The 72,089-nt window shown below is 36.5% G+C and overlaps 1 protein-coding gene and 1 pseudogene across 1 annotated transcript; both read left to right on the forward strand.

Moving 5' to 3' along the window:
- The first annotated feature begins 19,308 nt into the window (after nucleotides 1-19,308).
- Nucleotides 19,309-34,266, forward strand: LOC122106726 (UDP-glucuronosyltransferase 2A3-like). The gene is made up of 6 exons (XM_042678229.1): nucleotides 19,309-20,053; nucleotides 22,849-22,997; nucleotides 26,665-26,796; nucleotides 27,854-27,941; nucleotides 28,401-28,620; nucleotides 31,716-34,266. Exons 1-6 carry the CDS (start codon nucleotides 19,333-19,335, stop codon nucleotides 31,993-31,995), a joined length of 1,590 nt encoding a protein of 529 aa, XP_042534163.1. The 5' UTR covers nucleotides 19,309-19,332; the 3' UTR covers nucleotides 31,996-34,266.
- Nucleotides 34,267-61,847: 27,581 nt separating this feature from the next.
- Nucleotides 61,848-62,613, forward strand: LOC122106850 (annotated as a pseudogene).
- Nucleotides 62,614-72,089: the final 9,476 nt, after the last annotated feature.

Here is a 72,089-nt window from a genome sequence, read left to right on the forward strand (position 1 = left end):
TATCATTACAGAATCAGTGGAAGGATATATATTACATTTCTCTCTACTTCTCTGACTCTGAAGTATAGGTGGACATTTTCTCAATCTAATGGTTCTCCTTTCATTTTTTGAGGTGCCATTCAATAGAGAAGTTTATCAATACAGTGCCTCTTGATCAAGGTCATCACCCCTTTTAAAATTCTCACTTACCTTCCTCTTTACCACTCCCTTCACATTTAAAATTTTTAGTTTTGTATTGAATTTTTGCCATTCTACAAAGTAAGTAGCTGAGTGTCAGTAGTTCCTGCCTATAATCTTAGCTACCTGGGAGCCTGAGATCTGAGTATTACAGTTTGAAGGCAGCTGGGGCAAGAAAGTCCCTGAGACTCTTATCTCCAATTAAGTTTAGAAAAAGCCAGAATTGATTTTATAATTCAAGTGGTAGAGTTCTAGGATTGATAAAAGGAGCTTAAAGCCAGGACCCAAGCCCAGAGTTCAAGGGCCATCACCAGCAAAAACAAAACAAAATACCAACAATAACACAAAAAACAAACAAAACAACAATGACAACAGCAAAAAAATTCATGAATACAATGCATTTTGGTCTGTGTAATCTCTTCAACATCTTCCTCCTACTTTACCCAAACCTTTCTCTTATTTTTCTCAATTCTGGGCTATATACAATGCATTCTTACCTATAATTTACTCTTCTCTCTCTTTCATTCTTCTACTCTTCACCTCTTAGCTCCCTCTGCCTCTAATAAGTACCAATTTCTTGGTAATAATTTTGTTCAGATTTAACTTGTTTTCTGAAGAATTATACTATATGTGCTCTCCATAGTGTCTATTATACTTCACTGAATCCATTTATAACCACTTGCATACCACTCAGTGTGCTTACTTATAGACTTATTAGCACATTCTAGCTCACACAAATGAGGGAAACTATGCAACCTGTGTTTCTCTAGGTCTGGTATAATTTCAATCTTCCTGATTGATGAGTAGGCTTCTACTGTGTATATATACCATGTTTGTTTGTTTTTTTAATCCATTCATCCATTGAGAGGCATCTGGGCAATTCTATATCTTCGCTGTGGTAAATACTTCTGTAAAGTAAATGTTTCATGTCTACAGGAAGTGGAAGAATTTGTTCAGAGCTCAGGAGAAAATGATGTGGTGGTGTTTTCTCTGGGTTCCATGGTCAAAACCTCGACAGAAGAGAAGTCCCATGTGATTGCCTCAACCCTTGCTCAAGTTCCACAGAAGGTCAGTAATTTGCTGGTCCAGGAAAGCAAAGAAGCATTTTATTAACTGAAATGAGGATGTAACTAATGAAGAACTTTGCAGGTAGAAATTACAGCTCTTTGATTTTTAAGTTTTAAAAGAGGAACTATTTAAATTCTCCATTTATTTACTATATGTAGCACTTTAGGATATTAATGAAGACAAACTATTATAGATGTCACAAAGCATTTGGATTATATTGAGGCAAACAAGACCTCAGGCTGCTTGGTATCCTTTTTAGCTTTGTATCCAAGACAGCATATGTACTTGGGAAAGAGAAATTAGAAAGAAAAAAATGTAGCATTTTAGTTTTACATGCATATTTAAATGTGATTACTTGGAAGATCTTGACATAAACAACCACTTAAATGAACTTTCACTTATCTGCTACTCACTTTTGTGTCCCTAAAAATTTGACAAGCTTAATAGTACACAAGTAATTACATTAACAGATGATCATAAACAATGAGGTATTGATTTTACATTGGTGTGTTAATTTTGACTTTAGGAAATAATGTTTAGATTCATTTTTCTAATTACAGTCAACTTAATACCAATCTTACTAATATTTTATAATAAGTTCTACTTTATAAAACTCAAGACATACATAATTTCTATTATATTTTGAATATTTTGAAGTTTGTCTTCGTTTTTACATCAAGCACCTAAGAGTATTTTTACTTTTTAAATCCATTTTACCCAAAGGAAACCATTTTTTGTTTTGTTTTGTTTTTAATATTTTAAAGCTTCTTATTTGGGGCATGGGAAAGGATGCTGGTCCTGGGTCTTGAGTGGTGGGCCTGAGCAGGGCCCATGAGATTCTTTTGTCCATGGATAGAGCGCTACAACTTTAGCCACAGTACCACTTCTAGATTTTCTGAGTAGTGTTTCTTTACCCTAATATTTTTTTATTTTCAAGGTAATGCACAGAGAGATACAGTTACATAAGTAAGGTAACAAGTACATTTCTTGTAAAACTTATTACCCCTCCCTCATTTTTCTCCTATTTTCTCTCTCCTCCTCATTCCATCTGCAAGTTGTACAGATCATTTCCAACATGCTATCTTGTGAATATGGGAACCAACCCAGATGCCCCTCAGTAGATGAATGGATCAAGAAAACGTGGTATATATACACAATGGAATTCTGTGCTTCCATCAGAAAAAAATGACACCGCCCCATTTGTAAGGAAATGGAAAGATGTGGGGAAAAAATCATATTAAGTGAAGTTAGCCAGACCCAAAGAAACATAGGTCCCACGGTTTCCCTTATTTGCGATAATTAATATATATCTAGGATAATCTTAGCAGATGAGCAAAATAGCTCAATAGCTATGTACATATGCCTATATAAGATGATGTTAAGAGAAATGAACTCCCAAGACATGGATATAAGTGGTTTTTCTTTGTTGTGGTTGTTGTTTTTTAATATAGTATGTGATTTCTTGTTTCTTTCATGTGTTCTTCTCCCTACAGTTTATTACCTGTTGTAATTTTATTTGATTTTGGTACTCTGATATCATATATATGTTTATCTGAATTAGGGAAGGGGAGGGAATAACAGAATGGGAAGACAAAGGACAAAGGAGAACCAATGCAACTGAGTAGTTTTTTGAGACAAGAATCTCCTCCCTTTTCCTATCTCAACTGGTGTCACATTGCATTATTCAGATCTGTTTCCTGCTTAGCTAGGATTACAGGCTGGGTCAGCAGTGCCCATCTTAGAAATTAAAACTCTTTATACACTAAATGTACCTGACATTTGCATTAACTAAAACATATTTATAAATGGTTTATTAGTGACATTTGCCTACAGAATTGTAGCCTAAATTGTGGCGCCTAATCTTATTTTCAGTAATTCTGTAAGTTTCACACAACTTCAATGTGAACTGATCCTCCAAAGTACAACCTTGCCTTCCACAGGTTCTATGGAGATATGAGGGAAAGGCTCCAGCAACATTAGGATCCAATACTTGGCTCTGTGATTGTTTACCACAGAATGATCTTTATGGTAAGACTGAGGGGAAAGAAAGTTGATCAGCAGACATGATAAATACTAAATAGCAAATAAATTCTAAAAAAATTATTACTTTTAAAATTGCATGTTAGGCTTCCAGTTCAGAAACAAGCACAATCATATTTTCAGTCATCAGTTTTATAGACTTATGCTTCCTTTGGGTCACAAAAACACATCTTCAGTTAGGACTCTAGACCTCAGGTACCAGTCACATGTCACTTCCTCAGTAATAGCTTCTCAGATAATGAAAGAATAGATTCTTCTTCTCCAAAGGATTCACTTTTCCGGTTTAGCAATGTCTCAAGTGTTCATTTGTTGAAGAAAATGTCCCTGCTCTGCAGGGACTGATATTGTAGCCTTTATTCCTTCTGTCAGTGAAATTCTGTCAGTGTATGAGCTTGAAATCCGAACTCACTTCTCATATTCTCACTTTATCCTCACACCAAGGCATACTAAAACCAATGCTTTCATCACTCACCGTGGAACTAATGGGATCAATGAGGCCATTTATCATGGGATACCGATGGTAGGAATCCCCATGTATAGTGACCAGCTTGACAACATTGCTCACATGAAGGCCAAAGGAGCAGCTGTGGAGGTGAACATGAACACCTTGACCTGTACAGACTTGCTTGAGGCCTTGAGGACAGTCATCGACGATCCTTTTTAAGTCCTGCTGCTTTCCCAGGGCTCACCTGTCACTCCCTAACTTGCCCATCATACTAGAAAATTCCCAAAGCTTCAATACTCCTTGCTTTACAGACCATGAAGCTAAAATGAAAACCACATATTTCATTTCTCAATGTATATATCAGAAGTTGGGAAAAATAGCTTCAAATATTCTTTGAAAATTTTCAAAATGTTTAATGATTTTATAAATTTTTATGTATTTTCTTGATAATCATTGTGATTGTGTAAACTAATATGTATTTAAATATTATAGCCATGCGCAGGTGGCTCATGCCTGTAATCCTAGCTAGTCAGAAGGCTGAGAGCTGAGGCTCACAGCACAAAGCCAGCCCAGGCAGGAAAGTCCATGAGACAGTTAGCTCCAATTAACCACCAGAAAACAGGAAGTAGCACTGTGGTTCAAGTGGTACAGCATTTGCCTTGAGCTGAAGAGTACAGGGACAGCTCCCAGGTCCAGAGTTCAAACCCCACAACCAAGCAAAAAAATTAAAACAAATAAATAAATAATATATTTTACATAATAAATGAAAATTGGCAGTGGTTATGTACCCAATGTTAATGATTCCAAAATAACCATATTAATAGCAATATCATAATTTCCATGATGTTACAAAAATCAAAGTAAGATGTTGATACAAGTTTTAGATCTCCAGTAATTCTTAATGTGATCTTGGGTTTTGAAAATGTTGACCTCTGACCTCAATTTCTCATAAATTATCCTGTTACTAGACACTAGTTTTTGATCATTTGTTTAATTTTATTAAATGTAAATGAAGGTAAATTTCATAATTCTTTTAATCTCTAATACAAAAAATTCCTTAGATTTTAAAACTGAGAACTAGTCACACAAGAAATAGGATCATAAATGATTAGAAATCACTGAGTAAAAATTACATGATGCCAGATACTTTCCCATTGACTCTAAACCTAATACTAACTCTGAGATTTTCTGAAAACACTGAGTTATACTGTAGAATACATACATAAATACATTTTTCTAGGTGCTAGTCCTGGCTTGAACTCAGGGCCTGTTTGCTGTCCTTGTGCATTTTCTCCTCAGGGATAGAATTCTATCATTCAACCATGTGACCAAAAAGTTCTACTTCATGCTTTTGGATTAGTTGGAGTCTCATGGACTTTCCTTCCTGGGGTAGCTCCACCTATGGCTCTCATAACTCAGCCTCTGAATTAAGGAGGATTACAATATGACCTACTAGCTCCCCAAAATTATAGCTACATTTTTAATTACTGTTAAACAATTAGTACAACAAGATACACATTTTAATAGATTGTAGTAGTTTTAATTATTCAAATATGTAAATAATCATAAACTCCTATTAAACATGGGATATAAAATATTAGTATGATTTTTATTATTTGCTTCATTTATGCACATGCATGCTACATATTTATTTCATTGACATAAAATTTATCAGATGTGTATTGCAAGTTTCCACTTTTAACTGTAGAACATAATGAACAAATGATCTGATTTGGAAAATTAGGCTTTTGCTACCTATCCAGTTTGCCTAAACTGCAGAGGACTGTAAAATTGTTGAGTTTCTCTTACTTATTTTTCAATACAGTTGAAAGGTAGCATGGTGATTCATTTTCACACGTGATACATAAAAAGCAGCCTCTACTGCTGAAACACATATATCATATTCAGTTGGAAATAATAACCATATTCCCTTTCCCAATGCTGAGGAGGTGAAAGAAATGAATATTAATTCTGGATCAGCTATCAGACAATTCCAAGTGTAGACATAAATTGCTTTTAATCTCATATCAACATGCTCAGTGTCATATTAGAAATTATGAAAACTGCTAACTCTATGGCTGTTGATATTGTGATTCTAAATTGATGTGAGTCTCTAATTTTGTTTTTAATCTACTTAATTTATTTTATTGTTATTATAGAGGTGACATATTGAGGGATTATACAAGTCAATTTTTCCTGCATTGACCTATTGTTTGCCTCCTCTCTCTCCCTATCACGCTCATACAGAGTCCTTTGTAGGTTTTCAATCTTTTCCTGCATTGACCTTTTGTTTGCCTCCTCTCTCTCCCTATCACGCTCATACAGAGTCCTTTGTATGCTTTCAATCTTTTCATTTATCATGTTTGCCAGCAGTGTTTGTAGAGCTATTTGGGAACTCTCCTCTGGATTATTCATTATCTGTTCTGTCCCCTGATTATCATGAATGGGAGTGGAGATACCCGGACTTGCCATTTTTCTTGTGGGTTTCCAACTTTGCCCATTTGGGATGAAAGTAACACATTTTGTGCTAGAACACTAACTTAAGGCAATCATCAACCAAAGTCTGAATTTGCACAGTCAATAGTCTGCAGATACAATCTAGTTCAACAGATACCTCTATTCAACATCAAACAACTATATGTTAAGGGGCTACAAACCGCAAAGAAGAATTTGGTAAACCAGAAATTATTAGGGTTAGGGAGAGATGTGGTTAAAAAATAGGAATAGAGTGATGTGGGAAGGTACAGGGAGAGTTAACTTAAAAGTCCTAGTCTCAAAGCAGGAAATAGGTTGGATAGGATAAAAGTAGAGAGAGAGAAAACAAGAAGAAAGAGAAAGGAAAAAAAGAGACCAGAAAAAATAGAGAAATAAAAATTAATAATATGCAGAATCGAGAACAAACTATTCAAAGAACGTGAATATAATGAGAGAAGGGGAGGGATATAAAGGAGATGTGAAAAACTTAAAAATAAAAATACTTAAAATATTATAAAGGTATAAAGAGATAGTACTGCTATTAAGGAATTTAAGTCTCAGAAGTTTTGAATTGAGTAATAAATTTGTGGATTAAGTGTGTACACAATGAGGGATAGGGTCTAATAGTCAACTACTGGTTTATCTGAGGATGTGCAGAACAATAATTAAGTCCCATAAAGAAGAACAAAAGAGAGGAAAAGGTGAGAAGGATAAGGAAGAAAGAAAAAAAAGATCAGCAGTTCAGTCGAGCTAAGCAAAAAACAAAAAGAAATTTTTTAAAAAAAAAAGAAAAAAAAAGAAAGAAAAACGCACACACGCATGTATCCCTAAAATAAAGATTATAAGGGGAAAAAAAAGTTACTAGAAAACAATTTTTTTCAAAAAATTAAAAATTAAAAAAGTTTTAGAAAAGAAAAAAAATTTTGTAAAAGATATAAAAAAAAGAAGAGGAAAAAAAAAGTTCTTTGATTTTTTTGGGAGGGTTGGGAAAAATCCTGTATCTCCCTTGAGTCTGTAATCAGCCTCTGGTTGGAGTCTCTGGTCTGCTTGTGGTCCTGTGGCTTGGTTGGTTTCTTAAGCCAGTTTGTTTGGACAGGCAGAAAAATGCTCTGCTTTACCCAGGATTTTGCGATCCTCCTCCCAAGTTAGTTCAATGGGAGGGGGGTGTGCTTTGAGTATCACAAAAGAGGGAGATGGCTTTTTTCTCAAGTTTGGAGATTCTGTGATGAGGCTAGGTTCTGGGTAAAGTTGAGGCCTTTCAGCAAACAGTAGCTTTTCCCGGGGGTTAGTTTGGGAGAAACTCACAGAGCCCAATATGGAGCCACTCTCAGGGTTTCTGTTTACTGAATTTCAATTGATTGTCGAGGCTGCTAAAGGGAGGGGCAGCCTCTCGCTCTGATCACCTGGTGAAGAAAGCCACTCCTAGGTGCCCGAACTGGGTGACTTTTCCCTGGGTAGAGCTGAGTCTGGCAGGTCACACCGTTAAGTTCTTGTGACCTGCTAAATTACCCTAGTTTTATTCCAAGGCCTGAGTTGGAGCTAGCAGCTCCTCCGAGCTTTGAAGGTATCCAAGATGGAGATCTCCAGTACTGGGGGGGGGGGAGGGGGGTGGCCTTCCCTCCTCTGCTCCCTGGGAAGGAGTGAGGACGTCAGGCTTCTACTCATGCCCAGTCTTGGATCCTGGGTCGTCTCTGGTCTGCGAACTGCAGGATGAAGATGTCGGCTCCTTGTCGGTTCTTGCTGGTGTTGAGTAGAATCAGCTCGCCCACCACGTCTGGCTCTTTCGTCCCAGACTCTCTCTGTTTCAGGTATGGCGGTACCGCCGCCGCCGCCACCATTGCCACCGCAGCGGCAGCTGCTAGCAAGAGCTCCGATCTGTCTCCTTGACTGGATTTTTCCTCTCTGGCCTAACTCTCTGTCCTGTGATGGCACACTTGGTGTGATTCTCTGGCTTAAGACAGTTCACTGGAACTCTAAAACTGCTTTCTATGCAAGAGCTTGTTTTGCCTCCAGCTTCTCCTCCGCCATCTTCCTGGAACTCCTCAATGTTGGTACAATTTGTGAAGGAAGGAAAAAAATTGTTTAAATAGGGATACAGGCGGACCCATTGCAACAATGAGATGTACAAGACATTATGTCGAAAAATGAAGTTTACAACTTGGGGGGGGGGGAGGGAGATGAGAAGGGATGGGAAGGGGAAACAAAGGAGGAGGCAACAATGCTTGATAAGAAATGTAGTCATTACCTTGCCCATGTAATTGTAACTCCCTTGTACAGTATTTTCATAATAAAAAATAAATAAATAAATAAGGCAATGAGTACATTTCTTGTCAAGCATTGTTGTTGTTCTCCCACTATCCCTTCCCTCCCCCACCTAGTCCCATTCTTCCCCATCCCTCCCCACCCGAAATGGTAAAGTTCATTTCCATTATACTGTCTGTAGGCAATATTAACCTAACACATACTGGCTAGTAGCAATATGCTGAATCCTTTGGAGTACACAAAGTGTTAACAAAACTTTGAGGTTGAAGGGAGCCCACAAGTGAAATTCACAAACCCCATGTTCAAAAAACTCCAGAACAATGGAAAAGAAGTGTTCTGAAATTAACGATTTCCTCTGTTAATAACAATTAACATTCTTGTAGATGTCTGAGGAAGATAGCAGAGTATCAACAGGGAATCACCCTAGCTCACTGATCTAACCAAGATTTAGGATCTTAACATTCACATCAACTCAAGTAAATGTTAACAAGGAAGAATTAACAGACAATTACAAGATGATCAAGATTGTGTGTTATACTTAATACACATATGCCCAGAAAGCTGAGAAGTGAATTCTACCCACCCCATTCCTCTCCCACATCTTGACTAATCTACAATAGCAGCCTAGAGGCTACACATTGACCCTGGCAAGCTCAGAAAGCAACACACCTGAAGATCCAGAGTTTAAGAATTGGAATGGAAGATTGTCATATCCAGACCCAGAAAACAGTTCACTTGAATGCTGCTGGTTATCTCAAAACCTAGGAACTTGGGAGCAGTGAAGACTGTGCTCGGGAACTCTCCTATGGGAGACCATCACTGGTGATGACCCAGAGTGCTGGGCCCAGCCCTCTCCCTCTCACAGAAAGGAGACACCATACTAGAGGAGAGCAGGGGCCACAGCCTCTTACTCCTTTTGCTTCCTGCCTAAGAGTAACTGGACAAAAACCAACCCCCCAAGTTAGAGAACTACAAAGTCCATCATCCACTGGGCTCCCTTTCAATTTGGCACTGGGATTCTGTTTTCCCCACCGCCATGGCGATGGCAGAATTGAACTGACTTGCTAAAAGGCATTGGGAAAGTCTCCACTTTGCCCTGAAGGAACTACCATGTGCTGTAATTACCTGGGAAAATCATTGGGACACCCCTGTCCCCTGAACTAAAGGTTCATCAGACACCATGCCCAAGTTCAGTTTGGTGCTTTCCCAGCTTCCACTGAAAATGGTGGAAATAACTGACTTGCTAAAAGTCTGAAGGTCCAATCTCTCCGCACTGCCCTGTTGATACCCAATCTCTTCAGGACTGAGACTTGATAGTGAGACTGAAACGTAGCTCCTTGCCCCATGGGAAGTAGATACAGGTCTTGGACCCAGGTAGGTGGGGCGACATGCCATTCCACAAAATGGGAATATGCCTACTTCAGACCTAGGATCAAGCTGGGAAATGAGGCTGCTGTGCCCCACAGAGCAGGAACCCACCACTCTGCCAAAGGACACCAGACCACCCTGAATCCCTAAGTTGGAAGACATCGCAGAACCCTAACCTCCAGCCAGGAGCCATTACACTGACTGTATGCACCCAGTGTGTTCAAAGTTACCAAACATGAAGTCCAGAAGAGATGCAGCCATTGAACCACTTACCATTAGCCCTGAACTGATTGCACAATCTGGACAGCCCATACAGTACCTGAATCCAAATGCATAAAGCACAGCAAAATTGCAAAATTCATAAACAAGACAATATGACAGATTCAAAAGACAACAACAATTCAGGGAAGGACCCTACTGAGACGAATGAAGCAAAGTGGAGGACAAAGGAATTTGTTCAAGAAATAAAAGTGGAGTTACAACAGGTAGATCAATACAAAGAGGTAATGATAAAGGATGTACAGGATGCCTCAAAATATATGGAGAGGAAGACAGAAACTCTATGAGCCTTATTTGAAGATGAAATTAACACCCTGATAACTAATAGTCACAAAGAGCCAGGAAGCATGAAAGGCTCAATTTTTAGCACAGTCATAACCTAATAGTACAACAACATATGAAATAGCACATACATAAATATGGCACTTGTTTATCAGACGTCATTGAAAAATCATACTCTCTTTTAAGTGTTACTTAAATAAGCAAATTTATCAGTCACATAAAAGTTTCAAATATGACATCTTTATAGTTGTAGAAATTCTTGAAGAAACATTTGATTAGGAACAAAAGGTATATATGATTTTTAGAACTAACCTAATTGCATTGGGATGACTGTGTGAAATCACTGTATTGACCTCACTTATAGCTCAACCCAAGTGAAAGGCAGAATGCCTTCATTTCACTATGATCAAAAAATACATAGAAATTAACCCTTGGAGCTGAACCAAATGTTAAAGATCCAAAGACAATGTTGACCTTGTTCCCTTTTCCCAATCCCAAAGTGCATGGAGATCTTCAAGTATCACACATTTTGTCACAAATCACACTAAAATGTAGTAACATTGGCTCAAATATTAGGAATCATCTCAGGAAAACATAATTTGAAATGCATAGAAGTCTACCCAATGTGGCATGAAAAATTATTAAAAATGTGAATTCAACATCTCTATCTACTCTGATGCCAATGTGGGTAGAGAATCTAATTCTAGGTCACCAAACATTAACAAGCCAAAGCTTTATAAATAGTTGTCTATGCTAATTCTCAAATCACTCTAATCTTCCTATTTAATGTTGATATTGCCTACAGAGCCATTGTCTTTTGTATCACAGATGTATCACTCTGTTGAAAAGAGTGTCCCCATATAAAGTTTGGAGAACTATGAAACACTACTAATGTTGAAAACCAATTCCCTGTATCTGTCATATAAGTTAGGCATATATCCTTGACTGTGCTTATTGATATTTTATATGATATTACCTCATTGAGTTATTCACTCTTTGTGTTTTGGAGCAGCCTTGGGTAACATAGTTGACCAAATATCCAAATTATTTCATTCACAATTGAACAATCTGGGTTTGAACATATTGTGCTAATTTATCCATGCCCTCTACCTCTTTACCACTCTTAAAATCATATGCAATAGCAAAGATTATGAAAATATTAAAGCTTTTTTCTGAACATATCCATAACCATTGGCTTGTGTCATACATACAATCTCTCGTGTATTTACCTCCAATAAAAATAAAAATTAACTTAGGACCACTTGCCTTCTAGTTATAAAGAGAATGCAATGAGGTTATCAAGAATTCACCATGATCAGCCTCTGGATCGAGCTGTCTTCTGGATCGAGTTTGTCATGCACCTCAAAGGAGCCAAGCACCTTCGGGTTGCAGCCCACGATCTCACCTGGTTCCAGTACCACTCCCTGGATGTGATTGGGTTTCTGCTGGCCTGTGCCTCAGCTGCTATATTGTTGGTTGCAAAATGTTGGTTCTTCTCTTTTCGAAAATTTTGTAAGACAGGCAAGAAGAAAAAAAGAGAATAGAACAAGAAAGAGAAGATCTTTTGAAGTTTGGCAAATCCTAAATAGGCCAATCTTACTCAGTGCCCCATAAGGAGCTTACTAATATACTGTTTCCATCCTGTCTCTACCTAATACATTGCTTTCTCTTAGCTGAGAAACAAATTCTAAAATTTCATGTGACAATTTAACTAGTCAGTGTGTCCCATTTCTTCTTTTGCCATTTTTCAGGGGACTTACCAATTTTCTTAAATATAGGATACTGGTACAATATTAATTATAAAAATGTCTGTTAAAAACATTTTTCAAATTAACCTGGATTACTTTCTGACTACTGCTATGATGATTCTTAGGATTACATCAATTATAAATAGAACTTGATGGATGTAGGGAACAATCTTTTTTTTTGGGGGGGGGGGGGGTCCGGTTGTGGGGCCTGAACTCTGGGCCTGGGCACTGTCCCTCAGCTCTTCAGCTCAAGGCTAGCACTCTACCACGTGAGCCACAGCGCCACTTCCGGGTTTTTTCTTTTTGCTTATGTGGTGCTGAGGAATCGAACCCAGGGCCTCATGCATGCAAGGCAAGCGCTCTACCACTGAGCCACCTTCCCAGCCCCGTAGGGAACAATCTTAAATAGATCATACAAATCAAGAAATACTATAGGAGACAAAGGAATTTTGTGTAGATTACAAAAATAAAGTTCTGCTTCTCTGATGTTACAAGTATTAGAACATGAAATTGTCATGATTTGTATTAGAGTAAGCAATTTTTCATTGGGTATATTGAATTGTAATCTAATTTGCATCCTATTTGCAATGAAACTTGAGTGCCCTCTTGTGGACTATTGAGTCACTGTCTCCAAGTATGAAATCAAATTTGATTTGTTTTTACCTTGGGAGAGGGACAGATAAAGCAACAAAGAAATCATCTTATAAATATGTTAGAAACAATAGCAAGAAAGAAAAAACATTTGAGTCCTTATCTTGGGGTTCATTTCGCCTAACATCAACTTATCTGACCTTTTCTGTTGTCTCAAACATATACTAGTCATTGCAAATAAGGGAAACCATGGGACCTATGTTTCTTTGGGCCTGGCTTACTTCACTTAATATAATTTGGAGATGGGAAGGGATGGGAAGGGGAAACAAAGGAGGAGGCTACAATGCTTGATAAGAAATGTACTCATTATCTTGCCCATGTAATTGTAACCCCTCTATACGGTTTTTTCCTTATTAAAAAACAAAAAAAGAAATAAAATTCGAGCTGATCCAAAATTTTGTTAAAATAGTACAGTATAAAATTAACCCTCCCTCCCACTTTCCAGCATTTACCCAAATGATCACAAACAAGGCCATACCAAGGCTACTAGCACAATTATGTTTATTGCAGCATTATTTACCATAGCTAAGAGATGGAACTAACCCAGATGCCCCTCAGTAGGTGATATATATATCAGTAGGGGGGGTATATATATATATATATATATATATGTGTGTGTGTGTGTGTGTGTGTGTGTGTGTGTGTGTGTGTGTGTGTGTGTATGTGTGTGTATGTGGTGTGTGTGTGTGTGTAATGGAATTTTATGCCTCCATCAGAAAGAATAACATTGCCCCATTTGTTAGGAAATGGAAAGACTTGGAAAAATTATATTAAGTGAAGTAAGCCAGGCCCAAAGAAACATAGGTCCCATGGTTTCCCTTATTTGCAATAACTAGTATATGTCGGGGACAAGTAGAAAAGGTCAAAAGCTATGTACATATGACCAGATAAGATGATGTTAAGGGGTTGGGAAGGTGGCTCAGTGGTAGAGCGCTTGCCTTGCATGCTTGAGGCCCTGGGTTTGATTCCTTAGCACCACATAAGCAAAAAGAAAAAACCCGGAAGTGGCTCAATTGGTAGAGCGCTAGCCTTGAGCTGAAGAGCTGAGGGACAGCACCCAAGCCCAGAGTTCAGGCCCCATGACCGAACCCCTCCCCCCAAAAAAAACAATGATGTTAAGTGAAACAAACTCCAAGATAGGGACACAAATATCTTTTTTCTTTCTTGCTATTGTTTCTAACATATTTATAACGTACCATATGATTTTCTTGTTCCTCCCCCATGGTTGATCCTTTGTAACAATGAGATGTACAAAACACTATGTTGAAAATGAACTTTACAACATCAGCGGGAGGTGGGTAAGTTGGGGAGGTGTGGAGGTGGGAGGGAAAGGATGGTAGGGGGAAAACAAAGGAGGAGGCAACAATGGTCAGTAGGAAATGTACTCATTACCTTGCTCATGTAATTGTAACCCCCTCTGTACAGCATTTTTACAATAAAAAAATACAAAAAAAATTAATCCTTTAAAATCAATGGCTTTTCTCTATGAAAACAATGAGAAGAATGCTGTTGAAATCAGAAAAGCAACTCCTTTTGTAATAGCCCCACAAAAAATAAAATACCTAGGAATTAACTAAAGAAGTGAAGGAGCCCTGTGAGGAAAAGTTTAAAAACCTGCAAAAAGAAATCAAAGCAGAACTGAAGAACTGGAAAAACCTTCCATACTCCTGGATTGGGAGGAATAACGTCTTGAAATTGGCAATACAGCCAAAGGCTATCTACAAATTCAATGTGACACCTATCAATATTCCAACCTCATTGTTCAATGAAATAGAAGAAACAATCCAAAAATTTATATGGAACAGTAAAAGACCCCGAATAACAAAAAAATCCGTAGCAGAAAGAACAGTGCTGGAGGAATATCAATATCAAATTTCAAACTAAGCCATAGCTTGGGACTGGCACAAGAACAAACCTGAGGACCAATGGAATAGAACTGAAGACCCAGAAATGAACCCACAGACCTATAACCACCTAATCTTCAATAAGGGAGCAACAAAACAGAATGGAAGAATGACAGCCTCTTCAGTAAATGGTGCTGGCAAAATTGGTTATTCACCTGTAACTAAAGCTAGATCTTTATATATCACCCTTCATCAGAATTAGCTCCAAATGGATCAAAGACCTTGAAATAAAAGCAGACACCCTTGTGGAATTGGATTTCTTTTTGCTTTATATGTCCCTCCCCCACAGTATAATGCTTGTTTTCACTGTATTTGATGTTGGTATACTTTGTGTAGGGGAAGGGAAAAAACAAATTATTTAAATAGGGATACAAGTGAACCCATTGCAACAATGAGATGTACAAGTCGTTATGTCGAGAAACGAACTTTACAACTTTGGGAAGGGATGGAAAGGGGGAAAAAAGGAGGAGGCAACAATGCTTGATAAGAAATGTACTCATTTCCCTGCTCGTATAATTGTAACCCCTCTGTTCACAGTTAAAAAAGAAAACATCACTTCCTTAAAAAAATAAATAAAAATAAATAAATAAAAGCAGACACCCTGAAAACATTACAGGAGAAACTCTAGGGCTCTAAGCTTAGCACAGGCTTAAAATTTCTTAATACAGACCCTGAAACACAACAAATCAAAGAAAGGTTGGAAAAATGGGATTGCATGAAACTTTAGAGTTTCTGCATGGCAAAGGACATAGCTAGCAAAATCAATAGAACATCTTCACATCTGTAATCCTAGCTACTTAGGAGGCTGAGATCTGTGGATCACGGTTCAAAGCCAGCCTGGGCAGGAAAGTCTGTGAGATTCTGATTTCCAATAAACCATCAGAAAACTGGAAGTGGTACTGTGGCTCAAGCGATAGAGCGCTCACCTTGAGCTGAAGAGTGCAGGGACAGCACCTAAGCCCAGAGTTCAAGACCCACGACTGACCAAAAAAAAAAAAAAATTAAATCCCCCAACAACAAACCTTAAAAGAAAAAACTGCTCCATTAATAGGTAGGCTAAAGACTTGAAGAGAGACTTCTCTGAAGAGGAAATAAGAATGGCCAATAGACACATGAGAAATGCTCAACTTCTCTAGCCATAAAAGAAATGCAAATCAAAACAACATTGAGATTCCACCAGTTAGAATGGCTATAATCAAGAACTGTAATAACAACAGATGCTGGAGGGGATATGGCCACATGAGAACCTTACTGCATTGTTGGTGGGAGTGTAAACTTGTTCAACCACTTTGGAAAGCAGTGTGGAGGTTCCTCAAAAGACTACACATAGAGCTCCCCTATGACCCAGCAATCCCACTTTTAGACATTTACCCAAACACAAATAAGGTGATACTAAAGCTACCAGCATAACTATGTTTATTGCAGCACTATTCACCATACCTAAGATATATAACCAACCCAGATGCCCCTCAGTAGATGAATAGATCAAGAAAATGGAATTCTATGGCTACATCAGAAAGAATGACATTGACACATTTGTTAGGAAATGGAAAGACTTGGAAAAAATTATATTAAGTGAAGTAAACCATGCCCAAAGAAACATATGTCCCATGGTTTCCCGTATTTGTAATAACTAGTATATGTCTAAGACAAGCAGAAAAGGTCAAAAGCTATACATATATATATATACATATATATGATCATATATGATTAAATTAAGTGAAATGAACCCCAAACACAAGTGGTTTTATCTTTCTTGTATATATATATATATATATAATATATATATATATATTATATATATATATAAAACTTGTTTTTGATTCACTCATGTATCAAAGTGCATTTGAGATGTTTCCATAACTTGGATATGGCGAATAGTATAGTAATGAGTATGATTGTGCAAGTATCTTTACTATATTCTGATTTATAATCTTTTGGATAAATACCCAAGAGTTGTACCATTAGATCCTAGGTAGTTTTCCATTTATTATTTTTTATAAAGTACTATAATGCATTTTTTATTTTATTATTAAGTAGTTTCCCAAAGAGTTTGCAATTCTTTATGTTAGGTTATGGATATAATGTATTTTGAAAAATGCCACTCCTTTTTCATGAATTTTAACACATTCATTCATATCTTCAAGTATTTCATCTTTTTCTGTCAATCTCTCAAATGCCTATTTGCCCCACATCTTTGATAACTTCTAAGTGCCTGATTCCAAACTCTCTATGCAACATATGACACCACAGCCAACTTAATTATTTTATATACCCTACACATACATTAAGTTGTTTTCATTTATGAAATACCAGATAAAATTTCCTTATTAAAAATTTTAATGACTTTTTCCTCTCAGTGTCTTGTCCCAGAATATGCTGAGTGGAGAAAAATTGGAAAATCTATTGAACAGTTTAAAAAGAGTAGCCTTTGTGCATGACAGATGTCTATCTTCAAAGATTCTTTATGTAGGCATAGATATGTAGATCGATAGATAGATGATAAAAATATGAAATGGGACTCTTACCAAAGAATCACTGCAAGAGGGCTGGGAAGGTGGCTCAGTGGTAGAGTGCTTGCCTTGCATGCATGAGGCCCTGGGTTCGATTCCTCAGCACCACATAAGCAAAAAGAAAAGTTCAGAAGTGGCGCTGTGGCTCAAGTGGTAGAGCGCTAGCCTTGAGCTGAAGAGCTGAGGGACAGCGCCCAGGCCCAGAGTTCAGGCTCCATGACTGGACCAAAAAAAAAAAAAAAAAAGAATCACTGCAAGAGAAGAGAGAAGATGCAGGTGCATATGATCTAAGTATATTACAACAAGCAGAGCATAATGAAACTTGCTAAACTTGTAAAATCATTCTGGGCCCTGGATCTGCTATCTTAGCTACTCATATAGCTGATGTATGAAAGTCTAGGTTCCAGGCCAGTTTCATAAGAAAAGTTCAAAGAACTCCTTCTCCACATGAGTCTCTATCTCTAAAATAACAACAAAAAAGGAGGGTGAAAAGCAATAGTGGGATAAGAAAGAATAACAGGAAGAGTGAAGATGATCCAACTACAATTTTGTGTATGGAAGTATTGCAACAAAACAATTTTTCCAATTAGTAATCACTAATATCGGCTTTACCCTTTTTGTAACGTGAGCAAATGGTAAAGTTAACAATAGTACATAAACAGTAACTGGCATGTGATCTGTTTTAAGAGGCTTCAGTTCTCTGTAGAGAATTCCCTTCAGTCAAAATATAACTCTACCTTTCCCTTCTGAAAAAGAAAATTCGATACCTTTTTTATTTTTTCATTTTTATTTATTTCACATAATTTCTTTCCTTTTACTTTTTACTTTTTGTTGATTTTTTCAAAACTACAGAGGAAGGACTTGAGTTAACACAAAAACAACAGAGGACTTTCTAATGAAATAAGTTATATTAACTTTGGAAGTAAAGATCTATGTTCATATGTTATGCACAATCCTGCTTGTCAATGAGAAAGATATATAAATCAGATTTCATTTTATCAACCATAAAATTAAAATTTTTATTGAAGGTATGTTACACCAGTTTATATAACTCAAAGTACACCCTAAAAATATAAATTCTGTAAAGCTATAACAGAGAGGTCTGGACAGAATTACCAGAAAGAAACTAGAAAAATTCCACTAAACATGTATTTGTCCACATTTTACCAATCCTTATAGTAATATTCAAATTAGTAAATGAAGAAATAGTAGAAGAAATAATAGACTAGACCCTCTATTAAGCAAACAGTATAGTAATAAATGCTGAAAAGTAGGTGAGAAATGTCTAATCTTCATTTATTTAATCTTCTTTCTTAATAAGTTTAAGTACCCTTAATCAGCTTAAGTAGAAAACCTTATATTTCTCAAATATGTTGCCTTCTTTATTTCTATTCATTATGAAGCTGATTTTCGCCATGTGCATTTGTTTGTTCAATCTCTTATGTTTTCATTTTTGACAGCTACCAGTCTTTCTTTAGGTTTCATCATTGAAGAAAAATGGTCAGTTATATTTCAGACATATTTTGAAAAACATTTTCCCTCTCATGTTCCTTTATTCTTCTAAGTATCTATCTTTAACCAAAGTCTGCTCCCATCCCAGAAGACAGTAAAAATAATTAAATTGACACAAAAGAGAGAGAATCTTTGTCTGAGGCTCTGAAGCAGTGCAACCCTTTAAAAATGATCTTGTCTTCTTTTCTTCATATAATGTAAAAGGCAACTACATACAAGTATGTTACCAAGTTTTTAAGAAAAGATCTTCTCCTGGGTTTCCACAAAATTTTCAATGCACTGATTCTGTAAGAGATACCATATTAAACTTATATTAAACTTATATTAGCTCTTTTACTGCATTTAGAAATTTATAGTAAAATACCATTTTAGCATATTTAAAATAGAATTATTAAAATACTAGAATTGATTCCCAACCAATATCTAAGTGTTTTTCATCTGCTGTACAGATGTCATATAGGTGTTTCACCTCATCAACCAAAGGAACAAAGTTCTCTCAACCTGTGTTCTTTGTTAACTCTAGAAGTTAACCATTGACCTGTGTCATATCTAAATATCCACTTCAACACCACACTCACTCAATCTCTGCAGATCAGTCTAGAAGCATTATGTCTCTGAAGTGGGCTTTGACAATTCTGCTACTTCAGCTGTGCTGTGTGGGCCATGGATGCTGTGGGAAAGTCTTGGTGTGGCCCTGTGAAATGAGCCATTGGCTCAACCTAAAGACGATTCTCGATGAACTCACTGCAAAAGGACATGAGGTGACAGTTTTGATATCGTCTACTAATATCTTAGTGGACTACAGAAAGCCTTCTGCACTGAATTTCGAGGTGATCCAAGTGCCTTATGACAGAGAGAGTGCAATGAAGGAAATGGAAGACTTTGTAGATCTACTTGTGAATGACAAACCAACAATGCCATTCTGGCAAGCAGCAAGCACATTCCAAAAACTCTTTCTTAACAACACTAGAACATTTGAAATGCTCTGTAAGAGTGCAGTCTACAATCAGTCACTCATGATGAAGCTCCAGGAAACCAAGTATGATGTAATGGTGATCGACCCTGTCATTCCTTGTGGAGAGCTGGTGGCTGAGTTGCTGGAGATACCTTTTGTGCTTACATTCAGTGTCTCCATAGGCAGCACCATAGAGAGATACTGTGGGCAACTCCCAGCACCACCTTCCTATGTACCTGTGGCGTTTGGAGGACTAACAGACAGAATGACCTTTGTGGAAAGGGTGAAAAATATGATGCTTAAATTTTTCTTTGATTTTTGGCTCCCACAATATGACTTCCATTTTTGGAATCAATTCTATAGTGAAGTATTAGGTAAGAGAATCTGCTTTTCATGTAATAGATCAAAATGGTTAAGAAGCTCAAGAAATGTCTCACAAACTAAAAGAAATATGTATTCAAAATTGTTTTCTACACAAAATGATAGTTGATAACAACGGATTTGTTTTGTCAGCACTTGAATATGTGGCTTTATGCTCAGAGTTAAGGCTAACACAGAATAACAGATGTAGGAAATAAAAGGATTCTACATCTTTATCTTTGCTAAAATAACTAAGCTAAATTTTCTTTATTGTGATAATTAGTGAGAATAGAAGGGCTTACATAGTTCAAGAAGATAACATACAAGAACATATGGTATATCATGTTTAACCATTAAAATGTGTGGGGATCCTGTGGGTATTAATACTAAAGATTAAAGGTAATCCTTAAGATAGGTGCTTACCTCTATCATCTTTAATAAGTTTTCCTTTTGTTATAAGGTAATGGTCTATTTGATTCTTATTCCTATGTGTTCTCTTGTTTCTTTGATGGACAAATACCATTCACTATTAGTATAATTGTAAAAAAAATTAGTATAATTGTAAAAATGTATTGTGCACAAATGGCTAACAATTCATGTGAAGCTAAAGTATATATGTTAATAGTTGGCTTCTCGTTTCTTCTCAGAACTGTTAACTTTATTCAACATCCTATCAAGAAATTATCCACTAAGAAAAATTGCTATGCAAATGTGTCTTTTTCTAATTACAATCGCTAAATACTTATTTTTACATTTTATATTAACTGTTGTATTTAGGTCAGATTTATTTATGTACAATATATACATTTATTTATTACAATATGTACATTCTGTACATTTTAAAAACATAATTCAAAGTTTCAACACTTATAAAATAATGCAGATACCATAATTTGTGGAGGGGAAGGGGAAAAACAAATCGTTTAAATAGGGATACAGGTGGACCCATTGCAACAATGAGGTGTACAAGTCGTTATGTCGAAAACGAACTTTACAACTTTCGTGGGGGAGAGGGGAGGATTGGGTGGGAGGGAGGAGGGAGGATGGGAAGGGATGGGAAGGGGAAACAAAGGAGGAGGCTGCAATGCTTGATAAGAAATGTATGCATTATCCTGCCCATGTAATTGTAACCCCTCTGTACAGTATGTTCTCAAATAAAATTAAATTAAATTAAAAAAAAAAAAAAAAAAAAAAGAAATGTACTCATTATATTTCCCATGTAATTGTAACTCCTCTGTACAGTATTTTCACAATAAAAAAAAAAATAATGCGGATACCATTCTGTTATAATTCCATAAATCCTCAAAGACATAGTTTCTTGTTTGTTTACTAGTTTAGTGGTACAGGGTTTTGAACTTAAGGCAAGCTGTCTATCATTTCAGCCATAACTCACACCTCCTATATATGTATATGTGTATATATATATATATATATATATATATATATATATATTACTTCAGCTAAATAGATCTAAAATTTATGTTCTGCTTCTCTAAGGTCTCTTTAAAGATTGCTAAGATTAAAACCCTGATCAATTTTCTGTCAGCAATTGCCATAGGAATAACAGTCATTAAATCATGTAGGGATATATTCATTATTTGCAATGTGTTACTTTCTTTCTAATGACTTATTTCTATATTCTTTTTTATTTTCTTTTTGATTTTTGATATTAGATAGACAGATAGCTAGATCTACTTCACCATTGTCTAGATAATTTTATTGTTAGTTACTATTTTGCTATAGCAATGCATAACATGATTGAGCAATTATTATCTAGTATACCACTGGCTTTTTCCACCATAATGAGAATACTCACAATATTCAAAATAAAAGGCTAAAATTAATTAAACTTTTTTCTATTTTGGAAACTTTTTTGGTCTAAGAAAACTTCCTATATTTCTGATTCAATTACATCTTTTGAAATTAGGCAGTATTTCTATTATTTTACATAATCATAGGATTTTTCTCATTTTACCACTTAAGTTTTAATTTACATGTGTAGTTTTAGGCTAACATTTTAATTCCTAGACAATTTAGACTTAGGATATCTCCTATTGAAAAGCTTAGGTGTGGCGGACTTGCCTAGCAGGTATCTCTTTTCTGACTTCAAACCCAGGGATGCCAAACAATTATACCATATTTGGTAACTTAACTATTTTCAAGAAATAGCTTTTGTTTTTCAGTGAGATTGATCGCTAATTTCCTAATATAAAAATACTGCTTTTTAATCATATTGATTATTCTATTTTATATTTTTCCTGTACTTCTTCTCTAACTCCTTTACTTATATGGACTTTATTTTTCTCCTAATTAGTAAATGCTTAAATTTATTACAGATCTTTATTTGTTGGATTTCATTTAGTTCACTATTATTTTAGTTATTTTCTTATTCTATATATTTGCTGATTTCATCATTGACAGATCATTTTTTTAAGTTTTCACTTTTATGTTAAAAGCAGTATGTATGTCAGCAGGTGTGAAACTTACGTTTTGTAGCAGTACATTGTAAACTTCAGTTACCTAGGATAAAAGTCATTTGCTAAAGTTAGTAAGCCTTATTTTTGCAGAGCAATTCTTGCAAATGGGCTCAGTGATTTTAATCTCTTTTACTTACTTTTTTCCTCTCCTTTTTTCCTTTCCTCATTCCCTCCTTCTTACCTTTTCACCTCCATTTAAATTGGACTTATTCCTGAGGACTGGAATTTTCTCTCTAGTAGCTATAATGAAATGAGTGATGTGTTATTTTCCTCAACAAAGCTACATACAAATCTTTGTCATAGAAATATTCTTCCTTCCCCCCCTCCACCAGGAAGACCCACAACATTGTGTGAAACTGTGGGCAAAGCTGAAATGTGGCTAATCCGGACATATTGGGATTTTGATTCCCCTCACCCATACTTACCCAATTTTGAGTTTGTCGGAGGATTGCACTGCAAGCCTGCCAAACCTTTACCTAAGGTAGGTCTCTAATTGGGAAACTTTTATGTGCCTTATAATAAAATACCAGATATCCATTTACTGTTAATACCTTCATTCACAGAAATACGTTACTAGGTATTTTGAGATTGCACAAGCTAATTTGTTTTCCTCATTGTAAGGTGGATTTTTATGAGTCATACTGGATCTTTTGAATTCCCTTGCAAACTGAGGCTATGTTAAAAATGTGTGTGTGTGTGTGTGTGTGTGTGTGTGTGTGTGTGTGTGTGTGTACTGTAGACATTGGAATAGAAGGACATCAAAGCAGAATCATAGAAATTAATGGTGTTCCTAAAAGACTTATGGAGGTATTAACTGGCTCATTCTCCAGAATTTTTGACCAAGAAAGAAGCCTTCATGAGAGCTCATGAAGTGCATAGGATTTGATGAGTTAGAAAAAGTAAGAGTTGAGGGAAAGACATAGATTGAACTGATGCTCTCAGATTTTAGTCTTGGATAATGGTGAACTTCTTTTCATAAAAAAGAAACAATTGGTGAAAAAAATTCTGAGTTGATGATGATGATTTTAGTTTTTAACTAAAAATTCAATTGATGAATCCAAAATTCATCAATTGTTTGGGTGTTAAAAGACCTCGGTCTCAACAAACTGTTCTAGAAATAGATTGTGAGAACATAACAGAAAGTAACTTGTAAAGTTGACATGCTCAGATATTGTGCTATTTTAAGATTATTGTAGATAACCAAGAAAATTATATAATACCTAATAAGAATAATGTTTTAGAATGACATGTATGTTGAAAGTAAAGCATACAAAGGCATAAATGTTAATATTCATGCATGGCATGACTCATTCATTTATTTAGTAATAGGTAGTAAGGACAGAATATTCAATTATTTTTTAGAAAGTAAACAAGCACAAATTCTATTAAGGACTTCAGGTTAAATGATGTTCCCATGAGAGTTCTTGATTTCTGTTTCGGTTGAATAAGTCATTTTCAAATTAAAATTTTATTTTAAGATGCTGATAATATTTTAATTACTAGTTAAGTTATGGCTGAAGGGAAGTTTATGGAGCATTGATCCATGAAAGTTAATGGCTGAAAGTCTAATTAATACACAGAAAGAGACAGCTCTCTGGATAATAATTTCTAACCACACATATATCTATCTTCCTACTCCACTTGAAACACACACAAATTCATAAATACTCAGACAGAATTTATGAGAGAAACATGGCATTCCATTCCAATACCAACAACATCAATTAATAATTTATATGTGGAAAAAGATGGATAGTTATGTATGTAGTTGAGTATCCACAACTCATGCTCACTTCCTTCCTTCCTTCCTTCCTTCCCTCCTTCCTTCCATTATCTTTAAGTGGTAGTCCAAATGGATTCAATTCAACATGTCAGTTGTCAGTGTAATGCATATTGGTTCATGTTACTCCTTACCCCTTTTTCCATCTCTCCCAAACAAACCCATCCTGACAAATTACCTGATTCCATTTTCACATAAGTACATTTAACGTTGTGACTGTATTTACCTACCCTTCCTCTATGTCTTCCCCAGTCATTTTTAACTCCTAATCCTCCCAAGAACATGTTTCAACTTTCTGGTATTCATGTTGTTAAACTAATTTATTCAAAGGACTACTACACCATTGGACTCCTCAACTGTGTGTACCATACTGTAGTCAATTTGTTTGTCTATACATGCATATGAATGTGTATACCTTTTCATATATGAGATGATTTGATTTAACTTCCATATATGAGAGAAAATATGCTCTCTTGTCTCTCTGAGCTTGAATTACTTCGCTTAATTTTTTCCATGTCTATCGATTTTCTTGCAAATGAGCTATTACATTTCTTGATTGAAGAATCCATTGCACAGTGATATCTATACCGGGACTGGGGTGAATAGTGTAGCAACAAACATGCGTATGCTCAATGTAATCTTTTGGGGAAATGTTCAAGTGTAGTATTACCTGATTTATGTGTACCATCTTGAGGAATTACCAAATTGCTTTCCGTACTGGTAACACTAGTTTCCATTCCCAGACAGAGTGTGCTTTTGTTGTGGTGGTTGTTGTTGTTTTTATTTGTTTTGTTGGTCTTGGGGCTTGCACTCTGAGCCTGGGTGCTGTCCCTCAGCTCTTCAGCTCAAGGCAAGCAGTGTACCTACTCTTGAGCCACAGTGACACTTCCGGTTTTCTGGTGGTTAATTGGAGATGAGTCTCACAGATGTTCCTGCCAGAGCTGGCTTTTAACCTTGATCCTCAGATCTCAGCCTCCTGAATAGTTAGGATTATAGGCGTGAGCCACCTGCACCTGGCCCATTGTGGTTTAAAGTTCTTTTTCCCTTGCACCTGGGCTAGCATTTGCTGTGCCCCACCACTGGAATTGCTTAGCTACTAGGGCCTTCTAACATGAGTTTAAGTGTGTTATATTCTTCTAAATTACAGTGCTCTAGATCATATTCCTAATACATTTTTTCTAAGCCATATTAATCAGGGAAAGTAATTTTTGAGACAAATAATATTTAATGCTTTTCTAATAGGAATGTAGATAGCTTGTTTATATTTGTTAGATAGAAGTGACACGCTAATAATTTTTAAAGCCTTAATATTGACTTTATCTTGGGCTTTCATTTATGGAATCTATTTTTCACTTTGCCAACAACTTTGCTAAGTGAGAAAAAATAAACTTTAAAATAACGATTCCACATATCAGGGAAAAAGCTACCCTTTACTGCGTGTTCACTTTTTGTAGTGATTTATTCTGTTAGTTGGGCTTAATGTTCATTTTAGCCATATTTTTCAAACATGCTTCTTAAAAATCTACATTCAGCTCCATACGATTACAAAATTGGCAGAAGATTTATCTGGTATTTCTCTAATTTTCTTACTCTGAGCTGTAGGTGGATTTTTCCACTCTCCATGATTGTTTTCCTTGGGTTGTGTGTGTGTGTGTGTTTGAGTATGTTATTTTCTTTAAGTAGTACAAAGAAGTTTCCTTTCAACTGAGCAGTTTATGACTATAATACATCTCAATCAATGTCATCCCTTTCATTATTCTCACCCACACCACAGCCTTCCCATATTTTCCTTAATTTTTAGCATATATATTGGTTTTTTGCCCTCTAAAAAAGCAATTCATATATACAACAAATTCTGGTCTGTGTAATCCCTTCAACATCTTCCTCCCACTTTCACCAATCCATTCCCTCATTTTTCTCAATTCTGCAGTGTATACAATGCAGTCTTGCCAATATGCTACATCTTTCTCCCTCTCATTTTCTACCCCTTGCCACTGCCACCTGCACAGTACCAATTTCCTGGTACTTATTTTCTTGGGATTTAACTTGGGTTTTCTACTGAATTATATTATTTGAACTCTCCATAGAGTCTATTACACTTCAGTTAATTCATTTGTAACCACTTGCATAGCACTCTTTGTTTACTTATACATTTATAAGCATATTCTAGCACCCATATATGAGGAAAACCATGCAATCTATGTTTCTCTAGGTCTGGTGCAATATCATTCTTTCTGATTGGTGAGTAGAATTCCATTGTGTATATATAACACATTTTTTAAACCATTTGTCCATTCAGGGGTATCTGAGCTGATTCCATATCTTGACTAGGGTAAATATGCTACAATAAATATGTTTATGTCTATAGGAAATGGAAGAATTTGTTCAGAGTTCAGGAGAAAATGGTGTGGTAGTGTTTTCTCTGGGTTCCATGGTCAAAAACCTCACAGAAAAGAAGGCCAGTGCCATTGCTTCAGCCCTTGCTCAAGTTCCACAGAAGGTCAGTAAATTGCTGGTCAGGAAAGCAGAGAAGCATTTTATTAACTAAAGCAAGAATGTAGCTAATGGAGAACTTTGTAGGGAGAAATCACAGTTCTTTGTTGTTTGTTGTTGTTGTTGTTGTTGTTTGTTGTTGTTGTTGTTGTTTTCATTTTAAAACAGTAACCACTTAAATTCTCTACTTAAGGATACTAATTAAGCCTGAAATCATTATAGATGTGAGAAAGCATTCTGGATTATAAACAGGCACACTAAACAGGCCAACTGGGTATCCTTTTCAGCTTTGTATCTAACACAGAATACATACGTGAGAACCAGAAATATCAGACACAGAAAGGTAGCAGTTTAGTTTGCATACATATTTGAAATGTGATTATTTGAAGGACTTGACATAAACAACTACTTCAATAAACTTTGACTTAGCTACTACTCAGTTTTGTGCCCTTCAAAATGACAAGCTTAAGAGTACACAAGAATTACTATAATTGATGGTCATAAACAATGGGATACTGGTTTTACATCGGTGTATTAAATCAATTTTATCTAAAAGAAACCAGGTTTTTTTCTTAATATTTTAATGCTTCTTTTTTTTTTTTTTTGATCACTTGAGGGGACAATGCCAGCCTGGAGCTTGAACTCAGGGCCTGGGAACTGTGCCTGAGCTTCTGTTGCTCATGGCCAGAGCCTTCTACCACTTGACCTACAGCAACACTTCTGAATTTTCTAAATAGTTTTGTTGGAGACAAGAGTCTCCTGGCCTTTTCTGTTCCAACTGACTTCAAACTGCATTATCCAAATCTAAGCTTCCTAAGTAGCTAGGATTACAGGCATAAGCCACCACAATGAGGCTTAAAAGTTAAAACTCTTTAGACACTGAGTGTACCTGATATTAGCATCATCTAGAAAATTATTTATAAAAATATATTAACCATATTTGATCATTTGCCTACTGAATTATCTCCTAAATTATGGTGCCTGGGTCATTATAAATAATTCTACAACCTTGATTCACCCTCAATGTGAACTGATCCTCAAAAGCACAATGGTGCCTTCCACAGGTTCTATGGAGATACCAGGGAAAGACTCCAGCAACATTAGGATCCAATACTCGGCTCTTTGATTGGCTACCCCAGAATGATCTTTTGGGTAAGACTGTGGGGAAAGAAAAGCTGTACTGCTGATCAGCAGACATGATAAATAACTCTTTGTATAGCAAATAAATTGAAAACAGTTTAATTCATTTATGATACATGTTACATTTCCAGTTTAAAAGCGACACAATCATATATTCAATCATTGGTTTAGAGATTCATGCTTGCCCTGGATCACAAAGAGCATCTTCAGTTAGGACTCTCATTTCATCTCAGGTTCAAGTCACATGTCACCTCCTCAGTAATAGCTTGTCAGATAATGAAAGAATTGGATTCTTCTCCAAAGGATTCACTGTTCTTCTTTAGCAATGTCTCAAGTGTTCAATTGTTGAAGAGAATGTGGTAATCTCCAGTGACTGGTATTGTAGCTATTATCCTGTCTCCAAAACTCTGTCAGTGTATGAGCTTGAAATCAGAACCCACTTCTTACATTCTCACTTCATCCTCAAACCAGGGCATCCCAAAACCAAGGCTTTCATCACTCACGGTGGAGCTAATGGGATCTATGAAGCCATTTATCACGGGATCCCAATGGTAGGAGTCCCCATGTTTGCTGACCAACCTGACAACATCGCTCACATGAAGGCCAAAGGAGCAGCTGTGGAGGTGAACATGAACACCATGACCAGTGCAGACTTGCTCAGGGCCCTAAGGACAGTCATTGACGATCCTTCGTAAGTCCTGCTGCTTTCCCAGAGCTCACCTGCACTCACTAATTGTCCATCACACAAGAAAATTCCCAACGCTTCATATTCCATATGAATACTGTACCATGAAGCTAATATAAAAACGAACTTTACAACTTTGGTGAGGGGAGGAAGAGGGAGGAGGATTCGCTGGGGGGGCGCAGGGAAAGGGAAGGGATGGGAAGGGGAAACAAAGGAGGAGGCTACAATGCTTGATAAGAAATGTACTCATTATCTTGCCCATGTAATTGTAACCCCTCTGTACCGTATTTGCACAATAAAAAAAAAGATGAAAAAAGAAAAGAGAAATCACATATTTCATTTCTCAATTGCTAGTATCTTGAAGTCAGAAAAATGACTTTAAAATACTCTTTCCACGTTTTTTCAAAATATTGTTTAATGATTCTATAAATTCTTACATAATTTTCTCAGTAATCTTTCTGATTATATAAATTAATGCATATATAAAAAAACAAAATAAAAATTCAGCCTAATTTTATTAAAATGAAAATTTAAGGCGATTATGTGCCCAATGTTAAACATTAATTATATTAATATCCAATGTTATTTAAAGTCATAATTTCCATTATGTTATCAAAATCACAAGTAAGGGCTTTGTTTAGATCATTAGTAATTCCTAATTTCATCTTTGGTTTTGAAAATGTTGACCTCTATTTCTTATAAATTACTATTTTACTATAATGTTAATTTCTGATCATTTGTTTCATGTCTTAAATATAAATGAAAGTATTTTTCATAATTCTTTTCAACTCTAAAAAATTTTACATTTGATAGTTGATTGATAACTATTGTCACAAAGAAATAGGGTCATAAATAACCATTAGAAATCACAGAGTAAAACATATATAATATAAAATACTTTTTTATTGTGCAAATACTGTACAGAGGGGTTACAATTACATGGGCAAGATAATGAGTACATTCTTATCAAGCATTGTAGCCTCCTCCTTTGGTTCCCCTTCTCATCCCTTCCCATCCACCCCCCTTCACACAGATCTCCTCCCCCCCCATCAAAGTTGTAAAGTTCATTTTCGACATAACCACTTGTACATCTCATTGTTGTAATGGTTAACTCTAAGCCTAATGCTAGCTCTGAGATTATCTGGGTTATATTGTAGAGCACATAAGCAAATACATGTTTATAGGTGGTATTTCTGAGGCTAGAACTCAGGGGCTGGTTGCTACCCTTGTGCATTTTCTTCTCGGGGATAGCATTCTAACATTTGATCATTTGATCAAAAAGCTCTACTGTGTGGTTTTGGTGGTTAATTAGAGTATCATGGACTTTCCTTCCTGGTCTAGCTCCAAGTATGATCCTCACATCTCAGCCTCCTGTGTAAGTAAGGTTACAAGTGTGAACTACCAGCTGCTAGCATGTAGATATTTTTTTATTTCTGAAAAGCAATTACTAGAACAAAATACAAATTTTAATAGTTCATAGTAGTTCTAATTATTCAAAATATGTATATAATCATAAGCTCCTAGCAGGAAAACATACAACAGAAATATTAATATGGTTTTTTATTATCTTGCTTCATTGATAAAAATGTATAATCTATTTTATTTCATTTGCATAAAATGTCATACATGTATTTCAAATTTGCAATTATAAATGTAGAAAAGAGCAAAGTAATCTGATTTGCAAAATAAGGTTTTTACTACCAATGCACTTTGCCTAAAATGCATTGAAATGACCATGAAATCACTGGGTCTTAGCTCACAGTTCAATACAGTTGAAAGGTAGCAAGATTATTCACTTTAACTAAGCTCAAAGAATACAAGTAAAATATTCCCTTCTTCTTAAGCAAATATACCATATTCACTTGGAACTGATACCCATATTCCCTTTTCCCAATGATAAAGGGGTAAAAGTAATGTATATGAATTCTGGCTCAGCTATCAGACAATATCAATTGTAGACATAATTGGCTTTTCATTCTGTAGCTATATGCTCAATGTTATATTAGAAATTGTGAAGACTGCTAACTCCATAGCTCTTGATATTGTGGTACCAAACTGATTTGAGACTCCAATTCTGTTTTATTCTTTTTTGTTTTCATTTTGCCAGTCCTGGGGCTTGAACTCAGGGCCTTGAGCACTGTCCCTGAGCTTCTTTGGCTCAAGACTAGCACTCCACCTCTTGAGCCACAGCTCTACTTCCAAGCTTTTTTTTTACTTATGTGGTACTGAGGAATCAAACCCAGGGCTTCATGCATGTTAGGCAAGCACTGTACCACTAAGCCACATTCCCAGTCTTGTTTTATTGTTTATAATTAATTTATTGTGATTATAGAGGTGACATGTAGAGGGATTATAATTGTATGAGTAAGGTAATAAGTACATTTCCTTTTGTACAGGGTCTTCTTTTCCCTCCCTCTCTCCCAATCCCTCCCGCCCGTCTCCACCTAAGAGTTGTATAGTTCACATTCATCAATGTGCAGGTAGCTCCACTGCTGCACTTTTTCACCATTTCTCTCTCAACCATCCAAAGTCTGTATGCCAAAGTACACCACTTTTCAAATATCATACTATCTTCAGTTTTATAGACTCATTCACTGCTGCAGGGGCCTGTCCTTCATATAACAAGTATATAGATGTGTGCAACTGAAAAATTACCATACTGCGATTATCTCAGATCTGTAAAGTGGCCTACTAATGTTGAATACCACTTTCTTTGGTCAGATAAACTAGTCATACATTAGTGGTTAGGAGGGTTATAAATATCATGATTGCATAATATTTAATCATTCACCATCTTGCTCATAGAGCATACACATCTGTTGAACAAATATCAACTTTCTTTCAGGGGAAAATGTGTCTGTATGTAAGCCACTAGATAGTCTTTTTTTTTTTTTAGCTTTTATTCAATCACATTGTATAAGAATGTATTATTCCACACCTCCCGCTTCATAACTCTTAAAATTCTGTGCTACTAACCAAGTTTATGTAAAAATTAAATGTTTCCTTAACACATCTATGTCCTTTGGCTTGTATAGCCTAAGCCATCTATTACATCCCTCCATTAAAAGTAAAAACATTTTGTCTGTGGATTTGCCTTCTAGTTATAAGGAAAATGTGATGAGGTTATCAAGAATTCACCATGATCAGCCAGTGAAGCCTCTGGATCGAGCTGTCTTCTGGATCGAGTTTGTCATGCGCCACAAAGGAGCCAAGCACCTTCGGGTTGCAGCCCACGATCTCACCTGGATCCAGTACCACTCCCTGGATGTAATTGGCTTCCTGTTGGCCTGTGTGACAGTTGCTTTATTTTTGGTGGTAAAGTGTTGTTTGTTTGCTTGTGGAAAATGTGGTAAGGCAGGAAAGAAGAGAAAAAGAGAATAGAACAAGAAAAAGAAGGAGGAGATATTTCTAAGTACGGCCAAGTCATTGGTAGAGCAATCCTATTCATCACAGTAACAAAAAGCTTACTGATTATTCTCTCTTCCTGCCAATTACAAATATTCTATTCCTATACCTTACTTAAGAGATAAATTGTAGAAATCCTTCTGATCACTAACTGGTCAGTGTTTCCCTTTGTTTCTTCACTTGTTATTTGCCAGTGGCCTTATCATTTCCCCCTCTCACTTTCCTGACACAGGAAATATATTCTATTATATATTCTAGATATATTTTATTCAAAATAAGATTTATTTTCAAAGCAATATTAACATAATATGCTAACAGCAATATGCTGAATCCATGGAATACACAGAATCTAAACAGAATTTCCAGAATGAAGGGAGCTTGCAAGTGAAGTTCACAAGGCCCCAATGATCAAACACATCAAGAAATACTATATGAGACAACAGTTCTGAGATTAATGATCTCCTCTTTAATAATAATAAGCATCCAGTAGATGCTTGAGTCTGAAACATCTTGTCATTTCATTTAATAAAAAAAAATGCTAAAATTTGTTTTGAAATGTTAGGTTTTTGCTAGAATGAAAGAGGAGACAATGTTTTTAAAAGCTGGGAAATTCTAAGAAACATATATAATAATATAATAAATAATAAATATAATATAGAACATTCAAAAAATCATTTTGTTAACCCACATTTTGTAAAGAAGTAAATAAATGTATTGAACAGATAGCTATCCCTTAAATTGAATTGCAAGATTTATATATTGATTCTATTTATATAGCCTTAATAAGTTCAACTAAAAAATCTTATATTTTTCAAATATGCTGCCTTCTTCTGTTCTGTTCATTATGCAACTGCACATGCATTTACTTGTCCAATCTTTAATTTTTTCATTTTTGACATATACCAGTCTTTCTTTGGCTTCTAGTTTTGAACAAAAATGGTCAATTACATTTTAGAACATCAGGTTTTTATTCTGAAATTTGTTGATGATTCGGTCATTTGTCAATAAAAATGCAATGAAGGCAATCATTTGTCCTATTCTAAATAGTATATCCAAAAGTACTTAAAGTATCAAGTTCTCTTTTTTTCACCACTGTAATTGCTGTCTGTTGGAGATGACAAGAAACTATAAAAATTCCAGTAAACATATACTTGTCCACACTTTACCAATCTTCATAATAATATTGTGATCAGTAAATGTAGAAGAAATCATGGAAGAGATATTCTATTATGCAAACAGTATTGTAATAAATTCTAAAAAGTAGGGGAGAAAAGGCTGAATTTCATTTTCAACTTCATTTGAAGTATCCCAAAGTAGTTATAAACTTATATATTCTTATAAATTTATATATAAACTTATATATTCTAGATATATACCAATTTTATTTTTCATTACAAATAAATAGTATTATTGTATAAATAATACAACATTTAAAGTTTCAAATACAAATGTTTCTGATAGGAAGTATTATTTCATGGTGAATAGGAATAGGCCACTTGCTGTCTAATTCGAATTTCTTTATGAAACCCTTGAAGACAGGGTAAAAGGTTTCCCAGAGTTTCTTCTACTTCATTTTAAATAAATCTCCACATAAAAGACCATGGGAAACATACTAATTATTCCTAAGGACAATATTGTTCAACCCTATAGTGGGAGTCAGAATCATTCCATATTCTTTCTGTAAAGTGCTGTGTGGTACAATTCCCTTGTAAAATTAAGCTAGATTGCTAGAGCCATAAGTGGTTTCTCCTATGAGGCAAGGCATTGTGGGAAAACTTTTCTGCTTCCACATCTCCACACACTTTAGTCTAACACCATGTGCCTTTCAAGGAAAAGTTCAAGTTTGGGTGAAAGTTATTGATTCAGAATTTCTGTTTTACTTTCCAAGAGGACTCTTCTAATTTTACATTCTTGCCAAAAGTCAAAAACATTTTAAAGAACAGTTTTACATTGTATTCTGTTAGATATGTTAGTTTCTAAAAAGAGAGACTATATCTGAACTTTGTAATTTAGTTAACTGAATACATACTAGTGTGTAACTAGACCTTACTTTTCTGACAATGGAATTATGAGATTTTTTTTCTAAACATGAATGTATTTGAAGGTCAGTTTTAAAATTTTTCTGGGGACATAGTCTATCATTTTTCTGGTATTTGTTTAAAAAGCTTTATTATGTTTCATGAATGTTGTAATAATAGTATATAGAAAATTAATTGTGTTCCTATTTAATATAGTAATTTACATATATATTTTTAATGTGTGTGTCTGTTAATGTATGTGTGCTTTATGTGTAGATGTGTGTGTGTGTGTGTGTGTGTGTGTGTGTGTGCCATCGTAAGGCTCACACACCAAGGCATAGGCACTGTCCTTGAGCCTTCCTTCTCAAGTCTCATTCTCTATCAGTTGAGCCACACATCTCTAGTCTGGCTTTTTGGTTGTTAATTGGAGATAGATGTTTCACAGACTTTTCTGCCCTCTCTGGCTTCTAACCCTGATTCTCAGCTCTTTGCCTCCCCAGTATCTAGGATTACAAAGCTTGAGCCCCTGGCACATGGTTTCATTTCTGTATTGCATTTGTGATTTTACTTTATTGCTCCAGCCCATTCATTCTTTAAAAAGATTTTAATATTCTAAAGTGATGGAGTTAATATTTTCTTAGAGAACTTTTTTGACACTGTTATCATCAATATTAGGTTACCTAGTTGTATCAAGACGTTTACCCTCTAAGATTATAATGTTAATATTTTCTATATTTTCTTAGTGTACTCATTTGACACTGCCTTATAAACGTGATTGGGATTTCAGGTTATATTATTTTTTGCTTCATTGCTGTTTCCTGGAGAGTTTTCTTTGGCCTGTAATTTATCAAATGTCACTAGAAATGATTCAATTCCCAATTATACAACATTGCACAACTCTCTGATTTTGTAATAAACCTAATTTGGGTCCCTTTTCTAGAAAAAGAAAGGTGTTTTCATTAACTTGAAATTTCAATAATTCACACCTTTATTAGAAGTGAAATAATACTTGCTAAAGCTCATTAGCTCATATAGAATTGCATATACATCATCATTCTCAAAATGAATGTTTTTCACTTTGCTAAGGTACTCAGACTTTTAATATATATTTTTATTGTAAAGATACTGTACAAAGGGGTTACATGAGTAAGATAATAAGTACATTTCCTACTGAGCATTGTTACTTCCTCTTTTGTTTTTCCCCTACCATCCCTTCCTTCCCCACCTCCCCAACTCCTCCCTCCCTACCAAGTGGTAAAGTTCGTTTTTAACATAGTGTCTTGTACATCTCATTGTTACAATGGGTCAACCTGTATCCTTGTTTCAGCATTTTGTTATTTCCCTTCTCCTCCCTAATGCTTGATAGGAAATATACTCATTCCCTTGCTCCTGTAACTGTAACTCCCTGTACAGTATTTTTACAATAAAAAACATATAAAAATAAATAAATAAAATGCAGGTGATATAAACAAAAAGAAAATAAATATATTCATTAGTTATGCAATGGTAATCCCTCTGTACATAGCTGTTATGATAAAATTATTTAAAGAAAAATGTATATACAAGATGTAGGGCATCAGAATCAAATACAGTGTAAAGAGGTGTTGTACCATGGGGGAAGGACATATAGAAGAAACAAAAAAACTCAGAGTACATTAAAAACAGCAACAATGATAAAACCTCTTGTGTCCCTATCTTGGGGTTCATTTTGCTTAGCATCATCTTATGTGATAATGTCTACATAGCTTTTGACCTTTTCTGCTTGTCAGACATTTTTTTCTATTCAATCTAATATTTAGCAAAGGCATTATTTCATCATTCCCTTCAACCAAACCAGTTCCTTCATAGGTTATGTGTTTCTATCTTAGAAGAATCTCATATATTTCTTCTATTTCTAGAGTAAATGTTGGCTTGACTTAATTCCTGCAATGATGTGTGGCTCACCTTGAATTGAAACAAGGCTGTGATTGCCTTGCTACATCCTGTGCATTGTAAGCAATGTCCAGTGTGCTATAAAGGGTATGTAAAAACTATGATTTAAAAGGCATTTAGAGAGAAAGTGAAGTTAGGATAGGTGACTAGATAAAAACATCTAAATTTGTAAGTTTTAACCTTCCCCTAAAATGGAAACATTCACAGGCTCAATGCAAATATGCACAGATCTGTCCAATAATTGATTTAAGAACAAAGTTGAAATTTCAATTCCCCTAAAGTATTTGTAATTTAGACTTTCGTGTCTATAATCATTATCATCCACTACTTCCTATTTGTTGTTCAAATGTTAGTAACATCACACTAATCGGTCTCATATTCCTATGCTTTTTGTACACAAACCATCATTTGATTCCCTGTGACATACTTCCTTTTTTTATTTTCATTTTATTGTCAAGATGATGTACAGAGGGGTTACAGTTACGTAAGTAAGATAGTGAGTACATTTCTTGTTGTACTTGTTATCCCTTCCCTCATTTCTCTCCCATTTTCTTTCCCCTCCTACTCCCCCCCCAGCCCCCAGTTGTACAGATCATTTCCAATGTAGTGTCTTGTGAATATCGCTGTTGCATTGGTTCTGTCCTTTATTCTCACCTTTTGCTGTTCCCCTTCCATCCCTTGATTCAGATAAACATATGTACCATACCCAGGGTACCAAAATCAAATACAGTGACAACAGAGGATAAACCATAGTGGGGAAAAAACACACAAAAGAAACAAGAAATCACATAGTAAACTTGAGTACAGCGGTATCATCAAGGCTCTCCAAAGCCTCCTATTTTAACTGGCATATTCCTTTTGACAAGTTCAATGTCACCCTTCCTCCTCACATATGGAATTAAGACTGCTCTATTGATAAACAACATTTAATGCAAAGCATTCTGCTGTTCTTCTGAGTATCTATCTTTAGCCAAATCTGCTTCTGGAATCAACTGATAAGCCTGCTACCATTCAAGAAGACAGAAAAAAAAACATTAACAGAAAAGAGAGAGGTTCTTCTCCTGAGGTTCTGAATCAATGTAACTCTTTAAAAATTATTTTGTCAGCTGGGTGCTGGTGGCTCACTCCTGCAATCCCAGCTACTCTGGAGGCTGAGATCTGAGGGTTGCGATTCAAAGCCAGTCTGGGCAAGAAAGTCTGTGAGACTCTTCTATCCAATAACTCACTCAGAAAACCGGAAGTGGTGCTGTGGCTCAAGTGGTAGAGAGCCAGCATTGAGCTGAAGAGCTGAGGGACAGCGCCCAGGACCAGAGTTCAAGACCCATGACCGACAAAAAAATTGTCTTCTTCATATAATGTAAGGAGCAGCTACAGATAAGTATGTAGTTTTTTAAAAAAGATCTTCTGGGTTTCCCCAAAATTTCATAGTATTAATTAGATATATATTAGCTCCTTTATTGTATTTAGAAATTTATATTAAAATAGCATTTTAGCATATCTAAAATAGAATTATTGGAATAATAGAATCAATTCCTAGCCAATATCTAAGTGTATTTCATCTCTTGTACAGATGACATACAGGTGCTTCATCTCATCATCCAAATGGACAAAGTTTTCTCAACCTGTGTTCTTTCATAACTCTAGAAGTTAATCATTGACCCCTTGAACCGCCCCTTCCACCTCCCTCACATACATACTCTATCTACACAGAGCAGTCTGAGAGAATCATGAATCCAAATTCAAAGTGGGCTTTGACAAGTCTGCTGCTTCAGCTGTGCTGTGTGAGCTGTGGACGCTCTGGGAAGGTCTTGGTGTGGCCCTGTGAAATGAGCCATTGGCTCAACCCTAAAGATGATTCTTGAGGCACTCATCTGCTCACAATATTTTAGTGCATTGTTGAAAATCCTCAGCACTGAATTTCGAGGTGATCCAAATGCCTTATGACAGAGAGAGTGCAATGAAGGAAATGGAAGACTTTTTAGACCTACTTGTGAATATCATTCCAACATTGCCATTCTGGCAAGCAGCAAGCACATTCCAAGAACTCTTTCTTAACAACACTGGAAAGTTTGAAATGCTCTGTAGGAGTGCAGTCTACAATAAGTCACTCATGATGAAACTCCAGGAAACGAAGTATGATGTAATGGTGATCGACACTGTCATTCCCTGTGGAGAGTTCCTGGCTGAGTTGCTTGAGATCCCTTTTGTGCTTACATTCAGGGTCTCTATAGGTAACACCATAGAGAGATACTGTGGGCAACTCCCAGCTCCACTTTCCTATGTACATATGGCCTTGGGAGGACTAACAGACAGAATGACCTTTGTGGAAAGGGTGATGATGACATCTCCCCATTTGTTAGGAAATGGAAAGATTTGGAAAAATTTATATTAAGCGAAGTAAGCCAGGCCCAAAGAAATGTAGGTCCCATGTTTTCCCTTATTTGCAGTAAATAGTATATGTCTAAGACAAGCAGAAAAGGTCAAAAGCTATGTACATATGACCATATAAGATGATGTTAAGCGAAATGAACACCAAGATAGGGACACAAATATCTTTTTTCTTTCTTGCTATTGTTTCTAACATATTTAAAATGTACCATGTGATTTTGTAGTTGCTTTGTATGTTCCTAGATCTGCTGCACTTAAATTCCACATACTTGGTGACCTAAATATTGTATTTTGAGCAATTCTCAGAGTTGGTTTCTCCTGGGGTTTCTCTCTGTATTTTGCACAGAGCTATCCTGTAGTTTTCATGGACATTTGTTTATACAGGGGCATCTTGGCTGTTCCCATTCAGAGGACCACCAGATATGCTGGATTGAGTTCCTACACTTGAGTTAATTTACACTTCTTCAACTCTAATGCCCTCTCTGCAAGAGTCAAGATTAAACATGTAAATCTGGGAGAAATACAATTTAGTCCATAATGCTGAATTACAGCAGAAATATTGTTTCGTAGAACTATTGTTAAAAGAACTCCTTTAAATATCTACAGTGTTAGACATGTTTTAAATGAATTAAGAAGTGTATTCTCTTTAACACATATGTCACACTTAAAATATTTTTTCTTTGTTGGAACCTTGAGCTAAAGATTAAAGAGTTGCTTTCTTTATATGTGGCTACCTGGATGAAGACATTCTCTGATTACAATCACTAAGGGTTAGAAACTGTTATTCTTTAGAATGTTTTATTTTTCTCTTCAAGATTGATTTAAAACCTACCTCAAAATTTTCCCTTACACAAGGCACCTGCAGCTTTTGTTTGTAATCTTATCTATTCAGGAGTCTGAGGTCTGAGGATCTTGGTTCAAAACCAGCTTATTCAGAAAAGTCTGTGAGACTCTCATCTCCAAGAAAATACTCAGAAAATGCCAGAATGGGCAATGTGGCTCAAGTAGTAGAGCGCTAGCCTTGTGCATAAAGAAGCTTAGAGCAGCACCCAGGCCTTGAGTTCAAGCCCCAGGACTGGCAAAACAACAACTGTTCTTAGCAATATTATTGGCAAGTTTGTTTTTCTGAATGTATAATGTCTTGTATATATCTGTGTTACTTCGGCTACAGACCAACACTTTTGTTGTTGTAGTATCAGGCCAGTAAAAGGCAACATGTGAAAAAAGTTAAGCAACAGCCAAGTTAGAAATTTGTTTTGTCAGTGTTTTTAATGTGCAGCTTTATTAAGAGCTAAAGTTAAGCTAGAAAAACAGATTTAGGAAATAAAAGTATTCTACCTCTTTATCTTTGCTAAAATAAGTAAACTAAAATTTCTTTATTGTGACAATCAGTGAGACTAGAAGGGCTTGCATAGTTCAAGAAGATAACATAGATCGGTTCCGGGAAGATGGCTGAGGAGAAGCTGGAATCTGAACAAGCTCTTGCATAGAAAAGAGTTTCAGAGTTCCAGTGAACAGTCCCAAGCCAGAGAATCACACCAAGTGTGCCATCACAGGACAGAGAGTTAGCCAAGAGAGGGGAAGCCAAGCAGACACATCTGAGCATCTGCCAGCAGCTGCTGCTGCGGCGGCAGGGTCGCAGCGGCGACCGCAGCCGCGGCCATACCTGAGCGCTCACACAGAGAGTCCGGGACGAAGGAGCCAGACGCAGCGGGCGAGCGGATTCTACTCAACACCAGCAAGAACCGACAAGGAGCGGACAACTTCATCCTGCACTTTGCAGACCAGAGACGACCCAGGATACAAGACTCGGCGAATACGTGAATGTGTGTTTTCCTTTCTTTTCTTGTCTTCTTTCTCTTTTTCTTTCATTCTTAATTATCTTTTTGTTTTTTGTCTAGCTCTACTGAACTTCTGATCTTTTCTTCTCACTTTCCTATCCTTTCCATCTTTTCCTCTTTGTTCTTCTTTATGTGACTTAACTCTTGTCCTGCACATCCTCAGATAAACCCATAGTTAACCAGTAGACCCTACCCTCCATTGTGTACACACTTAACCCACAAACTTATTACTCAATTCAAAACCTCTGAGACTTAAATTCATTAATAGCAGTACTACCTCTTTATACCTATATAATATTTTAAGCATTTTTTTAAAGTTTTCCACATCTCCTCTATGTCCCTCCCTTTCTCTCAACATATTCATATTCCTCTATAAATAGATGGTCTTTTAATCTCTAAAATAACATTAAATTTTACGTTTCTATTTTTTTTTCTGGTCTCTTTTCATTCCCCTTTCCCTTTCTTCTTTCTCTCTCTCTCTCTACTTGCATCCTACCCAACCTATTTCCTGCACTGTGATTAGGACATAGTTAACTCTCCCTGTGCCTCCCCACACCAATCTATTCCTATTTTTTACCCACATCTCTCCCTAACCCTAATAATTTCTGGTTTTCCAAATTCTTCTCTGCGGTTCGAAGTCCTTTAACATATAGTTGTTTGATGTCGAATAGATGTATCTGTTGAACTAGATTGTATCTGTAGACTATTGACTGTACAAATGCAAACTTTGGTTGATGGTTGCCTTAAGATAGTGTTCTAGCACAAAACTGGTGCTATCTTCATCTCAAATGGGCAGAGTAAGCCGGAAAAACACAAGAAAAATGGCAAATTCGGGTATCTCAATTCCCAATCTTGATAATCAGGGGTTAGAACAGATAATGAATAATCCAGAGGAGAGTTCCCAAACAGCTCTACAAACACTGCTGGCAAACATGATAAATGAAAAGTTTGACAATGTACAAAGGACTCTGTATGAGCGTGACAGGGAGAGAGAGGAGGCATCCCAGAAGTTTATACAGGAATATCATAAGCGTGAGGAAGCTACTCAAAAACTGATACAGGATTTGCGTGAACAACTTGAGAATACTCAAAGAGAAAGGGAGGAATGGCGTGAGCAGGCTGAGAACACTCAAAGAGATCTGCAGGAATCCCACGAACGGGAGGAAGCTAATCAAAGAGTAATACAGGAATTGAGAGACCAGGTAGAGAACACACAAAGATCACTAAAGGCATTCATGGAATCCATTAACAAAGAGCTGAAGGAAGTCAGGGAGACCACAAAGGGAATGCTGAATGGAACCCAACAGAAGGAATGGGAGCCCAAAGAAACCATAACCAATCAACTAAGTGATTTGAGGACAAACACTGAACACCAAATTAAGGAAGTAAAGAAATTCATACAAGACCTAAAACAGAGCTTCAACAAAGAACTTGAAGCCATCAAAGCTGACCAACTAGAAGGAAAAGAGATAAAAAACAAAGTAGGGAGTCTTGACAGCAGGTTAGACCATGCAGAAGATCGAATCTCAGGGGTTGAAGACAGCCTAGATATTATAGAGAAAGAACATACAACCATCCAAGACAAGTCCAAGAAATATGATAGATCTATCCAACACCTGGAAGACACCATCAGAAGGCCTAATCTAAGGATAATGGGTGTAGAGGAGCACCTAGAAACAGAAGTTAATGGTCTAGGAAATTTGTTTAACAGGATCCTAGCAGAGAACTTCCCAAACATGCAAAAAGATAGGCCTGTCCAGATAGAAGAAGCCTTTAGAACCCCAAATAGACCAGACCAGAATAGGACATCCCACCGCCACATTATAATCCACACAGGATCAACTCAGAACAAGGAAAAGATCCTTAAAGCTGTCAGAGAGAAAAGGGTAATCACTTATAAAGGGAAACCAATTAGAATCACCTCAGATTTCTCAGCAGAGACAATCAAAGCAAGAAGAGCCTGGAACGATGTATGCCATGCCCTAAAAACAAACAACTATCAACCAAGAATACTGTACCCAGCTAAACTCTCCTTCATAACCGAAGGCCAAATAAAAACCTTCCATAGCAAAGAAAAATTGAAACAATACATCTCCACCAAACCAGCCCTACAAAAGATTCTTAAAGATGTCCTACACATAGAAAACCAACAAGACCGCAATAAAGGCCAAGAAACTGCACCCAAACTGAGAATCCAAGAACCATAGGAAGAACCCAGTTTTCGCAGCCCCCAAAAAGGTAGATAACATGGCAGGAACTCCCAAATACCTCTCAGTCCTATCTCTTAATGTTAACGGACTGAACTCTCCAATTAAGCGACATAGACTGTCTAGTTGGATTAAAAAACAAGACCCTTCTATCTGCTGCCTGCAGGAGTCACATCTTGCCCGTAAAAACAAACACATTTTCAATGTTAAAGGCTGGAACAAAATCTACCAACCAAACGGACCGCATAAACAGGCGGGAGTTGCAATCCTAATATCAGATAAAATAGACTTCAAATTAAAATTCGTGAAAAGAGATAAAGAAGGTCACTACATACTAGTTAAAGGATCTCTCCTTCAGGAGGATATTACAATTCTAAATATCTATTCACCAAACAATGGAGCACCCAAATTTATCAAAGAAACACTACTTTCCCTCAAATCCCATATAGATCCAAAGGCATTAATTGTTGGGGATTTTAACACACCACTCTCCCCACTAGATAGATCAACTCGGCAAAAACTCAACAGAGAAACCACAGATCTAAACAGCTGCATAGATCAACTAGACTTAACAGACATTTACCGAACATTTCACCCAGCAGCATCAGAATACACGTTTTTCTCAGCAGCACATGGAACGTTTTCTAAAATAGACCACATTTTAGGCCACAAAGCAAACTTGTCTAAATTCAGAAACATTGAAGTTATACCTTGCATTCTCTCTGACCACAAGGGAATAAAATTAGAACTCAACACCAAAAGCCACCAAAGAAAGTCCGGTATCACATGGAGGCTGAACAACACACTGCTGAATCATGAGTGGGTCATGGAAGAGATTAGAAAGGAAATTCAAATGTTCATGCTATTCAACAAAAATGAACACACAAATTACCAGCTCCTCTGGGACACAGCAAAGGCAGTACTCAGAGGCAAGTTTATAGCTCTGAGCTCCTATATCAACAAATTGGAGAGATCTGAAACTAGCAATTTAATGACGCATCTAAACCTCCTTGAAAAAGAGCAGCAAGATAAACCCCAATCCAGTAGACGGAAAGAAATAATCAAAATTAAATCAGAATTAAATGAATTAGAATCCAAAAAAACTATAGAAAGAATCAACAAAACAAAGAGTTGGTTCTTCGAAAAACTTAACAAAATTGACAGACCCTTAGCAAATCTTATCAGAAAAAGAAGAGAACACACCCAAATTAATAAACTCAGAGATGAGAATGGAAACATCACCACGGAAACAACCAAGATTCAGAACATTATAAGGGAATACTTCTCAAAACTGTATGCTAATAAGTTTGAGAACTTGACAGAAATGGACCTCTTCCTAACAAATATTGACATGCCAAAACTAAACCAAGATGAGTTAAACTATCTTAACAGGCCCATATCAAGCATTGAAATAGAAACAGCAATAAGAGACCTCCCAGCTAAGAAAAGTCCAGGACCAGATGGTTTTACAGCGGAATTTTACAAGGCCTTCAAAGCAGAGCTCTCACCAATTCTCCTCCAACTCTTCAATGAAATTGAAAGAGAAAGCTCACTACCGAACACATTCTATGAAGCCATCATAACCCTCATCCCAAAACCAGGCAGGGACTCATCAAAGAAAGAGAACTATAGACCCATTTCTTTGATGAACATTGATGCAAAACTTCTCAACAAAATTTTGGCCAACCGACTTCAACAATTCATCCAAAAAATCATACACCACGATCAAACAGGATTCATTTCAGGGATGCAAAGCTGGTTCAATATACGCAAATCAATTAATATTATTCATCACATCAACAGGAGCAAGAATAAGAACCACATGGTTATCTCAATAGACGCAGAAAAAGCATTCGACAAGATCCAACACCCCTTTATGATGAAGGTTTTGGAAAAATTAGGAATCCATGGAACATTCCTCAGTACAATAAAGGCTGTATATGACAAACCTACAGCCAGCATTATACTCAATGGTGAAAAACTAAAGCCATTTCCTCTTAACTCAGGAACAAGACAAGGATGCCCACTCTCTCCACTTCTCTTCAATCTAGTGTTAGAATGCCTAGCTACAGCAATAAGACAAGATGCAGACATAAAGGGGATCCAAATAGGGAAAGAAGAAATAAAACTCTCCCTCTTTGCAGATGACATGATCTTGTATTTAAAGAATCCCATAGACTCCACTCCCAAATTACTTAAGCTGATTCAAAACTTTGGCAAAGTAGCAGGTTATAAAATTAACCCCCAAAAATCCATGGCTTTTCTGTATGCCAACAATGAGAAAAGTGTGGCTGAAATTAGGAAAGCAACCCCATTTGTAATAGCCCCACAAAAAATAAAATACCTAGGAATTAACTTAACTAAAGAAGTGAAGGACCTCTATGATGAAAACTTTAAAATCTTGAAAAAGGAAATCAACACAGAACTTAAAAAATGGCAAAACCTCCCATGCTCCTGGATTGGAAAGATTAACATTGTGAAAATGGCAATACTTCCCAAGGCTATCTACAAATTCAACGCAATACCTATCCAAATTCCAACCTCATTCTTCAAGGAAATAGAAGAGGCAATCCAAAAATTCATATGGAACAATAAAAGACCCCGAATAGCAAAAACGCTCCTCAACGGAAAGAACACTGCTGGAGGAATATCAATACCAAATTTCAAACTCTACTATAAAGCCATAGTAATCAAAACAGCTTGGTATTGGCATAAGAACAGACCTCAGGACCAATGGAATAGAATTGAAAACCCAGAAATGAACCTACAGACCTATAGCCATCTAATCTTCGATAAGGGAGCTAAAACAATAGAATGGAAGACAGACAGCCTCTTCAGTAAATGGTGCTGGCAAAACTGGTTAACTACATGTAGAAAACTAAAGCTAGATCCTTCTATATCACCCTGCACCAGAATCAACTCCAAATGGATCAAAGACCTTGAACTCAAAGCAGACACTCTGAAAACATTACAGGATGGAATAGGAGAAACCCTGGGTCTCCTCGGCTCAGGCCGAAATTTTCTGAATAGAGACCCGGAAACACAACAAATCAAAGAAAGGTTGGACAAATGGGATTGTATAAGGTTGCAGAGCTTCTGCAGGGCAAATGACATAGCTAGCAAGATCAATAGAAAGCCCACAGATTGGGAGAAGATCTTTACTAGCCATACAACAGACAAGGGTCTCATATCTAAAATATACTTGGAACTCAAAAAATTAAACCACCCAACAACAAATCCTCAAAGAAACAACTGCCCAATAAGTAAGTGGGCGAAAGACCTAAAGAGAAGCTTCTCTGAAGAAGAAAGAAGGATGGCCAATAGACACATGAAGAAATGTTCAACATCCCTAGCCATAAAAGAAATGCAAATCAAAACAACATTGAGATATCACCTCACTCCAGTTAGAACAGCAAAAATCAAGAACTCTAACAACAACAGATGCTGGAGGGGATGTGGACAGAAAGGAACCTTACTTCATTGTTGGTGGGAATGTAAACTTGTTCAACCACTTTGGGAAGCAGTATGGAGGTTCCTCAAAAGACTCCATATAGAGCTCCCCAATGACCCAGCAATCCCACTTTTGGGCATTTACCCAAATGACCACAAACAAGGCCACACTAAAGCTACCAGCACAACTATGTTTATTGCAGCATTATTTACCATAGCTAAGATATGGAACCAACCCAGATGCCCCTCAGTAGATGAATGGATCAAGAAAATGTGGTATATATACACAATGGAATTCTATGCCTCCATCAGAAAGAATGACATTGCCCCATTTGTTAGGAAATGGAAAGGCTTGGAAAAAATTATATTAAGTGAAGTAAGCCAGGCCCAAAGAAACATAGGTCCCATGGTTTCCCTTATTTGCAATATCTAGTATAGGTATGAGTCAAGCGGAAAAAGTCAGAGAATGTGATGTTAGGAAAACGAACCCTCAAATATGTATTTTAATGTTTTTGTTTCATTCATGCATGTGTTTCTAACGCATTTATAATATTATTTCTTTGTTGCTTTGTATGTCCCTCCCCCACAGTGTAACCCCCGCTTTCACTATATTTGATGTCAGTATAACATGTGGAGGAGACGGGGACAAACAAGTCGTTTAAGGATTCAGGTGGACCTGTTGCAACAATGAGAAGTACAAAATGTCATGCCAAAACCAGCTTTACAATGTCGGTGGGGGGGAGGGAGGGGAGGTATGATTGGGTGGAGGGAGGGGGGAGGCTGGGAAGGGAGGTGAAGGGTAAACAAAGGAGGAGGCTGCAATGCTTGGTAAGAAATGTATGCATTTTCCTGCCCATGTAATTGTAACCCCTCTGTACAGTATGTTTTCAAATAAAATAAAATTAAAAAAAAAAAAAAAGAAGATAACATGAAAGGAGGACATATGGTAAATTACATTTAACAATTGAAAAAGTATGGGAGTCTGGTAGTTATTAATAGTAAAAACTAAATTTAATCATTATAATATATATGACAATTGCTTTTCTCTATCATTTTTAGTGTTTTTTTTGTTATAAGATAGTAGTCTATTTGATTCTTATTCTTATGTGTTCTCTTGTTTTTTATTTGATGTACAAAAGCCATTTACCATTAGTATAATTACATTTTAATGTAAAAAATATAATGAATACAAATGGCTAAAAATTCATGTGAAGGCAAAGTCTAAGTTACAATAGTTGGCTTCTCATTTACTCCTAAAACTATTAACTTTAGTCAATATTCTATCAAGATACTAACCACCAATAAACATTTTTAATGGAAATGTATCTTTTTCTAATAACTGAAGAAACTGCTAAATATTATTTTCTGTCTTTTATGTTAACAGTTGTTATTTAGGTCAAATTTATTTACTATACAATATGTACATTTTAAACATTTAATTCAAAGTGTCAACACATTTACAAAATTATGCATCTACCACCGCAATATAATTCCATAAACCTTCAAAGAAATGGTTTCTTATTTGTTTGCTAGTTTGGTGATACTGGGTTTTGATCCTAAAAAGGCTTAGTTCTCCACAGGCAAGCTGTCTATCATTTCAGCCATAACCTATGCCTCAAAAGCATATTTCTTCATTTTCAGCTAATTGATCTGAAATTTATTTTCTTCTTCTTTTATGTGTCTTTAAATATTGCTAAGGTTAAGAACATGATCAATTTGTTGTCAACAATTGCCAATTTTATGTTAATTTCAGATATCTTTTTCCCAATTTTCTCCTATTAGGTTTGTTTGTGTATTGTAATGACATTTTGTACACTAAGGAAACAAAATTCTTTGGTCATAATAAAGCAGTCCCTTAGATTTATGCATCAGTGTTTATGAAATATTTATTATTCTCTTGTTTTATGAGATGTATTCTTGTGTGTTTTTAATTTAACTAGAGTATATAACTTAACCATTTTCTTCATAAAGTTTTCTTTCTGAAGATTTCATTCCTGATTGTTTACAATGTAACTATAATTTGGTTCTACTTTGAAATATTAAGTGTACTGCAAGTTTAATATTATTTTAAAAGGTAGTATCAATTTTTTTGTTTTTACTTCTTTCCTACTTGTCTTTCTTCTTCCTTCAATTCCTCCATCTCAATTTTTCCCTTTGTACCAAGATGAGGAGCTGTTCAGTCATTATGTATTGAAGGATCCTTCTTCTCTTAGTTGTCTGCCATCCCTTGCCATTCTTAAATTTTGTTTTCAATCTATTTTCACTTCTATTCTTTGCCTTATACTTCCTTAAAATAGTTCATGATACTTCTGTGAATAATGTCCTCCCTGACTTCTTTCTGCAGTATCCTGATTGTTTTTGGTTCCTTGTTTTCCACATAGATTTTGGAACACATATTATTTTCTAGATCCATTATGAAGTTACACAAAACTTATAATCTGATATATTAGCATGATTTTCAGTGAACATGTTGATTGATTTGGGAAGTTGACATCATTATGAAATTTGTTTCTCTAGTCCATGAACATGTTAACATCATTTACTTTTCAAGTATTGGTTTTAATGATTTATTTTGATTTGTAACTATGCATAGTCTACAGAACTTTTTTTTTTTGGTCGGTTGTGGGGCCTGAACTCAGGGCCTGGGCACTGTCCCTCAGCTCTTCAGCTGAAGGCTAGCACTCTACCACTTGAGCATCAGCCCCATTTCCAGCTTTTTCTGCTAGTGTGGTGCTGAGGAATCGAACCCAGGGCCTCATGCACACAAGGCAAGCACTCTACCACTGAGCTACCTTCCCAGCCCTTCTACAAAACTTTTGTGCAATTATTCACTGTATTTAATTTTAAATATATAGATAGCCTTTGTTAGGTGGAGTGGGGAGGGGTGAGTGGTCATGGAGAGCTTAACCTAAGTCCCTGGCTGCTGTCTCTGAGCTCTTTTGCTCAATGCTAGCACACTACCACTTTGAGCCACAGATCCACTTCCAGTTTTCTGGTAGTTAACTGAGATAAGATCTCACAGGGTTAATTTTATACCCTGCTACTCTGCCAAAGTTTTGAATCAGCTCAAGTAATTTGGGTGTGGAGTCTGTGGGAGTCTTTTCAAGATCATGTCATCTGCAAAGAGGGAGACTTTTACTCTATCTTTCCCTCTTTGGATCCCCTTTATGTTTGCACCTTGTCTTATTGCTGTAGCTAGGCATTCTATTACTAAATTGAAGAGAAGTGGAGATAGTGGACATCTTTGTCTCATTCTTGAGTTTAGAGAAAGGTGACAGTGTAACAAGAGAGAATTAACTCAAGAAAATGATAAGGAAAACATAACCAGATAGAGAATTACAAGAACAATAAAAATTATGTGTGTTATTCCTAACACACATGCACAGAAAACTGAGATGTGAATTCCCCCTACTTAGTACATTCTGTGCTCACAGAGGGCTATGATGTGATGATGGCAACAGGGCTATGTTGTGACCTTAACCAAGTCAGAAAGTGACATACCAGATGATCTAGAATTGCAGAACAGAAATGTAAGAACACCATATGCAGAAAATGTTCACCTCAGTGCTGTTGGTCATCTCAAAACCCATGCCAGAAACAGTGAGCACCCTGCTAGAAAAGCCTCCCATGGGAGACCAGACTAGTGGTGACCCATAGAGTTTGGCTCAGTCCCCTCCTTCTCACTAGAGAAAGATGCCATACTTGTAGAGAACACAGAGGTCACAGCCCTTTCTTCCACCCCTGTGTAAAATCACCAGGATACAGCCTCACCCTCAACTTAGAGAACTTCAAGGTCTAGTATCCACTGGACCCAATTTTAATTTGACACTGCAGATAATAGTCAAACACTTGAAAGTTGAATAAAAGACTACTGAATAACAAAAGGGTCACTGAAGAAGTAAAGGCAGAAATTAGAAAGTTCTTTCAATTCAATGAAGATGAAAACATATCACATTGGAACCTCTGGGATACAGCAAGAGTTGTGCTGAGAGGGAAGTTCATAACTCTAAGTGCACACATAAAGAAAACAGAAACAGGAAGCGGCACTGTAGCTCAAGTAGTAGAGTGCTCACCTTGAACTGAAGAGCTGAGGGACAGTTCTCAGGCTCAGACCAGATTTCAAGGCCCACGACCAACAAAAAACAAACAAACAAACAAACAACAAAAAAAAGAAAACAGAAACAGAGCTCAATGACCTCATGATGCAACTAATACTTCAAGAATAACAAGAACAAACCAAATCCCAAACTATAAGATGGAGAAAGATTGCAAAGATTTGGGCAGAAATTAATAAAAATAGAGACTAAAAACTATACATAAAATCGATGAAACAAAAATCTGATTCTAGCTACACTGACAAAAGACTAGATTCAAATCAACAAATTTCAGGATACCACAGGAAACATTACAACAAACATCCAAGAAATCCAAAAGATTATGAAAGATTACTTTCAAAAACTTTCTTGTTTGAAAGTAATACAATAAGATTTCCATTAAATAAGAAGAAAATGTAGTAAAAATGGACAAATTTCTAGATAAATACAAACTGCCTAAGCTGAACCAAGAAAATATGAAACAATTTAAAAACAACATGCAACATGATTAAGGAAGTAATCAGAAGTCTGCCAAGAAGAAAAAGCCCAAGTCCCGATGGATTCAGAGCTGAATTCTATAAGACTTTTAAGGTTGAACCAATATCAATACTCCTCAAACTTTCCCATGACATAGAAACACAAGGATCAACTTCAAACTCATTCTATGAAGCCAATATCACACTCAAAAACAACTATAGACTAATTTCTCTGATGAACCCAGATGCAAAGCTCTTTAATACAATACTAGCCAACAGATTCCAGTAACTAATTAAAAAATTCATACATTAAGACCAAGTATGCATCATCCTAAAATGGTAAGGTTGGTTTACCATACATAAATCAATAAATGTAACACACCACAGCAACAGGGCCAAAGACAAGAACCACATGCTTATCTCAAAAGATGCAGAAAAAGTCCTGAACAAAATCCAACATTCATTCATGTTAAAATCTCTAGAGAAGCTAGGAATAGAAGGAATATTCCGTAAAATGATAAAGGTTCTATATGACAGATCAATAGTCAACATCATTCTGAATGGTGAAAAACTAAAACTATGTCACCTAAAATCAGGAAAAAGCCAAGATGTCCACTCGCTCCACTTATTTTTAATATGGTTCTGGAAATCATATCCAAAGCAATAAAGCATGCAAAGGACATAAAAGGGATGCACATTGGGAAAGAAGAATTCAAAATATCCATATTTTCTGATGAAAAAAATTTATAACTAAAGGATCCAAAAGAATCTACCCCAAGCTCCTAGAACTGATTAACCCATTTGGTAAAATAGTAAGATATAAAACAAACCCACAAAAAGTAGTAGCCCTTCTGCATGCCAACATGTCCAAGCAGAGAGAGAAATCAGGAAAACAACTACATTTGGATAAGCCTAAAAAAGAAATCCATAGGAATAAGCCTATCCAAAGACATAAAAGGTCCTTAATTTTGAAAATTATAAAAATGTAAAGAAAGAAATCAAAGAGGATACTAGGAAATGTAAAGACTTTCCATATTCATAGATAGATAGACTTATTATTGTAAATATGGCCATAGTGCCAAAAATGATCACAAATTCAGTACAGTCCTAATCAAAATCCCAATAAAGTTCTGTACTGAGATAGAAAAAACAATCCAAATGTTCATTTAGATAAACAGAAGACCTTGAATCACCAAAGCAATTCTAGTCAAAAATTGCCATGTTGGTGGAATTGCAAACCTAAAACTCAAGATTTACTATTTTAGAGCTATATTGACAAAAGCAGCCTTTTACTGGCAAAAATAAAAAAGCTGAAAATCATTTGAGCAGATTACAAACCCAAGAAATAAAACCATGTACTTACAATTGTCTGGTATGTGAAAAGGGACCTAAAGGAATACAGTGAAAAAAAATAGTCTCTTTAATAATTGGTGTTGGGAAAATTGGACATCCATATGCAGAAAATTAAGAGTAGATCTAATATCCATTCAAAGTGGATCAAAGTATCAACATCAGACCTGAAATACTGAAATTACTACAAGAGAGAGTAGGTGAAACATTAGAACTTAAGGCATAAATAGCAAGTTTATGAAAAGAGGTCCAGGGGCACAACAGATAGGAGAGACTTGACAAGTAAGACTACATCAAAATACAATGTTTCTGCACAGCTAAGGACATTGTCTAAACTAGAAAGACAGGACAACAGACTGGAGAAAATCTTTACCAACAACATATTACACAAAGGCCTAATAGAGCTCAAGAAACTAACCCTTCCCAAAGCAAATAAACTAATCATTAAATCATTAAATGGGTAAAGGATGTAAAAAGAGACTTCTCAGAAGAGTTAAGAAAAACAGAGATACCTGAGGAAATGCTCATTGTCCTGGCTATTGAGGAAAGGCAAATCAAGAGTATCCAAAGCATAAAGCATTTGATGGATGGAAGGAAGACACAATCTCTTTTTTTTTTTTTTCACTTTTTTTTAAATTGTGAGAATACCGTACAGAGGAGTTACAATTACATGGGCAAGATAAGGAGTACATTTCTTATCAAGCATTGTTGCCTCCTCGTTGTTTCCTCTTCCCATCCCTTCCCATACTCCTCCCCTCCCCCCAACCCCCACCAAAGTTGTTAAGTTCGTTTTTTGACATAACGACTTGTACATCTCATTGTTGCAATGGGTCCTCCTGTATCCCTAGTTAAATGATTTGTTTTTTTTTCCCTTCCCCCCCACAAATTATACCAACATCAAATACAGTGAAAGTATGGATTATATTGTGGGGAAGGGACATACAAAGCAACATAGAAATCATCTTATAAATATGATTGAAACAATTGCAGGAAGGGAGAAAAAAACAAAAATACATTTGAATACTTATCTTGGGGTTCATTCCCCTAACATCAACTTATCTGACCTTTTCTGCTTGACTCAGACATATACTAGTTATTGCAAATAAGGGAAACCCTGGGACCTATGTTTCTTTGGGCCTGGCTTACTTCACTTAATATATTTTTTTCCAAGTCTCCATTTCCTAACAAATGGGGCAATGTCATTCTTTCTGATGGGGGCATAGAATTCCATTGTGTATATATACCACATTTTCTTGATCCATTCATCTACTGAGGGGCATCTGGGTTGGTTCAATCTTGAATAGATCATACAAATCACGAAATACTATAGGAGAGGAAGGTCTTCTGAGAAGAGTGATGATTTCTTCCCTTAACTTTTTTTTTTTTTTTTTTTTTTTGTGAAAATACCATAAGAGGGGTTACAATTACATGGGCAAGGTAATGAATACATTTCTTATGCAAGCATTGTTGCCTCCTCCTTTCTTTCTCCTTCCCTTCCCTTCCCATCCCCTCCCCCGCCCCCCCCTGCTCCCTCCTTCCCACTCTCCTCATCCCCCAGCCAAAGTTGTAAAGTTTGTTTTTCGACATAACGTCTTGTACATCTCATTGTTGCAATGGGTCCACCTGTATCCCTATTTAAACAATTTGTTTTTTCCCTTCCCCTCCACAAATTATACCAACATCAAACACAATGAAAACATGGGTTATACCCTGTGGGAGGGACATACAAAACAACAAAGAAATCATCTTAAGAGAACTACAGTAATTGCATGAACATGAGGAAGCTAATCAAAGAGTAATACAGGAATTGTGAGAGCGAGATGAGAATAGATAAAGATCAATACAGGCATTCATGGAATCCATAAACAGACAGCTGAAAGAATTCAGGGAGACCACAAAGGGAATAGTGAACAGAGCATGACAGAAGGAATGGGAGTCCAAGGAAACCATAACCAATCGACTAAGTGATTTGAGAATAAACACTGAACACCAATTTAAGGAGGTAAAGAGGTTCATACAAGATCTAAAACAAAGCTCCAACAAAGAATCAGAAGCCATCAAATTAGAATGAAACGAAATAAAAAACAAAGTAGAAAGTCTTGACAGTAGGTCAGACCATGCAGAAGATCGAATCTTGGGGATTGAAGACAGCCTAGATATTATAGAGAAAGAACATACAACCATTCAAGACAAATCCAAGAAATATGATAGATCTATTCAACATTTGGAAGACACCATCAGAAGGCCTAATCTGAGCATAATGGGTGGGTGAGAGAAGCACCTAGAGACAGAAGTTAATGGGCTGGGAAATTTATTTAACAGGAGCCTAGCAGAGAACTTTCCAAACATGCAAAAAGATAGGCCTATTCAGATACAAGAAGCTTTTAGAACCCCAAATAGACCAGACCAGAACAGGACATCCCACCATCACATTATAATCTGCATAGGATCAATTCAAACCAAAGAAAAGATCCTTAAAGCTGTCAAGAAGAAAATATCAATCACCCATAAAGAGAAACGAATTAGAATCACCTCAGATTTCTCAGCAGAGACAATTAAAGCAAGAAGAGCCTGGAATGATGTATGTCATGCCCTAAAGAAAACATAAATGCTGTTGAAGCATATATAGCACAATCAGGATAAAGTTGTAACAGGGAGGGCTAGGCAGACTTACTGGAAGAGAGGATAACCGGTATCAGAGATAAGGATAAGAACATGCCTAAGGACACAGGTGCATGTGGCCCATCTCCTGCTGCCTCAATGTGGAAACAGAACTTGAGTCTGAAACATCTTGTCATTTCAATTAGTAGAAGGTGCTAAAATTTGTTTTTAAATGTCAGGGTTTGGGCAGAATGAAAAAGGAGAGAATCTGGGAAATTTTCAGGAAGCAAATATAATGATAATAATTGTATAGATAATACAAAACAATATCAATTTATAAGCCCATATATTATAAAATAAGTAATGCATTAAATAAACAACAATCCCTTAAATTCCAGGTAATAATATATAAGGAACAGTAAAATTTGGAAATTGATTCCCTTTATTTCTCCAGCTTTCATAAAGTTAAGTAGAAAATCATGTATTTTTCAACTATGCTTCCTTCTTTAGTTCATTATACAGCACCCTTTTCTCCACATGCATTTATTGTCCAGTCCTTAATTTTTTTGACATTTCTGTCAAAATGAAAGCCAGGTACATTTTAAAACATAAATTTGTTTTATTCTGAAATATTTCCATGATTAATTCTTTTTTATTAAAAATGCTATAGAGGTAATAGTTGTCCAACTTTTATTAGTATTTCCAAGGGCACATTTAGATGAGTTATTGCTTATGATTTTACAATTGATCAATTAATTAAAGTATGAAGTTTTCTAACTTTTTACCTCTATTATTGCTAAGTCTCTCATTGGGAGAAAAGAGGGGATTACAAAAATTCCACTAAACATATATATTTTTCCATATTTTACAATCCTTACAATAATAATCTGTTTAGTAAATGCAGAAGAAATAATAGAAGAGACATTATATTAAGCAAACAGTATGGAAATAAACAAATGAATAAACGTGAGAGATGACAAATCTTCATTTTCAACTACATTTAAAGCATCTCGAATTATTTATTGAAAACTAAGAATAATTGGTACCTGGGCCAAAGTAATATAAATGTAGAGCTTAATTGTAAAATCTGGTTGCATGAAAAGATATAAACAGTTGGCTAAACACTGCTAAACAAATACTGAACTAGAACAAAAGTCTGAAATTATTTACAATTAAGTTTAGAACTCAATAAAAATATAATAGAATGTTTGAGTAACATGAATTGATTCAGATGTGTTTGAATCTGGTTCTTTGCTTATTTATTTGGAGTCTCATTGGTTAACTCTTTTTCATTACAATCTCTATCCACTGTTTTCCAAATTTCATTAATGGGAATTTTTATTCATATAACTGTATTTTATGCTTAAAAGATAGCCTATGTTCATACTTTCAGGTTTTGCTTTCATATCTTTAAATATATGTAAAATGATTTTATTTTTTATTACAAATAATACCAATATATACAACCACTAATAGTAAATACTTTTAATCACTTTTACCAAATCTGATAAAAAGCAATATTACATGGTGAATGGGAATTGGTCAATTATTGTCTGTTTTTTCTGTGTAAAATATTTGAAGACAGAGTCAAAGGTTTTCCAAAAAGTATTGCTTAAAATACAATAGTCCAAACTCATCAAAGAAAAAGAATTATAGACCTATCCCTTTGATGAACATTGATGCAAAATTTATCAATAAAATTGTGGTGTTGGCACATGAATAGGACTGAGGATTAATTGAATAGAAGACCCAAAAATGAACCCACAGATCTATAGCCAACTAATATTTGATAAGGGGGCCAAAAACACAGAGTAGAAGAAATACAGCCTCTTCAACAAATGATGCTGGAAAAATTAGCTATACAATGCAGACAGATGAAATTAGATCCTTATATATCATCCTGCACCAGAATCAATTCCAAATGGATCAAAGACTTCAAAGTAAGACTAGATATGTTGAAAATACTACAGAAAGGCAGAGGGGACACATTAGGTCATCTTGCAAAGGTTTAAAACTTCCTAAGTGAACATCCCAAATCACAGCAAATCAAAGTAAAACTGGATAAATGAGATTCCATCAAACTGAAGAGTTTCTACATGGCAAAGGACATAGCTACCAAAATAAATAGAAATCCTACAGAATGGAAGATCTTTACTAGCTATTCATTAGACAAAGACTTCATATGCAAAATAGACTTAGATCTCAAAAAAAATAAAATCCCCCAAAACAAATCTGCAGAGTAACAACAACCACATTAATAAGTGCACTGAATATTTTAAAGAGAGATTGATATGGAGAAAAAATAAGAATGGTCAATAGAAAAAAAGGAAGTAATTTTCAACAACTCTAGTCAGAAAAGAAATGCAAATCAAGATGAAATTAATATTCTACCTCACCCTAGTTAGAATGGCCATTCTCAAGAAAATTAATAATAACAGATGCTGGCAGGGATGTGGCCAAAAGGAAACTATACTATACTTTTGGTGGGAATGTAAACTTGTTCAACCACTTTGGAAAGCAGTGTGGAAGTTCTTCATAAGACTAAACATAGAGCTTCCCTATGACCCAGAAATCCTACTCCTGGGCATTTTTCAAATGACCACAAACCAGTCCACACTAAAGCTACCAGCACAACCAAGTTCATTGTAGCATTATCATTTATCATAGCTACAATATAGAATCTACCTAGACACCCCTCAGTAGGCAAATGGATCAAGCAAATGTGGCATATGTACACTGAAGCTCTATGCTTCCATCAGAAAGAATGGCATTGCTGCATTCTTAAGGAAATGTAAAGACTTGGAAAAATATATATTAAGCAAAGGAAGGCAGACCCAAAGAAACATAGAGTACATGTTTTCCGTCATTTGTAATAATTAGAATGTGCTTATAAACCTACAAGTAAATCCAATGGATAGTAAAAAACAAAAAAAAAATTACACTTGGACACAAAATAAATAGGACTCTAAACATTCACACCATGAGCACAAAGGAGGATATTCTTAGGAGAAGATCACAAGGGCAAAATAGCTATTTGCATATGATCATGTAAAATGTTGCATATGTAAATAAACTCCATGAAATGGAAACCAGAGGGTTTTTATTGTACTTTGCAACTATGTTTTTCCCCTTTCATTTATTAGCTTTTATCACTGTTTTTGATTTGTTTGTCTCGTATATAAGTTTATCTGTTTGGGGGAGTGGAAGGGGAAGCACAGACATGGTTGGACAAAAGGTGAGCCAATTTAGCAATGATCCTCACTAGACACTATCAGGGAAATGAACTCTACAACTTTCTGGAAAAGGGGGTCAGGAAGGGGAAAACAGAGAAAATGTAGGATGGGATGACATTGTTCAAAAGAAATGTACTGAGTACCTGACTTATATAACTTTCATCAGCTTTACAGTAATCTATTTTTTTAAGTCTCCAGACTCTCTGTGCTGCTTGGATTCAAAATATATGTAGTTGCTTAATCCCAATGAAGAAATCTTTGAAAAAGGAAAAAAGAAGCACCATTTTCATATCTCAGCCCCTTGAATATCTAAGATTACAAGTGTATATCTCCTGGAACCTGGCTTCATTTCTGTATTTTATTCTGTATTTTATTTTATTGCTCAGGCATATCTACTGTTTTAAAAGGATTTTAATTTTCTAAGATTGCAGTGTTAATATTTTCTTAGTGTACTTTTTGGCACTATCATTACTTCTAGGTTATCTATTTATATAAGGACTTTTATCCTCTAATATATTGTTAATATGTTCTTAGTTTATTTATTTGACAGTGTCATATGCTTGATTGATGTTTGTGCTTCATTGTTGTTTCCTTGGGGATTTTTCTTTAGCCTATCAACTTTTACTCAGAATTATTCAAATCATAGTGATACAATAATACATGCCTCTCTAATCTTTGATGCTAACTATAGCTTTCCTTCTAAGTAAGGCTATTCTGGGTTCTCCTAGAAATAAAAGATGATAACTAGAAATTTGAAATTTCAATAATTCATACCTTTGTCATAACTGACTGAAATAACAATTTATAAAACATATTAGCTTACAAAGAATGGATATACATTATTATTCTCTGATTACAATGAATTTTTCTGTTTAGCAAAAGAATGCAGTCTTTTTTATGTTTTTTCTTGTAAAAATACTGTACAGAGGGGTTACAGTTACATGAGTAAGGTAATGAATACATTTCCTATTGAGTATTGTTACCTCATCCTTTGTTTTTACCCTACTATCCCTTCCTTCCCCACCTCCCCAACTCCCTCCCTCCCAAGTTGTAAAGTTCATTTTCAAAATAGTGTTTGTACATCTCATTGTTACAGTGGGTCAACCTGTATCCTTGTTTCAGCATTTTGCTATTTCCCTTGCCCTCCCCAAATTAGAAAAACGTATATACAAGATGCAGGGCACCAACGCCAAATATAGTGAAAACAAACATGGTAGGGGAAGAACACACAAGAGAAACAAAAAAAATTACATAGTACATTTTAGATTTTAGTATGCAGTCTTATAGACAGCAAAGTCAGTATTTCATCATTCCTTTCCTTCAACCAAGCTATTCTCTCCATGGGCTATGTTCTTCTATCCTATAAGACATATCTCATATATTTCTTATATTTTAGAGCAAGGGTTGGCTACTTATTTCCTGAAATATGGAAACTCACCTTGAATTGGAACAATATTGTGATTGCCTTCCTACTCCCTGTGTATTGTAAACAATTTACAGAGGGCCATATTGTACTTGTAAAAAGTGTGGAATTAAAAGGAATTTAGAGAGAAAGTGAAGTTTAGATTTGTGACTGCATACAATCATTTATCTTTCTCTATTTTACATTTCTCTAATATTCAAACTTTCACAGACACAATGCATATATTCACGGACATGTCTAACAATTAATTCATGAGTTTGGTGGAAAATGTCTTCAGAACTTGGTCTTTTCTGTCTTTAATATTAAGTACCAGTATCATCCAGTCAGTAGTTCTTTAAACTTTAAAATGAGTTTTCAGCTTTGTTGTTTAAATGCTAAAAACCTCACTCTAATCCATCATCCAGTCCCCTCCTTTCTGTACACAATCCAAGACTGTACTGTCCATGACATGTTTTCACAGAGATTGAACTTGTACTATAGTCAAGGCACTTGAAAGCCTTCTATAACTGACATTTTCCTTTTTGACAAGTTGAATATAACCCTTCCTCCTTACATATTGATCTAATAACTGTCTGTTCCAGTGATTGAAAAAAAAAAACACATTTCCTGAAAGGTATTCTTCACCTCCTGCTTATTCATTCATCTGAGTATCTATTGTTAGTCAAATTGGCTAGGATCAGTTTATAAGCCTGCTCCCATTCCAAAAGACTTTTCAAAAAAATTCCATTACATACAAGTTAGATGATCTTTCTCTGAGATTCTGAAGCAGTATAACTATTTAAAAATTACCTTTTCTTCTTCTCTTCACATAATGGAAGGGACAACTGCATACAAGTATGTAACCAAGTTTAAGAAAAATCTTCACCTATTGAGAAACCTCCATACTGCTTTCCAAAGTGGTTGAACAAGTTTACACTACCACCAACAATGCAGTAAGGTTCCCTTCTGTCCATATCCCCTTCAGCATCTGTTGTTATTAGAGTACTGGATTATAGTCATTCTAACTGGGGTGAGGTGGTATCTCAAAGTTGTTTTGATTTGAATTTCTTTTATGGCTAGGGAGGTTGAACATTTCTTCATGTGTCTATTGATCATCCTTCTTTCCTCTTCAAAGAAGTTTCTCTTTAAGTCTTTAGCCCACTTATTTATTGGGCAGTTGTTTCTTTGAGAGTTTTTTGTTGGGGGAGTTACTTTTTTGAGTTCCAGGTATATTTTAGATATGAGACTCTTGCCCATTGTATGGCTAGTGATCTTCTCCCAATCCGTGGGCTTTCTATTGATCTTGCTAGCTATGTCCTTTGCCATGCAGAAGCTCTTCAATTTCATGCAATCCCATTTGTCCATCCTTTCTTTGATTTGCTGTGTTTCTGGGTCTCTCTTAAGAAAATTTGGGCCTGTGCCAAGGAGACCTAGGGTTTCTCCTATTCCATCCTGTAATGTTTTCAGAGTGTCTCCTTTGACTCTGAGGTCTTTGATTCATTTGGAGTTGATTCTGGTGCAGGGTGATATAGAATGATCTAGAGTTAGTTTTCTACAAGTGATTAACCCATTTTGCCAGCACCATTTACTGAAGAGGCAGTCTTTCTTCCATTCTATTTTTTTAGCTCCCTTATCAAAGATTACATGGCTATAGGTCTGTGGGTTCATTTTCTGGGTTTTCAATTCTATTCCATTGGTCTTGAGGTCTGTTCTTGTGCCAGTACCAAGCTGTTTTGCTTACTACAGCTTTGTAGTAGAGTTTCCCTATGACCCAGCAATCCCACTTTTGGGCATTTACCTGAATGATCACAAACAAGGTCATACCAAAGCTATTAGCACAGCTATGTTTATTGCAGCATTATTTGCCATAGCTAAGATATGGAACCAACCCATATGCCCCTCAGTAGATGAATGGATCAAGAAAATGTGGTATATATACACACTGGAATTCTATGCCTCAATCAGGAAGAATGATAAGAAAGACTTGGAAAAATTATATTAAGTGAAGTAAGCCAGGCCCAAAGAAACATAGGTCCCATGGTTTCCTTTATTTGCAATAACTAGTGTATGTTTGAGACAAGCAGAAATGTCATATAAGTTGATGTTAGGCAAAATGAACCCCGAGATAAGGATTCAAATGTTTTTTTTCTTTCTTGCTATTGTTTGTAACATATTTATAAGATGGTTTCTTTGTTGCTTTGTATGTCCCTTCCCCACAGTATAACCCCTGCTTTCACTGTATTTGATGTTGGTATACTTTGTGGAGGGGAAGAGAAAAAACAAATTGTTTAAATAGGGATACAGGCGGACCCATTGCAACAATGAAATGTACAAGACCTTATGTCAAAAAACAAAATTTACAACTTGTAGTGGGGGGAGGGAGATGGGAAGGGGAAACAAAGGAGGAGGCAACAATGCTTGATAAGAAATATACTCATTATCTTGCCCATGTAATTGTAACCCTTCTGTACGGTATTTCCGAAATTTAAAAAAAAAAAAAACAAAGAAAAATCTTCACCTAGATTTCCCTAATGTCAAACACCTTATTCCATAGTATATATTAGGCACATATTAGCTCTCCTATTATATTTAGAAATAAAATTTGAAATATAGTTTTAACACACCTTATGTAGAATGATTAGATTACTAGAATCAACTCCTAGTCAATATTTAATTGCATTTCATTTGCTGTAATTTTGGTGCTTCACCTCATCAACCAAATGGACAAAGTTCTCTAATCCTGTGTTCTTTGTTAACTCTAGAAGTTAACCATTGACCTGTTACATATCCTTCAATTTAGTACACAAGTAGTTTCTGTAGATCAGTCTGAAAGCAGCATGTCTCCAAAGTGGGCTTTGACAATTCTGCTGCTTCAGCTGTGCTGTGTGGGCCATGGATGCTGTGGGAAGGTCTTGGTGTGGCCCTGTGAAATGAACCATTGGCTCAACCTAAAGACGATTCTTGATGAACTCACTGCAAAAGGACACGAGGTGACAGTTTTGACATCGACTCATAATGTCTTAGTGGACTACAGAAAGCCTTCTGCACTGAATTTCGAGGTGATCCAAATGCCTTATGACAGAGATATTGCTATGAAGAAACTAGAATACTTTGTAGACACAATTGTGAATGTCAAACCAACATTGCCACCTGGCAAGCAGAAGAAAATAACAAGAATTCTTTCTTAGAACCATTGAAAATTTTGAAATGCTTTGTAGGCATACAGTCTACAATCAGTCACTCATGATGAAGCTCCAGGAAAGCAAGTATGACATAGTGGTGATAAGTCCTGTCATTCCCTGTGGACAACTAGTGGCTGAGTTGCTGGAGATCCCTTTCGTGCATACACTGAGGTTCTTCATGGGCAACACCATAGTGAGATACTGTGGGCAACTCCTAGCTCCACCTTCCTATGTACCTATGGCCTTGGAACAGACAGAATGACTTTTATGGAAAGGGTGAAAAATATGATGCTTACATTTTTTTTTGATTTTTGGCTTCCACAATATGATATTCATTTTGGGGATCAATTTTACAGTGAAGTATTAAGTAAGGGAATCTATTTTTCTTATATCAAGATGGTTAAGAAGCTCAAAAACTAAAAGAAATATTCAAAAGAAATAGTCAAAAAATATTCAAAGGCTGGGAAGGAGGTCAGTTGGAGAGTGCTTGCCTTGCATGCATGGGGTACTAGGTTTGATACCTCAGTGCCATATAACCAGGGGGGAAAAGCCAGAAATGGCACCGTGGCTCAAGTGGTAGAGGGCTGGCCTTGAGCTGAAGAGCTCAGGGACAGCACCCAGGCCCTGAGTTCAGGCCCTATGACCGCCACCACTACCACCACCAACAACAAAAAAGCAAAAGATATTCAAAAACTAAAAAAAATATTCAAAATTGTTTTCTATACAAAACTTGATAATTGATAGCAACAGAGTATTTATTTGTAACAGGTTGAAGAGTGCATATTAGAATGGGTGTTATTCATATGATATTTTGAGATTTAATACATTGTTATCAAAACATCCAAAATATACATAAGTGTTGATCTGGGAGAATTTTTGGTCAGATCAAAGATATCAAATAATTCCACTACATTATATATTTTGTCCTAGAACATTTGATCTATATTGATAAGGAATGCAATGTTTATTGTTAGAAAAAGAAAACCTACTTTGTTAATGACAATACTACATTGAAATGTGGGCTATAAAACTATAAAACCATATATTTATTTAGATCTTCAAAGCACTTTTCTTACTACAGTGATAACATTGTTGAGATATTATTTTATCTTATTTTAAAGGCATGATTGATTTTGCTTTAGGGCTTTTAATGAGCATAGTTTTCATCTGGATTCATCAACTTAAGCAAGCTTCTGAGACAAGTATTTTTGAGACCAGAGCTATCAAACAAAAGATAATATTGGATAGAAAATATTTAATTAATTTGACTCGTTGATTGCAACAGCTACTGCACTTAAATTTCACATTGGTGAAATTCATTTGGTCAATTAAATATTGCATTTTGAGCAAATGTCAAAGTTGTTTTCTTTTGATGTTTCCCTCCTGGTCTTGGAGATAGCTCTCTTAAACTTTTCAAGGCCATTTTTCTGTCCAGGTGTATCCTGGGTGCTCTATCTCCATTTAGAAGACCTTCAGATGTGTTGGATTGTGTTCCTATTCTTGAATTAATTTAACTTTCTTCAACTTTAATAGAGTTGTCTACAAATACAGTCAGGATTCAACATGTGAATTTGGAGGAAATATAATTTGGTCCATAATACTGAATTCCACACAGAAACATATTTCATAGAACTATTGTTAAAGAAAAACTTTTTTTTAATCCTTAGTTTGAGACATATTTTTTTCCTTTTTAAATTTATTTTTTATTGTGAAAATACTGTACAGAGGGGTTACAATTACATGGGCAAGATAATGAGTACATTTCTTATCAAGTATTGTAGCCTCCTCCTTTGTTTCTCCTTCCCATCCCTTCCCATCCTCCCTCCCCACCGAAGTTGTAAAGTTCATTTTTGACATAACGACTGTATTCTCTCTCTCTTTTTTTTTTGACCAGTCATGGGCTTAGGTGCTGTCCCTGCACTCTTTAGCTCAAGGAGAGCACTCTACCCCTTGAGCCATAGCACCACTTCCAAAAAGTGTATTCTCTTTAGTATAAATATGTTACACTTAGAGAATATTTTTTCTTTGTTGGCATATTAAACTGTAGATTAAAGATTTATTTTCTTCGCTTAATTGTGGCTACATTGATGAAGACAGTCTCTGGTTACAACTACCAAGGGTTAAAAACTAATCTTCATAAACTTTATTTTCTGTTTAGGTGGATCATAAGGTTCATAACAAACCTACTTCAAAAATTTCACTTAACTTTATGATTGGAAAGTTTGTTTTCCTTTTTTTATTATTTTATTTTATTTATTTTATTGTAAAGATGCTGTACAGAGGGGTTACAGTTCCATGAGTAAGACAGTGATTACATTACTTGGCGATCATTGTTGCCCTTTCCCTTGTTGTTGTCCCACTATCCCTTCCCTCCCCCACCTCCCACACTCCTCTGCACCCTACCTCTTCCCCCCCAACCCGAAGTTGTAAAGTTAAAAAATCATATTAAGTGAAATAACCAGGTCCCAAAGAAATTTAGGTCCCATGAATTCCCATATTTGGAATCATTAGTATACATACAGGATAATCTTATCAGATGAGCTGAAAAGCTCAAAAGCCATGTCCATATGTCTATATAAGATGGTGCTAAGTGAAATGAACCCCACAAGACACAAGAGGTCTGCCTTTATTGTTATTGTTTTAAATGTACATTGTGATTTTATTTTTTGGTTGTATTTATTGTTTCCTTTGTATGTTCTGTCCCGTATGGCATATCCCCTGTTGTCACTGTACTTGATTTTGGTAATCTGCTTCTGGCATATACATTTGTCTAAACTGGGGAAGGGAAGGGCAGAGGATGAACCACTGTAACAAGGACACCCACATGACAGTATATTGACAAATTTGTTTTTTAACTCAAGAAGAGATCAATATCTTTGTCCTTGTACTAGTGGGTCAGTAAAAGGCAAGTTGTGAAAAAAGTTAAGCAACAGCAAAATTAATTATTGTTTGGTCAGTGCTTTAATATTTGGCTTTATACTAAGTGTTAAGATTAGCAATGAATAACAGATATAGGAAACATAGCATTGATCTTTATCTTTCCTGAAATCATTTTATTTTTCCTTATTGTGATAATTAGTGAATGCAGAAGGTTCAAGAAGATAGTATACCCAAACATATAGTATATTTTATTTAAACATAGAAAAGGCATGGGAATCCAGTGGGTATTAATACTAAACATTAAATGTAATCTTTGAGATATACATGACAAGTGCTTAACTCTATCATCTTCATTAAGTTTTTCTTTTGCTCTAAAGTAGTAGTCTAATTGATTTTTAATCCAATGTGTTCTCTTGTTGTTTATATGATGGCTAAATACAATACACCATTAGTATAAGTTCATTTTTTAATTTTTAATTTTATTTTTTATTGTTATTGTCAAGGTGCTGTACAGAGGGGTTACAGTTACATAAGTCAGGTAGTGAGTACACTACTTTTTTAACAGTGTCACCTCTTCCCTTCTTTTCTCCCAGTTTTTCCCTCCTGATCCTCCTCTCCCACAAGTTGTATTTTACTTTCAACATAGTGTCCAGTGAGTATCAGTTCTGTATTTGTTCACACTTTGTTCCACCTTTTCTCTGCTCCCTCTGACCCCCAAAGAGAGTCAAGAAGATTTAAGTCAATTCAATAAACCCATAACAAGTACTGAAATTGAAATGACAATAAAAAGACCTCCCCTCCAAGAAAAGCTCAGGACCAAATAGATTTACAGATTTACAGACAAATTCTGTAAGATCTTCAAAGGAGAACTGACCCCATACTCCTAAAATAGAAAGGGAAAGATCACTAGCCAATTTATACTATGAAGCCAGTATTATACTCATCTCAAAGCCAGATAGAGACCCATCATAGTAAGAGAACCACAGATCCACCTCTTTGATAAATATGGTTGCAAAACTTCTCAAAAAAAATTCTAGCTAATCGAATTTAACAACTAACCAAAAATTCATAAAGGTGCAAAGTTGGTTCAATATATGTAAATCAATAAACATAATATAACACATCAACAGAAGCAAGGACAAGAACCACATGAACAGTACAATAGATGCAGAAAAAAACTTTTGACAAGATCCAACAGACCTTTATGATAAAAGCTCTGAAGAAGAGTTCTGGGAAGATGGTGGAGGAGCAGCTGGAGACTAAACAAGCTCTCGCATGGAAAGCAGTTTTAGTGTTCCAGTGAACAGGCCTAAGCCAGAGAATCACACCAAGTATGCCATTGCAGTACAGAGAGTTAGTCCAGAGAGGGAAAATCCAGGCAAGGAGACAGATCTGAGCACAAGCCAGCAGCCACAGCAGAGGCGGTGGCGGCCGCCGCCATACCTGCAACACAGAGTCCAGGACAAAGGCTCCAGATGCAGTGGGTGAGTGGATTCTACGCAACACCAGCAAGAACTGACAAGGAGCAGACATCTTCATGCTGCAGATCTCAGACCAGAGACGACCCAGGAACCAAGACTCTGGTGTGAGTAGACGCCATCTTTGATACTGACAAAGGCCTGGCTGAGTAGCTAGCTCCAACTCAGGCCTTGGAAGAAAACAAAAGAGTCATTTAGCAGGTCACAGGAACCTAACCAGACCTTCCAGGCTCAGCTCCACTCAGGGAAAAGTCACCCAGTCCCGGGCTAGCAAGCTCTGCCAGCCCCAGGAGTGGCTTTCTTTACTGAGTAAACAGAGGAGCCAGAGGCTGCCCCTCCCTTCAGCAGCCTTGACAATCAATTGAAATTCAGTAAACATAAACCCTGAGAATGGCTCCAGGCTGGACTCTGTGAGTGTATCACAAGCCAGACCTCAGGGAAAAGCTACAGTTTGCTGAAAGGCCTCAACACTACCCAGAACCTAGTCTCCTCACAGCATCTCCAAACTAGAGGAAACAGCCATCTCCCTCTTTTGTGATACTCAAAGCAGATCCCCCTCACATTGAACTAGCCTGGGAGGAGGATCACAAAATCCTGGGTAAAGCAGAGCATTTTTCTGCCTGCTCAAACAAACTGACTTAAGAAACCAACCAAGCCACAGGAAAATCAAACACCACAAGCAGACCAGAGACTCCAACAAGAGACTGGTTACAGACACAAGGGAGATAAAGGATCTTCCCATCCCCCCCAAAAAATCAAAGAACTCTTTTTTGTACCTTTTATAAAAATTTTTTTAAACTTTTTTTAATTTTTAATTTTTAACTTAAAAAATTGTTTTCTATTAACTTTTTTTTCTTCCTCTTATAATTTTTATTTTAGGGGTATATGTGTGTGTGCTTTTTTTGTTTTTTGTTTTGTTTTTTGTTTAGCTCTACCGACCTTTTGATCCTTTTTTTTCTTTCTTTCTCATTCTTTTTGCATAGGAATCACTGTCATTATATCATGTAGTGCTGTAGCCAACAATTGCAAAGTGTCATATACATTCTAATGACTTATTTCTATATTCTTTTACATTTACTCATAACATCATCATTAGGTAGATAGACAATCACACATACATAAATACATACATATGAACATACATATATACTTACAGACATGGATACATAGATGAATAGATCTACTTTTTGATTATTTGGATAACTTTATTGTTGGTACTTATTTTTCTATGCATTGTTACTTCCTCCTTTGTTTCTCCTATCATACCTTCCCTCTCCACCTCCCCAACTCCTCCTCCCCCAACCCCAATTGCAAAGTTCATTTTCAACATAGTGTCTTGTACATCTCATTGTTCCAATGGGTCAACCTGTATCCTTATTTTAACATTTTGTTATATCCCTTTCCCTCCCCAAATTAGAAAAATGTATATACAAGATACCAGAATCAGATACAGTGAAAACAGGGGTTATACTGTGGGGGAAGACCATACAAAAGAAACTAAAGACTCCCATAGTGCATTATAAAACAATACATTAAAAACAATAGCAAGAAAGAAAAAAAACACTTGTTATATGGAATGGAATTCTATGCCTCCATTAGAAAGAATGACACTGCCCCATTTGTTAGGAAATGGAAAGACTTGGAAAAAAAATATATTAAGTGAAATAAGCCAGGTCCAAAGAAACATAGGTCCCATAGTTTCCCTTATTTGCAATAACTAGTATAAGTTTAGGACAAGCAAAAAGGTCAAAAACTATATACATATGACCATATAAGATAATGTTAAGTGAAAAGAATCCCATGATAGGGACACAAATGTTTTTTTTTTTTTCTTGCTTGCTTTGTTTTTAACATATTTATAATGTGCCATGTGATTTTTTGTTTGTTTGTTTCTTTGGTATGTGCCTCCCCCATGGTATAACTCATTTTCCCTGTATTTGATTCTGGTGCCCAGCATCTTGTATATATATTTTTCTAATTTGGGGAAGTGAAGGGTAAAAACAAAATTCTTAAATAGGGATACAGGTTAACCTATTTTAACAATGGGGTGTACAAGACACTATGTTGAAAACAAACTTTACAACTTCGGGGAAAATGGGAGGGAGTAGTTGGGGAGGTGGGAAAGGAAGGGATAGTAGAGGAAAAACAAAGGAGGAGGCAGTAATGCTCAATAGGAAATGTACTCAATACCTTACTCATTTAACTGTAACCCCTTGTAGAACATGTGAGCAGCAAAGATGATGCTGAGAGGGAGTTGAGTGGGGAGAGCCCGATTTGCTTTATGTTCAGTGCATAAACAGCCTGTGGAAGCTTAGGTGCATGATAGAGTGTGACCTTGACAGTGACCTCTTCCTCCCCTCCCATACCACCCGCTCTTTTTTGCTTTAAAAAGTGCTTGCTGTGTGTTAATAAACGAGTTTTCCTGCTTGACTTGACTCCCCGCTGCATCTGATTGTCTCCCGGGCTGAGGGAGGCTGGAGAATGGGCAAGCGGCCGCACTTACCTTTCCTTGGACCCCGTCTGTCTTTCGTGGGACAGACGAAGACCTGACATCTGGTGCCCAACGTGGGGCACGAAAGGAAAAGATACCGGCTGAGGCTAAGTGGTCTCTCAAGGTAAGTGAAACCCTTAGTATGGGTAATGCTATTTCACGGAAGAAGGAGAAGGAGGCAACATTAGGCCTAGAGGGAGTAAAGGAGGACTTGGGAAGTGCAAAGGAAAAGGAATGGGTCAAATTTAACTGAGAATGCACTGAAACATGCACAGTGGAAGTCAAAATGAGGGTGAAAGTTATCCCCTCTCACTCGGGTACCCCTGATGGTCCTAGGCTCTCACCCTATTCCCCCAATTGGGGGGAGAGGTACGGCACCCTACAAACCTGCAAGAGGGACCTGCAAGACCCGGACCCCTACCAACCTTCAATGGAGTGGCTAAGGGCTGGGGAAGTAACCTACTCAGAGGCCTACCCTGTAAAGGAAGGGCCACCTGGGAGCCTGGATCCTGGGCCACATGATTCGCTTCCCCAAGTGTATCCAGTCAATCTGGTACCAGGAGCTAATGGGCCCTTAGCATGGTATCCATGGGAAGCTAAGGATCTTAAAGAGCTCCACAAGGCGGTGGCGGAGGATGGCCCAAACTCTCCCTGGGCCCAGACCCTATTACAGGACATTGCTCATCGCTAAGGACTGGCTGGATGTGGTCAAAGCTGTCCTTACTAGTTCTCAGTTTGTTTAATGGTGTGCTTTCTTTAAGGCGGAATGCAGAGTGTGGGTGGAGAATAACCAGCAGGCTCAACATGCGATACCTATTACTTATGCCATGTTAACAGGGACAGGGAAAGGGTACTCCACTGGCGTCCAACAGGCCGCAATACCTGGCCCGTACCATGACCAGGTGAGGCAGGCAGGACTTGCCGAGTGGTACAAACTGGATGATGGGCCTACTGAGTCCCTCATAGCAGGAGTGAGACAAAAACCAAAAAACTACCTGATTTTATAGACTGAGTCCAACAGAGCGTTCACCACAAGCTGCTGGCAGGGAACCTCCGAGATCAGTTTGTAAAGCGGCTGGTCTGAAAAGAGATCATGCAGACCACCGCATGGCCCACATGGGATTGAGAGTGTTCCCTGAGCAGATGGGTGGTGGCCTCGCAGGATGTGGGAATGCAACAGCACCTGTTCCAATCACTAGCTTTAGCTTTACAGGCTCAGACATCTGCAATGACTGAGGCTATTACCCAGGCGCTGGCAGCCCAGGGCCAAGGAACCTCAAGACCATCAGGGAGAGGGACTTGTTTTAAATGCGGGCTGGAGGGACACTTTAAGAGGGACTGTTTAAAATAATCCCCCAGCAAACCAGCTGGGGGAGGAGGGGCAAACCGCTCCCTACACCCTGCCCCAGGTGCAGGAAGGGATACCATTGGAAAAAGGATTGTCGATCCAAGTTTGATTTAGATGGGAAGCCCTATTTTGGTGGAACAACGGCCATTGACCAAACCTAAACTTGTAGCCCTGCACCTTTGGTGAAGGAACAGATAAACCAGGGGCACATACATCCTTCTACGAGTCCTTGGAACACACCATATTTGTTATTTAAAAAGCCTCCGGAGCTTGGCGTATGCTCCAAGATCTATGTAAGGTAAATGAAAGGATGGAGCTAGTAGGAACATCCCTAAGAGGCAGGCCCTGGACTCCTGCTATACCTTCAGAATATACCTTGGTTGTGATTGATATTAAAGATTTTTTTTTCTATCCCCCTTCATCCAGATGACTGCGAGAAGTTTGCTTTCTCCATCCCTTCTCTTAATTTTTCCCAGTCTGATCGGAGGTTTGAATGGACGGTGCTGCCACAGGGAATAGCCAATAGCCCAGCCTTTTGCCAACAATAATTAGCCACACTTTTAGGGCCTGTGCTGGGTTCAGATACCTCCCTTGCCTATGCCTGTATGAATGATATAATTCTGGGGAACCAAGACCCGAGCCGCCTGGAGGACCTTCTGGCCAGGTTCTTGCCATGTTAAAAAAATTCAAAAGGGACCTCTTTTTAAAGTACTTGGGTCCCACCTTACCTTGACTCAGGCCAGCCACCTTAAGCCTTTGTTGGATATTCCAGCCTTTCTAACCTTAACCCAACTTCAGAGTCTTTTAGGGGAAATCAATTGGCTGTTGCCATGGGTTTCTGTCTCTAAAGATAGTCTTGTGCCCTTATTTGCCCTACTAAAAGACAGGACGCCCCAAGAAGTTATTACAATTACAGACAGCCATAGGGAAATATTTTTGCAGTTCCAAAAAGCCCTGGATGAAGTTTCCCTGAAGAGATATTCTATTTTTGAGCCCATTTCCCTTTGGTTGTTTGCAGGTGTTACATTGATTTCTGCAGTTTTAACACAAAGGGGGTAGCCATCAGAGTGGGTTCACACACCTCGGTGGGCACACCCAGGATGTACTCTCAGGCAGACCAACTTGCAGATGCTATCATCAAGGGAAGGACCCAAGCCCAAAGGCATTATGGCCTTGACCCTCACTCCATTGTTTTTCCTTTTCGGATGGCAGACATTGAGTGGCTCACTCCAGCCAATGCTCATCTTGCTCTCTCCTTGTAGGGGTTTCTAGGCCAAATTGACTGCCATTATGGGCCATCCATGGACTGTCATGCTATGACGACTTCCCCTCAAAATGCCATCTCTATTTTCTCCTACGCCTATTCCTGGTGCCCTCCATGTTTTTACTGAGGGAGGTAAAGCAGGCTCTGTGTATGCAGACTTTGAGGAGCAGCAAAAGACCCTGAGCCAACAAAGATTTCAACCTTGTCAGGGGTCAGCACAATATAAAGAAATTCTGGCCATATTTATGGCCCTTCAGGACATTCAAAAACCCTTTAATTTGTATTCTGATAGCCTATATATGATTAACTTGCTCCCTCATATTCCCCAGGCACATATTAAGCTGGATGAAAACCCTATTTCCCCTCTTATGGTTACCCTTAAGGGCCTATTATAAGGGCAGGGAGCCCCTATTCATATTCAACATTTGAGAGGGC

This window comes from Dipodomys spectabilis, unplaced genomic scaffold (assembly GCF_019054845.1).
Source record: "Dipodomys spectabilis isolate Male_0828 unplaced genomic scaffold, ASM1905484v1 ptg000043l, whole genome shotgun sequence".
NCBI classification, from domain to species: Eukaryota; Metazoa; Chordata; class Mammalia; order Rodentia; family Heteromyidae; genus Dipodomys; species Dipodomys spectabilis.

Coding starts and splice junctions, on each gene's coding strand:
- LOC122106726 (XM_042678229.1), top strand. CDS start 19,333: ATGTCTCTGAAGTGGGCTTTGACAATTCTGCTACTTCAGCTGTGCTGT. Junction 20,054..22,848: donor ATTCTATAGTGAAGTATTAG/GTAAGAGAATCT, acceptor CCCCTCCACCAG/GAAGACCCACAACATTGTGT. Junction 26,797..27,853: donor TTGCTCAAGTTCCACAGAAG/GTCAGTAAATTG, acceptor TGCCTTCCACAG/GTTCTATGGAGATACCAGGG.